Source organism: Solanum dulcamara, chromosome 10 (assembly GCF_947179165.1).
Source record: "Solanum dulcamara chromosome 10, daSolDulc1.2, whole genome shotgun sequence".
NCBI lineage: Eukaryota > Viridiplantae > Streptophyta > Magnoliopsida > Solanales > Solanaceae > Solanum > Solanum dulcamara.
Window position 1 is genome coordinate 7343916 of NC_077246.1, and position 72089 is coordinate 7416004.

At 34.4% G+C, this 72089-nt stretch overlaps 3 protein-coding genes and 1 pseudogene across 5 annotated transcripts in view; 3 read left to right on the plus strand and 1 right to left on the minus strand.

Annotated features, from left to right (window-relative positions):
- Nucleotides 1–4867: 4867 nt before the first annotated feature.
- LOC129905002 (replication protein A 70 kDa DNA-binding subunit C-like) lies at nt 4868–19331 on the minus strand (annotated as a pseudogene).
- Nucleotides 15416–40746, plus strand: LOC129870143 (serine/threonine-protein kinase EDR1-like). 3 transcript variants are annotated; one of them, XM_055944762.1, is made up of 17 exons: nt 15416–15706; nt 20413–20803; nt 27147–27350; nt 28970–29161; nt 29323–29579; nt 29854–29973; nt 30132–30221; nt 31395–31490; nt 33403–33489; nt 34284–34404; nt 37070–37286; nt 39089–39212; nt 39300–39319; nt 39439–39595; nt 39700–39988; nt 40102–40170; nt 40492–40746. In XM_055944762.1, the coding sequence occupies exons 2-16, from the start codon at nt 20552–20554 to the stop codon at nt 40132–40134; spliced, it is 2259 nt and encodes a 752-aa protein (XP_055800737.1). In that variant the 5' UTR covers nt 15416–15706; nt 20413–20551; the 3' UTR covers nt 40135–40170; nt 40492–40746. The 3 variants fall into 3 exon arrangements, with proteins under 3 accessions (XP_055800737.1, XP_055800736.1, XP_055800738.1); XM_055944761.1 differs by having other exon boundaries at nt 15417–15706; nt 40098–40170; XM_055944763.1 differs by having other exon boundaries at nt 15419–15706; nt 20413–20715; nt 40098–40170.
- Nucleotides 40747–42801: 2055 nt separating this feature from the next.
- On the plus strand, nt 42802–56254 carry LOC129870825 (uncharacterized). Its single transcript, XM_055945699.1, has 10 exons — nt 42802–43473; nt 46411–46488; nt 47245–47286; nt 47369–47474; nt 52516–52580; nt 53916–53954; nt 54034–54138; nt 54249–54336; nt 54613–54659; nt 55917–56254. Exons 1-10 carry the CDS (start codon nt 42919–42921, stop codon nt 55992–55994), a joined length of 1203 nt encoding a protein of 400 aa, XP_055801674.1. The 5' UTR covers nt 42802–42918; the 3' UTR covers nt 55995–56254.
- Nucleotides 56255–72086: 15832 nt separating this feature from the next.
- Nucleotides 72087–72089, plus strand: part of LOC129871686 (putative pentatricopeptide repeat-containing protein At3g15200) — a 1995-nt gene continuing 1992 nt past the window's right edge. The window contains exon 1 of the mRNA XM_055946645.1: nt 72087–72089. This exon is cut by the window's right edge and continues 1992 nt beyond it. Within this exon, the coding sequence (XP_055802620.1) occupies nt 72087–72089 (3 nt within the window).

A 72089-nucleotide genomic window follows, 5' to 3' on the forward strand; every position in this document is an offset into this window, starting at 1 on the left:
AGTCCAACCTCCCCACACTCTAGTCTATAAAGCCTCTATCAAAGTCTAGGAGGTGTCAATGACAAGCCCATGGCTACCAATAATCAAAATAAAGGAAACAACACAAAACTATACAAGGAGCTCAACATCCTCCGGAAACTAGGAGGACTCACCAAGTAGCTGGAAGTGTATAAATCTTCAATGGTGCGCCGGTTGATGATCTCTGGTACTTGTCTCTATATCATGAAATGATGCAGGCTAAATGGCATCAGTACGTGGAACGTACGAGTATGTAAAATGGCCGAATAAAACAACATCAGAAAAGGATCAACCAACTCGGAAATCTCAACTCATAAAGAAGTGACAACTCACTCAAGTGTCCTAAGTCTAACAAGAAATAGTTTAGACGGGAACAATTCACATGCTACTCAACTTCAACTGACTCGGAGCACTATCAAGACCTAAATAGGAGTTTTTCTTATCCGACAATCATTATTTATGAGCCAGTGATAGTACAATAATCAGACGTTGTTGCCACATCCGTCCATACCTTGCCAGGGTATGAACGCCTCCCTAATCATGGATTCAATCAATTAGTCAAGTTCTATTATTTCAGGATAATAAAATGGGAAACATCCGACTTTAATGGTTCGATCCCCCGAGAAGCATTCGACTTTAACGGTTCCATCCCTACCTACGTTGGCGGCATAGTGTCTGGGGTTCGAGTATTGACTATACTCTCACCCGTTTCGGTGCTCGATACTCCTTCCATGACTCCATGCTCATAAGACTCCCTCCAATCATCTCAAACAATCCCTCACGACTAGTTTCATTTAGAAATTTTGCCAACTCATCAACTCTATTCTCATTTCAACTCAATCAAGTCATAATGGCATGTCTCATTTAGGACCTTGTCCACTCATCAATTCTATCCTCCGATCAACTCAATCAAGCCTAATTTAAATAAGCATTTATAACCTCACACAAACATACAAACCATTCCTCTCCTCATTTATCACCTCCTTATGACTCATCACACTCTAAGGTTTTAAACAACAATTCAAGAGAAATAACACATTTAAGAAAATAGACACATTCAACATAATCACATGGTTAAGGAAATCAACCGAGCATATTAGCAAACCATCTCCATCAACTCATGCTAACATGAAGGTCTTAGAAATTCTTAACTCAACAACTTCAACACAATAAGAATCCAATTAATAGGAGATAAGATTCATTCAAACATAAACTATATCAAGACACTCCATTCTCATGGACATCTAACCTCAAAGAAGAGTAGGGCACATGAGTGGACTCAACCCATGCTTTGAGTAGCCTTACATACCTTAGAATAGATCTTTGAATAAACCTTGTTGTTGGGTCTTCAATGGCAACTTGAAGTCTTGAAGCTCTTGGAGGCAAATTTTGTTGAAGAAGGATTTGGAGAAGAAGAGAAGAGAGAGAAATTTTCTAGGGCTTTTAGAGAGAGTGTGAGGGATTGAAAATGGTCCCAAAACGTGCTAAGGCTGATACATATATAATTTGAGACAATTCCCAAATTTCCCTTTCTCCAAAATTCTAAAAAATAGGTTGAAAACGCTGTCGACGTGATAGTAGCGCATCGCGCCATTGCAGCGCCAAGTCGATTAGGCCTAAAACCTGCACATCTTTTAGTGGCGCGCCGTGCCAAGGACCAAACTACTGAGACATGTTCTTGGCGCGATAGTGGCGCATCGCTCCCTTACAGCGCCAAGGCCATATTTTCTGGATTTTGGAAAATAGGCTTGAAAACCCTGCACACCTCGTAGTGGCACGCTGCGCCAGGGACTAAACTACTGAGGCATGTTCCTGGAGGGATAGTGGCGCATCGCGCCACTGCGGCTCTAAGCCCAGATCCCCAGCAGTTGCAACCCAGGCCTAATATTCCTATCGAGCTTGTTCGTTTTAGGATTGTCATATGTTTTGACTCCGAACTCCAAAAATTATATTCTTGGTGACGTTGAAAAGAAGACTCGACGGCCTTTAATTTAATAGGTTGTGGGCCACCCAGATTGTCGTCTTTCAAAAGATAGGGTCGTTAGAAGTCGACCCCTTACACGAACTCACCCTAAAACTTAGCCACGAAGAATCTTTTGGACTTAGCTTGGTCCTAGGGGCCCTTTGTGACCCCACATCACCTCCAACACTCTCCAATTACTCGGGGACTCATCTTAACTCATGCCTATACTTCACAATACTCGAGTTCGATCCTACCCGTATACAAGAAGGGTACGAATTTTAGGGAAAATATTTGAGGGGTGTTACATCTGTGAACTCCCAAAACTCTTTTCTGAGGTTGGTAGATCTAAATAGAAGACATCATTACTCATTTATAGCTTTAATGGAACCATTTCAGGATTCAAGAGAGCTAGAGAAATACAAAAGAATGTTAGGTTTCAACAATGCCCTAGCTAACACTTCTGGCAAAATTTGGATATTCTGGAGAGAAGATTGGGAAGGTACTGTAGTGATGGATTTCATCCAACAGATAACTATGAAGTTCTGTAAATCTGGTAAGGAATTTACCATGTCTTCTATTTATATAAGGTAAAATATTTTGGATAGGTTGGAGTTATGGAAGAATTAAAATATATGGCAGAAAAAGGTCAAATAACTTAGATAACGGGGGGGATTTCAATATCATCCTCAATGAGGAGGAAAAGTTAGGGGGTTTGGAGTTTACTCAACATGAAGCTACTGATTTTGCTCAAGGCATCAATAATTGTGGCTTGATAGAGGTTAAAATTACTAAAAGCAAATGCACTTGATGGAATGAAAGAATAGAGAAGCATTGTATTTTTAAAATATTGAATAGGGTAATGGTTAATAACTTATTTTGGAAAGCTTTCCCATCCACAAAAGTACAATATCTGATAAGACAGGATTTAGACCATGCTCCACTGCACATGGTTTGTAATATAAAAGAGGAACCCACCATAAAACCTTTCAGATTCTTAAACTTTTGGATAAAACATCCTTAGTTCAAAGAAATTGTACAGCAAAATTGAAAGAAGGAATTTGTTGGAAATCCTTTCCTAGAGATTCATGCTAAGATGAAGAAGGTGAAGAGAGCTTTGTCCAGCTGGAGCAAACAAGCATTTGGCAATATTTTTCAACAAATTACAATACTAGAAGATATCATTATGGTAAAAGAATCTCTATTTGAAATTTTTCCTTCAGCAGAAAATATGTCAGAATTGAGTAGAATGGAAGCTGAACTGAAAAGATATCTCAAGTTTGAGGAGGAATTCTGAAAACAGAAGAAAGGGATGAGATGGTTTGCTGAAGTTGATAGAAATACCAAGTTTTTCCATTCATATGTGAAAGGGAGGGGAAAAATTGAATATTTATGAGATTACCAATGACATAGGTGAGGTATTAACCAATGAGAAGTCTATTGGGGAGGCACCAATAGCTTTCTATTCAGATCAATTCAAGGAGGAAGGACAAAATCTAAATTTTCCTATGTTAAAACATATTCCAAGAATGATCACTGAAGAAGAAAATAAAAATATGATCAAACTTCCTAGCCTTGAGGAGGTTAAGAGGGTGGTCTTTGAACTATAAGGGGATAGTGCAAGTGGACCAGATGGATTCTCTAGGTCTTTCTTTCAATCATGATGGAACATTATAGGTGAAGACATCACTAAATTAGTGAAAGCTTTCTTTCGTGGGCATGAACTTCCTACTTTTGACACTCACACAAACCTAGTGTTAATACCAAAGAAAGAGGAAGTCAGAAATTTTTCAGATATGATACCTATCAATTTGAGTTCTTTTATTAATAAAGTGGTTTCAAGAATGGTTCATGATAAAATGGGGGAAGTCCTTCCCAAAATAATCTATCAAACACAATCAAATTTTGTAAAAGGCTGAAGTATCACAGAGAATGTACTTTTAGCTCAAGAGATTATCAGAGATGTTCACAAGAGGAATCAAAAGGTTAATATAGTTATTAAACTAGACATGGCAAAGGCTTATGATAGGGTATCTTGGGTATTCCTAACAAAGGTTCTGAGGAAATTTAGTTTCTTAAAAATTATCATAAATATGATATGGAGGTTAATTTCTAACAACTAGTATTCAGTACTCATTAATGGTCAATCTAATGGTTTATTCCAATCAACTAGGGGTCTCAAACTGGGAGATCCCCTTTCACCAACTCTGTTTATCATCTCAGCAGAAGTTTTGGGTAGGGATTTGAACAATCTGCATGAAGACAACAATTTCATAGGATATGGGCTTCCCAAATAGAGCCTAAAAATCAACCATCTGACTTATACAGATGATACTATCCTATTTTATCCAGGTGACAGAACTTCAGTGATAAAAATGATGAAAGTGTTGGAGGAATATGAAGAGAATTCAGGTCAAAAGGTGAATAAAGCAAAAAGTTCCTTCTATCTTCATGAAAACACCTCTGATAGTAGCAATTAGATTGAGAAGACTAACTGGCATCAAACAAGGTAATTTTCCTTTTACCTATCTAGGATATCCAATGTTTTATGGGAGGAAGAAGAAGGATCATTTTGAAGAGATTTTAAGGAAGGTAGCTAGGAGAATTCATTTATGGCAGAATAGATTTATATCCTATGGGTGGAGGTTTATTTTGATTAACCATGTGCTTCGGTCCATGCTAGTATACTTACAATCAACTATGAACCCCCCAAAGTCAGTGATTGACCAACCTCATCAGATATTTTCCAAATTCTTATGGGGAAGCTCAGGAGGCATCAAAGCAAGACATTGGATTGCTTGGAATGAACTATGCTATCCAAAAGAGGAGGGAGGCTTGGATTTTAGATCTCTACATGAAGTTAATAAGGCTTAGATTTACGCAATCAAACTATTTCTTGTCTTTTGTGCATTTTTTCTGTTTGCACCCTGAACATTCTAATACGCAGAACTTTTAAAGATCATCTGATATTGACATTTCAGCCTCCATGTAGAAGACTCCTGCCTGTATAGCCAAAAGATTATATATGTAACTCTGCTCCATCAGTAAACCGAGTAAGTATAGATATTAAGGCCGAACCGAGCCGCCCAGGCCGCAAGCGACAAAGATTTTCCAATTATTTCTTCAATTAACATTTGGATATTTGTTAAACTTACTGAAGTTGTTGAGGTAAGTTCTGCAATAGGAATAACTCATTCATGAACAAGATTCATGGTTTAAGCGGTGGACGACCCGACAAAGTTGCTTGATGCATGGCCTGAAAGCATGACTTTGTTTGTTTTTACCCTATTATCACACCAAATGAATTATTATATATATAAAATATATTATCTATAGCACACTGAAGGTAGAGATGCAAAGTATGAAGTCAATACCAGTTGATGAGCTCTAATGCTCTTGGATAAGTAGGATTTATGCGGATTGTGAAGTTAAATCTGGTTTGCAACGATAAATCTGTACATATAAAATAATAGCGTAATAGTGTAAGGTGTAAAAGGATGATATTTAAGTATAATATTGTAATTCATTCATACCTTGATAAGGAGATATTCCAATGTTCCTTCCAAGAAATATAGGGAACTCTTTATCCTTTTCTATTTTAGCCTCTAATTTAGTTCCTTCAATTTCTCCAAAGTCATCCCATAAAGTGAGCAAAAATTGGTTTTGTCTAGAAGAAAAAAAATACATATCTTTTTTTCCAGAATTTATTGTAAGATGGTGTAAAAAATTGAAAACGTGAATAACAATGTATAACACGGAAGGTTGTACTTACTAATAATCAGAAATAGTAACCTCACGACACCTATTTTGACTACGGCTTAGATACTTTGAAGGGCCACAATGGAGAACAACTCTCATAATATCTGATAGTAATAAATAAAAAATATGAGTTCTTTGCATGCCGGGGCATAAATTTTAGCCAAGTAATGCTTGGTAGGAGAGATATACCAATTTCCACAGTAGTACCTGAAGTCATTTGAGCAATATTGGCAAAAGATCTAATATTTAGCTTGGTCGGAGGCGACAGTGTTTTTTCAAGCTCGTCAGTTAGTTCGACATGTTCAATTAGAGTTTCTTTATCAAGCACCCAGTAAAATTTATGTATCACTCTTCCATACGAAGTTGGTGAAACTTTGATTCTGATAGTGAAGATTAGATATGTATTTAACAGTCTAAGTTTATCTGCATAATAGTCGATATCATAACCATATACAAATGCCCTAATTTGTTTCTCCTGAAAAGTCGATGTTGACGTACTTGTTGAGATGCATATGAATAGTATAATTATGCATATAAGATGTGATGTCACAATTATAAGCGAGAGTATCTGTTTATCTTCCAAAGTCAAATTTTGAAACCTAATTCTCTTCTCCAGACTTTGTCGCGCTCGATTATGTCCACAATTTGGACTTTTCAAGTCCAATCGAGAGTGTCATATGTTATTCCTTCAATATTGAATCTTAGAGCCGTTTGTCTATCAAAGATATCTTCACAATAATCTAGTCAAGGAGAGCCAGAGAACTACAATAGTTAAATATTATAAATTTTTAAGACTGTGAAGCGAATATAAATATCTAGTGGACTTAGAAGAATAAAAAGATAAAATGCATTCACAAAGAAGAATGTTTTTTACTTGCAAAGATCAAGGACAGGCTATTGACTACTTGCTCTATCTTAAAATTCTCAAATTCAAACACAATTTAGTATAATTGAATTTTATTAGATAAAATGCATTCGCAAAGAATCTTCTACATATTTTTCTTCTATAATGTATAGCATCTTTACAATTTTTTATTTTTTTCTCTCATAAAGATAATACAAAGACTTGAAAACTAAGGAGCACCAAGAGATGGTCAATAGGAGATCTAAAAAGAAATCTTCTTTCATTATGAATTCACATCATATCATTTCCCAATTTCATGAAAATCGAATTCTACACATCAATCATACTCTATTGAAACCCCTAAGAACCAACCAAATTAAGTAAAAAAGACACATCTACTATCCTCTCCACAAGCTCAAATTCAACATCAAACAAGAAAAAGAACAGCAAAGACTTTATTTTTTGTTGCTAGAATGTAAAGTATAGATAAAGTCACCACAATTTTACAAATTTTAAGCTCACTAACTTGTAAAATTTAAAAATAAAAATTACTACACAATTAGTATGCATTGGGTAAGTCCGGGAAATAAATTTTTTTATAGTAAAATAAGATGGACTCACCCAAGTAAATTTGTCTACCCAAGTAATGACATAGAGCCCATTTGGATGGGCTTATATCTTATTGCGGTTTTGTCTAATGCTAACTTTAAGCCATAAATTTTTTAAAGTCAGCCAAAAATAAAAAGTTAGGATTCCTAACTTTTTTTTTTTAAGTGCTTAAAGCCATTTTCTTTGATCTTGAAAATTATTTTTATATCGCTTATATTTTAACTAAATTCTCAAACTGCCCTTTTTATTCTTTTAATCCTAAAATTCACATTATTTTCCTCATTTCTTCTGCATAAAGACTTTTATCCAAACACTCAACTATTTATTTATAAAAATAACTTTCAACACTTCAAAATTCTAAAAGCATTTCATACATAAAAGTTACTTTTTTTAAGTCCATCCAAACGGGCTCATAATTAGTTTATCTGAGAAATGAAATTAGGATCACGTTACCTTTGAAGGAGAAGAAGGGGGGAAAGGAAAAAGATGAACTCACCCAAGTAAACTTTCTCCGACTCTTGAGAGAATAGTCTTTCATATTATCTTTTAATGTCTAAAGTATAGGTATTGTATGCAAAGAAAAAGAAATACATGTGGTTGAGAACAGGTACAACACTTCAACAAAGAGTACACTTCAGTTCATAGCCAGTTAAATTAGGCTAAAAAAGGCCAAATTATAATAAGCCCTCACTGTACATGTTTGACAGCTTTTGGTACAATTGTGAGATGTTGTGTTCGTCCCCTTGTTGTTGGCTTATATATAAGGGTAAAAAAGACCAATGGTCCAAGTTTAATTTTAAAAAAACTGATTTGAGAGCAATTAACCCAATGATATACCTTAGTACATTATAGTAGTATTGATTATAGTGGAGACTGCTATAGAGCCCGTTTGGATTGGCTTTAAGTTGGTCAAAACCAACTTAAAGCCCCTTTTTAGCTTTTGGACGTGTTTGCCTAATGCTAACTTTAAGTCATAAAGTTTTTAAAGTTAGTCAAAAATAAAAAGTTAGAATTTCTAACTTTTTTTTTCTAAGTGCTTAAGCCATTTTGTTTGACCATGAAAATTACTTTTATATCCCTTATATTTTAACTAAATTCTCAAACTACCCTTTTTATTTTTTTAACCCTAAAATTCAAACACTTATTTTCAACATAAACACTTTTATCCAAACACTCAACTGCTTATTTATAAAAATAACTTTCAGCACTTCAAAGTTCTAAAAGCACTTCATACATAAAAATTACTTTTTTAAGCCCATCCAAACGGGCTCATAGTAAAAAGTATAAAAAGTAGGAATATTAGCATATGTTTAGCCTTATTAAAATTAGATTTATCTAAATTTTTTGAGTGTTTTTGCTATCTTTTGAATACAATTATGTTCATAATAATAGTTTGCAAATCACAAAAAAAAAAAAAAAAATTACATGTTGACAAATAGAATTGATCTCTGACTTATTTTATGAAATACCACATGTTGCACCCACCAACTCAACCATCCTTATAAATTACTTATGGATCCTTTTGAGTATTTTTATTACTAACTTTTAAAAGTTTTAAATAATTTCTCTTCGTCGTGGATCTAAATTATTAGGACCCCAAAAAGGGTACGCATACCGAGTAAAATGAATTTAAAAAATAAAAGAAAATTGCAAAATATGATAGATTTCTAAAGTAACACTCTTTCTTAAAAGATTTTTTTGAATGTCATTTTCATGAAAAGGAACCAAGAGTCGTACCTCGTCACCAAAGATTTGACAGATCAAATCCAAAAGACAGGGAAGTTTAGTACTACTAAAACAAATGGTCATTTTCTTTTGATTAACGGGTATAAATTCGGTCTTTTTGTGTGGGGGGGGGGGGGGGGCGGGGGGTGAAGCACAGACGGAGCTAAAATTTTGATTAAGAAATATCAAAATACGAAAAAGCTAAATTGGTAAGAAGTTAATAGAAGTGTTAATATATAATATAAATATATAAAAAAATATTTCTCTCTAGTTACACAGTGTAATTTTTTGATAAAGAGGTGTCGATTGACACTCTGTATGTGGCTCCGCCACTAGTTGGGAGGGGGGATATTGAGCATATTTGATAAAATTTTACGAGTAAAATTTAAAAATAATAGAATATATGCAGATTCTTATTTTTGTGTGGGTAGAAAGGCTGCGACTTGACATATAAGAATTTTTTCAATCATATCTATGCCCCTCCAAATACACCATAAAGGAAAATGTTTTACTAAAAAATATTTTCTTGGAAAATAAGTAGTTTTCTTACTTATTTCTATAATGTTTAATTAGTAAGAAGAAAATATTTTCTCAAAAGTATTTAGGTATAATTTGAACAAATATTTTGATACTAAACCCAAGGTCCCAATTTCCAACCCAACTCTGTTGCTCGACGCAAAACCTGACTTCCAATCTCGATTTAAGATCTGACTCCCGACCCAAAAACCACAATATAAAAAATACCTTCCACTTAGCAAACAAAAAGGAATTTGCTAGTGGATAAATAAATCAATGCAATTCAAACAGATAAAAGGTTATTGTCATTAACCAAAATATTCAAATATCAAAATTATAAAGAATTCAGTATGCTCTAATGAAATACCAGTAATTACATTTCGTCTTTAGTGTGATTTGTTCACTTGGAAATGATGAGTTCGGCAACGAGCACAGTTCACGTATTTAGTTAATATCGTTGAATTTGAAATTCTGACCAAATCATCGATGATAAGGTGAAGAAAGATGAAAATGACGTCAATTCATCATGCCTAATTTTTTTTTGATTAATCTAGAAATTTAAAAAAAATCAAAGGCATCTGCATCATTGGCAAAATGTTAAACTACATTGGTAATAGATAATATAAGTCTCCTTAATGAATTTTAATTAATCACCTAGCAAAAAATAATAATTAATAAATAAATAATAATAATAATAATAATAATAATATATATTATTAATGCATGTAATTTTATTTAATCTATTTGATGATGAAATGTGATAAGTTCATTGACATGCCAAATCATATCTACTATAATGGTGATGTAATCCACACTTATGTGTCATTTATTAAAAAAAAAAAAAAAATTGTTAGGTGTTTGTTAATTTTATTAGGGTTTTGATTAGATTTTTATTCGCGTATTATAAGATTTAGTTATAAAACAACGCTTTTAATAAGAATTTCTTTTTCATTTCTAGATGGTCGAACTCAAAGGCCCCTAATTAAAAATTAAAAAAATAATCTTAAATCATTCCATCACATTTCAAGTCTATAGTGTAACTTCTAACTGATAATCTTTTGTGTGTTTGAGATAACACCAAACAGGTATTAAATATAGTAAGAATACTCTCAATCATAAAAGATAAAATAAAAATAACTTATTTACCCAGTGATCGTAAGTATAATTAGGTTTCTTCTCTAAAAGTAGCTTAAATTAGGATAGCGAAAATAAATTACTTATAGTTAGGGATGTACGTTTAATCTCAAAGTGCACATTTCTTTCTTTAAACCATCTTTTTAAATTTATTTTATCAAGACAAATTTTTAAATTTTCTCGATTATCAAGTGTATATATTTTATGATAAATGATGGTTTTGATCGTTTTGATATATTAACTTTCAAGTCTAACTCTCCTAGATGAGATCAAAATCCTAATACAGACTATTTTTAATAAATCTAAAATCAAAATCAAAATCAAATTAATTTTTTTTTTAAAAAAAGTATGATTAAATTTCAAAATACACCTAAAACTGTAGATTATGGATCTTCGATTTAACTTGCAAATGTGATACAAGATCTAAGGAAAGTCCTAGGCCCAACCCAGGTTGGAAACTACCTACAGATTAAAGTTTCTAATGAGTGTGCACTTGTTTAGTTTTAAACGAACATAACTCACAATATATATAAAGTTATGGTATGTGCTATATATAAAATTAAAGTCCTTAGAATCTAGTTTCTAGAGGTTCACACAGTTCATGATTTGGACATTCATACCTGAAGTTATGATCATTTTACAGAAGATTAGCAGTGTTGTTGCGAGTTATATGATGATCGTGTGATGATAGTCACAGTCGGAGACGGAGTCTCCTTACCACGAGGGAATCCCCTTCGGCGAAAATTTATATTATTTATACATTGTTAAAATAATTTTTTATGTATATATAGTAGATATCGAACTCCTTTCGGCTAGTTCACCTGTCTACTTTTTTAGATTTTAAAATCTCTTACTAAAAATTCTAACTCTACCACCGATTATAGTGCCAGACTTTCAGGCCTATAAAAAGATCAATTTTAGGAATTTGCATGTTAAGTAAAAGAAAGACACTAATAAAGTACAACAAGCTGGACATAATTGATTTTGATAAAAAGGTTGGGTTGGAGATCTTGAAGGAGGTGATTTTGAGCTCCAACCAATCAAAGTAAGTTATTAATGACAATTTGAGTTTATTTCACTCAAAAAAAGGGGATTCTAACATGAATTTTCCACACAAATCACTAGATTTCTTCATCAAGTTTTTGAGAACTCAAATTTTTTATGAATCATTTCGAATATGAGAAAAAAAGTGACAAACAACCAATTTATTAACTGAACTAAAGATAGCTTAAATCATATTGAGGAAGAATTCACTAGTTGATAGATAGCTTAAATGATATTGAGGAAGAATTCAATAGTTGACTTTTGAGCTCTTTCATCTTCAAATTCATTTATTATAAGTCAATTGACATATCACAACTTTTATTTTTAGTTATAACATATCACAATTAATTGATCCTGCACACTTAGATTAGGCATCTTCCTATAATACACAATCATAGTTGCCAAGTCAATCTAGGCATTAAGCTTAGATTAAAAGGACTCACAACACATTGGATAGGTCATATTTGGGTCCAAATTGTTCACCTATGTCTCAAAATCTCAATTTTAAGTTAGGTGTGATCCAATTTTTAAACCCTTTCATATTCATTATGCTAGTCTTTTTCCTGAGTTTTCGTTCGAAATTCAATAGTCATATTAGGATTTGATTAAATTTAAATTATTTAAAATGTGTTATTAGGGGTTAATGCATAGTTATAAGGGACAATTTCAAATATATACAATAAACTAATTAGTTTACAACCAATATAGTCATGTTTTATTGACATAAAAAATAGTCAGAATCATAGAAAATATACAGTGACTATACAATATAACTTGTCAAAAGTCATAGAAAATATACACATGACTATATAATTTAGATTACTTATACATGAATTATACACTAAATATACATTATGATACACTCTATACACTAAATATACATTATGATACACTCTATACATGAAATATACATATATATACACCGAATATACATGGATAGACACCAAGTGACTATTTTATGGTAATTAAAATGACCGACTGACCATCTACTATAATTATCCTTAGTTTATAATATTGAGTTCATCTGAACTCAATATTTTTAACATGTAACATAATTTATGTGTAAAAATCTATTAATATAAATATAATAGTAGGTAGGAAGGAATTCATAACTTTTTAAAAATGTAATATTAAACTTATTATATTTTTAAAAAGTTATGAATTCGTACTTACTTGTTTATTAAATAGAATTTAAATTTTGAATTTGTCTTTGGATTGCGATAATTAAGAATGGAGAGATTCAACTATCCTATCACAAATTACATAGTCACCTTTATCAAAAAAGTGAAGGGTCAACCCACACTAAAAGTATCATGTTTTTTCTAGTTTCATACGTGAATTTTCATACATGAATTACGAGGTATGCTAATTTTCTACCTAAAGTATTACCAACCGCTTATATCGAAACACAACTCAACTATAAATGGTGTGGGGAGTTATTGTTTGGTAAGTAAGTAGAAAAATATCATATTAAAAATATTTATGTGTAATATAGCAAAACAATATGAGAATTGGATGGTGCGAGGAGTGGGTGTTCTGGGTGGCAGGCGATGGGATGGTCAATGTCTCGGGGTCGGAGTTGTTGGTGGATGGAGAGGAGCCAATTAACTTAGAATGTCACTTATTTAATTAGTTTTCCCTACTTCCATTAGGGAGAACACTTTCCTATGTTTTAGGGAAGTTATTTTTCTAGAAAAATGTTTTCAAAACATTTTGACCAACCAAATAATTTTTTTTTTCTTCAAAATATGCTTTCATTCATATCAAACATACTTGTTCTCTACTACGTAATATTTTTAGGAAGCGATCCCAAGTTTGAGGCTGACAATATTACTTTAACGTCATTGAATCAAGGGCAAAAACCATTATCGGAGATCTGTCGCTTCATCCGACTATACTTACTTGCTTATTAACATTCATCTATTTCTTTAACAAGTATATTTAATTATTAAAAATCAAAGGTGGAATGACCTAGAAAACTCCTGTACTTGGTTTCGTTTGTCAATTGGACCCTTCTACTGATCACTTTGCCAACGAAATCCTTAAACTCATCAGAACACAATATTTTAAACCCTTTTTTCACCCGATCAGTGCGCGTGTAATACAATTGATTACACGTGGAATTCCACGTCATTTTTTGACACGTAAGAAATTAAATATTAAGAATAAAAAAAATAATCAAATAATCACTTTTGCAATTTCTGAATATTTTCAAATACCATATTTTTCATATTTGCTCACAAATTAAGCATCAAATTCATGTTAAATGGATGAAATTCATCTCCATTTGACTTGAAAATTCAACTACAACTTCACCAACACAAATCCAACAAATTTCAATCACAATTTTGAATTAATTTCACAAATTTATAAAATTCATTTATTGTTCTTTAAGCTTTTTCAAACTTATCAATGGAGTTTTAAATTTTTCAGTACCCACACTTCACTTTAGCTTATACCCACACCTTCTCTTTGAATCCAACTAATAACAATGATCTCAATATTTTTAAAATCTAAAAAAAATAAAATTTAAAGGGGGCGAGGGAGGAGGTAAGGCAGCAGAACGAAGGAGTTAGAGGTGGGTTGAGTGGGCTGAAGAAGAAGAGGAAGAAGAAGAGAAAGAAGAAGAGAGGGCTGCAGAAGAAAGAAGTTGGGGACGGAGGGGAGAGGCTGAAGAAGAAGAAAGTTGGGGGTGGGGGTGAGCGGAGGGATGATTGAAGAAGAAGAAGAATTTTTTTTTAAAATTGATTATTATTGTTTTTTAACATAAAATATTGTATTTACTCACTTTAAAATGCGTGTAATCATGCATGTTTCCAATTCAGTAATACTAATGCCACATAAGGTAGGTTAATGGTCAAAGGAGTTTAAAATATGGGAAAATTACTTAATTGAGTGCTTTTTAAAAATTAATTACCAATTTTAGCGATATTTTTTATTTATTACCATTTATAGCAATATATAGCAATACTATGATAAATCTACACTTGTATTAAAAGTGAATTATGCATACAATATAAATGTATTATAAGTGTTTTAAAATATATATTATGTTTGTGTCGTAAGAAACTAACATAATGTATTATAAATCTATTAAAATATGTGATAAATGTATTATCTATCTATAAAACTTGTATTATATATGTTTTATAAATAATTTTCTGCAATATGTATTAAAATTGTATTATAAATGTATTATAAGTGTTCACTGAAAAAAATTATTTATTGCTATAAATGATAAATATTTTCTTAATATTGTATATTTATGTAAGTTTCCCTTAAAATATTGTATTTTAATGGGCTTAAGAGTTTAGTTGGCAAAGTGATAAATAGAAGAGTTCAACTGACAAATGAAACCAAGTATAAATGTCTCTCAAGTCATTCCGTCAAAATCAAATCTAACTAATTAAACCAAGACACATATTCTTGACCTTACTTCATATTCAACGATACTATTTTCCTAGTATACAAAGTGGTCACACATTTTTTGACTCTTATTCTCAAACACTTGATTTAATCAATTTTGAAAAATATTTATTAAATAATTAGGAGTAGTTAAAATAAAAATCTTGTACACTTAATATACCAAATATAAAACTCCAAAAAAAATAATAGGCATATTTTTGTCATTTTATATATATATATATATATATATATATATTTTGTGGTTCTATTAAGCCGACACTCTTTCGAAAATAACTTTCTATTTGTGAGATTTCGGTTGTTGTTGTTGCACTTAGAAGCTCTCGCCTTTTTGCTTGATTGATAATTCAAACTCAATAGTGAAGGTGATTACCCCGAGAACAATTCTATGTCGTCCAAATTACATGTTACAAACGTACTTAAGCGGATATTCGGAATACAAAAACACTAGTAGTATACTATATTACTCTCTCCCTCTTCAGTTTGCCTCATTTGCATCACTCTTTCTCTCTCTTCTCCTTCTTACTCCGTTTTATAGAGTTCTGAATTTTTGCCCTTTCGAGCCGTAATTTTCGATTCTGAATCTCCAGAAGATGTAACGATTCAACTGCTATTTGCCCATTGCTATTTTATTACCTTCAGATTTTCACTTCCTTAAGATCTGCTGCCTTCTGGTAAACTCTTCGATCATACTTTTGTTAATTGCCTTTAGTTCCTTCGATTTCTTCGTAAATAGATGTATATATGCACGCATTTCTGCATATTATAGCTCATTTTTTGTTCAATTTTATACTCTCTTCTTTTTTTTTCTTTTTGAAAAAATCAAATTGCGGTGCTAAATGCTACTCCCTCCGCTCCGTCCAACTGCTATTTTCAGAGGGAGTAATATTTGCCCACTGCTACTATATTAGCTTCAGATTCACTTCGTAAGATCTTCTGGCTTTCGGTAAACTCTACGATCACACTTTTGTAAATATATATATGCACGCATTTCTGCATAGTATAGCTCATTTTTTGGTCAATTTTATACTCTCTCTTTTTTTTTTTTAAAATCAAATTGCTGTGCTAAATGCTACTCCCTCCACTCCATCCTAATTTATGGGGCACTTTTTTATTTTTTCGAGATTCGAACTTATAAGTTCATCCTATTGACATCAGAAAAATTGCAACTTATACTACTTCTCACATAATTTTTGTACATCTAAATTTTAAGTTGATCTAATCTAATTTAGCTTCAAATATTAGTCATTGTGACTTTCATTAAGTGATAAGTTCCACATGGAACGGAGGGAGTAATATTAGGTAGTCGTTTGGTAGCTGGTTAGAGTTATGCACATATAGTTATGTGCATATTAGTTGTGCAAGTTGTTCCATCTTCTACCCTGCATAAAATAATACACCAATTACCTCATAACTTAGACATGTATTAGTTATGCAGATTTGTAAATTGCAAACCAAACGTCGTATTAATTTTATACATGAATAATTTATTTTCTAATTAGCTATCAAACATTGTATAACTTACACAAAAATTAGTACATGAATACGTTGCTTCTTTACTAGCTGCCAAATGGGGGTCGTTTGGTAGTTGGTTAGAGTTATGCATGTATTAGTAATGCAGATGTCATAACTTATACGTGTATTATTTATGTGGTAAATTGGAACCAAACACCGCATTAATTCTATACATGAATAACTTACCTTCTAACCAACTATTTACTTATGAATGATTTAATACCTGCACAACTCACCTCTAAACCAGTTACCAAACGACCCCTTAGTGTATATAATTAGTGCCTGACACCCAAGAGTGTGGCCTAGTGGTCAATGAAGTCGTTTAGAACCATAAGGTCTCAGGTTAAATCCCAGCGAAGACAATAAACACTAGGTGATTCCTATCTGTCCCAACCTTGGTGAACAGAGTTACCTGGTACCTGTTGCTAGTGGGAGTTGACAGGTATCATGTGGAACTAGTTGAGTGCACGAAAGTTGGCCCAGATATCACGGTCATCAAAAATAAAATAAAATATATATATATATATATATATTAGTGTCTGGATTACAGCTGTATTTGTGCTGTAATTTACTGTATGCCAGTTCGTGGGAAATGAATTGGTGATCAAGCTGTTAGCTTGTGAGAAGCATTTGAAGTTAGAACCTAGATGATCTTAAGTTTGGTGATGGAGAGAAATTTTGAATTAGTAAATTGATGTTCTTGCTAGGGTCCTTAAAATTGCAAAAGCAGTGTATAAGTAATCTAATGGTGATAAAACATTTGAGCACTGTAGTAATTTGCATGTGCCTAGCTAGAAACACACTAGCCTGAGAGTATAGTTGATTGTCTGAGTCATTTGTTTTGGTGTAGCGATTTTTAGGCAATTTCTTAGTTAGGAAGGATATATTCTCATTGTTTGTGAATCATGGTTTATAAACACTGACCATGATGGTGTTTTGTGTAGGATCAACGTGTAAACTGTTGGTTTGCCAATTGTTTGATCAAGTTGGTGTAGGCAATAGTACGAACTGTTAGGAGCAGCAGGTAGTGAGAGTTAATTTTGGTGCATTTCATGGTTAAGTATACCTGAGATGCAATTTCAGATGCCTTTTGGATGTTGGAAGTTGATTTTTTTTTTTTTGGTAATCATGTTCTTGAAGCACTTGAATGCAGATGCAACAGTTTAGATTGTCAAATAGAAATGATAATATAAATCCACATTGTCATTAGTTTTTTTTTGACTTTTGTCTTCATATATTATCTTATATGAATTCCTTTATTCTCTAACAGCCACACAAGAACCTTTCTTGATACTATCTTAGTATATACTTTCTCCAATTTAATGAACATAATGTGTAGATCTTTCTTCTTCTCACGATAAATCTCCATTATCTTCTTAGCAAGAATATAGACTTCGTTGTAGATATACGAAGCTTAGATCCAAACAGATTCTTTGTCACTCTTTTTGTGTCCCTAAGTATATGTTTTATCGCCACACGAAGTTTCATCGTGTCTCAAAGTTTTAATATTGTGATAATTCCCGCAACTTTGAATGTCTTCTTTGTTCTTATAAAACAGAATCAAGGTACACTTTCTCCACGTGTCAGCATCCTACCATTTCTTAGCGACATTAAATGACTTAGTAGGCCATCCTACTCCACCCTCTCTGGGACACTTCCAAATCTCTACGGGGATTCCATTTAGGAACTTGCATTTTTAATCTTCATATTTTTCATAGCATCCTTTACCTCTGTCTGCCTAATTCTGTGAATGTAGTTAATGTTTCCGTCATGTGAGATGTATGGAGATCCAAAATGTTCTTTTCGTGGTTTGTAATAATCAATTGATCAAAATAGCCGTCTTTAGCCCTTTTTGATCTCATTATCTCCTTTCAACACTTGTTGAGATTTGTCTTTAATACATTTCACCTAGATTAGGTCCTTCTCCTCTTAATAATATTGCCCAACCTTTTTACTTGAAGAAAAAAGTACTTAGATCTGTAGATAGAGAAATAATTCAAACTTGATCATTTAGCTTAAGAATCCCAAGAAGCATTTGGTTTTCTAGACTTCACTAACAACATACCCAGTGTAATCTCACAAGTAGGGCCTAGGGAGGGCCTATGTACGTAGACCCTATCCTTACCTTTGTGGGGGTAGAGAAGCTGTTACTTATAGATTATCGGCTCAAAAGAAAAAATAAATCTAAGTAGGGCTGCAAGAAAAATAATAATATGACAACATAATAGCAATAAACAAAGCAAGATACCAGTACATGCAAATAACGGCAACAAAGCAGCAAGATAGACACAGGCAAAGAAATAACAGGTAACAATAAAAAACGAAGTAGAAGATACTACGCAAATACTAAATAGGAATACTACTGAGGAGAAAAGGGGAAGAGGTAGACCCTATCTCTCCCACATAAAGGTGCTACAACGGTCAAGTACCTACTAATCTTCGATATCCAAGGCTTTCTATCTAGGATCATGTCTCAGTAAGCCAGAGGCGTGCCATGTCTTGCCGAATCACCTCCACCAGTTTTTTTTCGGCCTACCTTGACCTCTCTTGGCACTCGCTATAGCCAACCTCTCACACCTCCACACTCCCAAAGGAAAATAGAAACGGGCTAAGGGTTGAACCTTGTTGTAACCCCACCACAATCGAAAAGTATTCCGAGTCACCTCCCAGTGTTCTTACAGATCTTGGTGCCATCGTACATGTCCTTAGTTGCCCAAATATAAGCCACTGGTACACATCTAGACTCCAAACATCTCCATAGAACCTCCCCAGGGATTTCGTCATATGCCTTTCTAATCAATAAACATCATATGTAAGTCTTTCTTCGTATCCCTGTACTACTCCAACGGTCTCCTTACAAGGTGAATGAATGGCTTCTGTAGATGATCACCCCGACATGAATCCGAATTGGTTCTCGGAGATGACCATACCCCTCCTTATCCTCATCTATACGACCCTCTCCCAAACTTTCATAGTGTGTCTTAAGTTTGGATAACATAGCGTCCACGGAGATGGTAGATCAGTTGGGGCTGGAGCCCTTTTAAGTAAGGGCCTCATCCAGAGCCTTATCGAATCAGATCAAAAAGGGCATGAGCGCTGGGCCCTATGTTGAGTAAGGGGGGAGAAGATGCTCCTTCTGCTAAGTTGGAGCTAGGGAAGTTAAAGCAGGACGTCTGGTGTGACGTCGTCCTTATGGACGTATTACATATCCTACTCAGAAGACCTTGGTACTACAAGTAGGGTTCTACGCATCCTGTCGCTCTCCCCCTTTATTATGTAGAATCAGGGATAGATAGAGTTGTACTCACAAGTTTGATTAAGAAAATCATTTTTCTTGATACTCCTACAGTGGTTGCAATTTCAGATATCACCTTGTTCTTGTACAGCAAGATCATTATACTCCACCTCCATTCTTCCAACATTCTAGTCATCCTGAAAATCACATGAAAAGTGTAAGTTTATGAGTTTTTAATTGCTTTCATAGTACTGGTCAGGAAAAAGTGTGTTGAATTATGTAGGTCATGAGCTTTTGATTGCTGGGCACCTGACAATTTTATTATTATAAGGACTACTCTTCATAAGTAGTAGGGCGTCTGCTTTGGTAATCTGATACTTGAAATAGTAATTAATTCTCTACTTTTGTTATGGCCCCCTAATTCTCTACTTGTCTTTTATTTTCATTCTCCTATTTTCTATTTTTATTTTGGAGGGGAAGGGTGTGTCCAAGGTTATGGCGAGTTCTTCTGCAGCTATCCTGACTACAGCCCTGCTTCTTTTGAGTGCATGCAATACCTTAAAAGGAATTACAGATAGTCTTCCATTGAAGTAATGCATCAATTTGAGTTAACCAATTCTTACTTCGCAGGTCCATGGCATCAGCTTTGCACAGATCAGAGTAGAAGAAGCTGTTATATCATGAAATTGTGTCTTAAAACATATGCAAATTTTATAAGCTTCTTTATGGGGTAGGAGTGGTACGAGATGGTATTAAAATTCAACTATCTATGGACATGGAAGAGATACCAGATGAAGTTGGGCTTCTAGAGCATAGATACCCCAATACTGCATGGTGGCCTTCAGAATTTGTTGAAAAGTTTGGATCTGTTTCACTTGATAGCAAAGAAGAAATTATGAGGAATCAGGAATTAACTGAAAGAGAATATGATAGGTTGTCCTCTCAGACTGCTTCCCAGATTTTCTGGAAAACTGGAACACTTTCTGAACCAATACCAAATGGTTTCTACTCTGTTGTTCCTGTGAGTGCTAAAACTAATGATTTCTTTGTATTGTTGCTTGTATTGCGATATGCATTCTGTTAAAAACTATTTTTGCCCTCTAAGATCTGAATGAATTGAATAATAACCGCATACAGCTGATGCCCTTCGAATAATAGATGCACTTCTGATATTTTTTTTCTTAAAATCAGTAACTTACATGCCATGAACGATAGGATGAGAGAAATAAATATTGCATTGGCAGATTTCTCAGTTGTGCTTCCATATCTATATTATTTATCCATTGATAAAAAGTTATATTCATCTTAACCATTTTCCTGTTTTAGTTTTTAAATTCGTTTGAGTTGTAGGAAATCTTCAAGTTATCTATACCTCATTTTCTGTGAGTAGCTGAAGAGGTTCTTTATCAAGTACTTGATCTAGGTTATCTATTATTGTTGAATAAATCACACTGATAAAGGAAGCTTGAAGGGGGTATAAAGAGCTTGCTGTCTGGAAAAATAGTTAGAACAATATCATGCCATAATCCTACTCTTTTAATTCTTTTTGGTGTTGTTTAAGAGCTTTATATCATTTAAATTATGGTCAAATCCCAGTATCTAGAAAAAAACAACTTAGATTTTAGATTGTAGGATTTTCTCTTTAATTGGAAAAGAATTTGTGTCTTCATTGATTGTGAGGAGTGCTACGTAGCTGCCATGTGTATCCATTCTGGTGATTTCATCCTTGTTTTGATTGCTGCTTACTGCCTTCCTTAATTGGCAAAAAAAATGAAAGCAAAGGAAAATCAAACTTTCTCATTGGGTATTTTATGGTCATAGATGTAGTTATGTAAAGGAACTCCTTGATTTAATCGTAATATGATTGAAGTGGACCATTCCAAAACAAGAGCGTCGACACCTCTTTAGTTTCCCATAAAATGCGTTCTAACTTTTTGTTTCTATGGTATTTCTTCGTTGACATCCGATAAACTTCAAATAGGAACTGTTAGTTCCTGTGCTCCATTTCTCTAGTTTTTCATGTTATAGAAGGTTTGAGGTGAACAGTGAGATTAAAACTTCTCATGTGTTCTACCTCATAAAAAGAAAACTGAACTTCTTTGTAGTCTAAGAAATGGATATATGGTCCTTGTAGTAAATGGATATAAAAGTTTTTGTGGGTGGTTTTTGATCCACATGTTACAAACTCTAAATACCTTTGGTGGTTGATTAGAGTAGGTAGGGAGTTCATGAAGGCTCTTAGAACGTCAGTTTTTAGATTAAGGGTGAGATGAAAATGATCATTTTCTTTTATGGAAAAGTTTAAATTACCCTAGAGGTATAAATATCCTCAAATACAAGGAAATGTGTGATAGTAAGCTAAATAAATCCTGTCCATGTCACTGGTTTCCTTGGAATAGACCTTAAGCATTATATTTAATCCATCCCATGAAGAAAAGACTAGTTTATCCAGAGACTGAAGTTGTGTTTCCTCTTTCCTTCTTATGTTCGAACAAGTGATATACTTCCTCTTTCTTTTCTATGGAATGCAACGGAGTAGTCTAGTCGATCCCCAAGATTCCCTCATCCTTTTCATTCTTTCCTGCAACCAAACAGAATGTGATGCTGTGATTAGTTTCTTTTGCTTCTGTGAAAATCATACCCGTTTCTCTTGGACAGGGATAATAGATAGGTAGGACACTCAAATTTCTCCATTTTAAAGGAAAATCAAGCGATAAATTAGAAGTGATATCGTGAATATGACTCTTCCTAAATATAATGTTATAAACTTTGCCGGGTTGTTTTATTTTTACTTCTTATTAAGAATGGATGTAGCTTCATTTTATTTTGAATGTACATCTCCGGTGTAACTAACATTGTTACTTCTATGTTTTCCCCTGATAAATAATTTTGTAAATCTCCCCATACATTGTTTGGGGTGGAATAGGGGTTAAAGACTTAAAAGGTTTTTAACAAGGCACTTCTGGATAAATGATTGTGAAGATTCGGGTGGAGAATGAAACTGTATGGAGGGGGATGATAGTGGATAAATATGGAGTAATTGGATGGGGATGGAGAACAAATGTGATTACTTTGCCTTACGAGTGTGGGATGTTGAGGAGAATAGGGAGGAGGAAATTAAGGGGGCTTATGTGGGGTACTATGAACGGCTATTTAAAGAAGATGTTAGATGGAGACGGAAGCTTGGGGGAACAGTGTTAAGTCAAATAGGGGAGGGGATGATAGAATGGTTGGAAAGGGATATTTTAGAAGAAGAGGCAAGGGATGCGATTGAGAGTTGTGCATGTGACAAGGCCTTGGGTACGAATGGCTTCACTCTATCTTTTTTCCTACATTATTGGAGGATAGTTATGGGTCAATTGATGGAGACCATTGCTAAATTTCAAGAAACTGGAGAGTTTGAGAAGTCTTAATGTATCTTTCATTGCCATTGTGCCGAAGAAGGAAGGAGCGACGAGCATCAAAGATTATAGACCTATTTGTTTGGTGGGAAGCATCCATTGTATGATCATCTCTAAGGTGCTTTCTAATTGACTAGAAAAGGTCATGGATGCGACAATTTCCTCTCAAAATGCTTTTGTGGAAGGAAGGCAGATTCTTAAGGTAATTTTAGTGGCGAATGAAGTTGTTGACTCTAGAAAAAAGAAAGAAAAGAAGCATTTTATGTAAGTTAGATCTTGAGAAAGTTTATGATCATGTGAATTAGGAGTTTCTAGACTTCATACGCAAAAGATGGGATAAGGGGGTCAAGTGGAGGAGATGGATTAACGTTTGTATCTTAACTGCCAAATTCTCTAATTTGGTGAATGGAAATCCTTTTGGTTTCTTTGGGAGCTCGAGGGGGTTAAGACAGAGGATCCTTTATCCCCGATGTTATTTATTCTGGATGTTAAAATTGGCAAGATTCTAGATAGTCTTAATGTAACAACTTGGTAGGTGAAAGTTAGGTGAAAGTTTGGTAAACTTGGTAGGTGAAAGTTTGGTAAACTTTGTCATCTTGACAAAATGTGATGTCATGAATGACATCAAGAGCAAAAATTTATTCCTATAAATAGGTAGCTCTTGATTCATTTGAAACACACCTCAAAAACATTTTTCTCTAGTCTTTTCATATTCTAAGGCATTTGCAAAATACATTAGAGGAGTAGAGAATTGATAGAACAATTCTCTTAGTTCTATTTGAGATCTCTCTCCTTTCTTTGTTAATATAAAGACAATTATTTTCTGGTGGACATAGGATCATTCTGATCCGAACCACGTTAAATATTGTTTTTCTTCCTTGTTCTTTATATTTTCACATTTCCGCTAACACTGGATTTCTGGTAATGGAAGCATTGAACAAAAGTATTGGTCGGTTATTGGAGGCTTTTTGAAGGGGTTCAATGCTTCATTCAAAGGGCATGGTAATGTGACAGTTTCTCCTCTCTTATTTATAGATGATACCTTGGTTTTTTGTGATGCAGAGGTAACCTAGCCAGATTCTTTGAGACAAATACTTATTTGGCTCCAGGTTGTGTCAGGCCTTCAGATCAATCTTAGGAAATGTGAAATCACTTTGGTAGGAGAAGTGGTTAACATGGATCAGATTGCGCAAGTGTTGAGGTGTAAGGTGGGCACTTTACCTACTTCATATTTGGGTCTACCTTTGGGTGCTTCCAACAAAGACCTAGCAGTGTGGAATCTGATTATTGAGAGAGTTGAGAAATGACTAGTAGGGTGGCAACAAAGATGCTTGTCAAAAGGAGGGAAGGAAGTATCAATTAAAAAGTTGAAAAAACTTTTGCAAAATTTTCTGTGGGATTCAGCGGGAGGAGACAAAAAGTTTCACTTAGTGAATTGGAAAGCTGTCACCTCTTCAAAGGAATGGGGAGGACTTGATGTGAGATCTCAGGGTTTACAACAAAGCCTTGCTAGGGAAGTAGTTATGGAGGTTTGGAGTGGAGGAGAATGCACTTTGGGGGGTGGGGGTGGTGGTAGCAAAAAAGTATGTCATTTTGAAAGGTGGGTAGAGGACTAGATTACAACATCATTTGGGTATGGTTTATGGAGGAGTATCATGAAGGGCTAGGGAGACTTTAGTAGACATATTTTTTTCATAGTTGGGGATGGTAGAAGGGTTAGTTTTTGGAATCATAAGTGGTGTGGGGAGAATGTGCTGTAGGAAGGTTTCCCTAACTTATATAGAGGGCCTTGCCAAAGAGAGATGACAGTTCAACAAATTTCGAGGTCTCACGAGGGGAAAGTTCATTAGGGACTAGGGTTCAGGAGCAATATGAATTTACAGGACTGGGAGTTGGAAGAATTTGGTAGCTTGGTTGAGTTACTGTATGGGTGGGATTTGATTATCGATAGATCGAACGTATGGAGATGGTGAGAGAGTAGTGTTAGCTTATACATTGTTAAGTCATTTTATGAGATGATTTAAAGGAGAGCATGTTCCCTCATTGTGCTATTTGGGTACCCAGGGTTCGAAGGAAGGTGCGTTTCTTTGTGTGGTTGGCAACAAGGGGTGTGATATTGACATTTGAAGATTTGAGAAAGAAGAAGATCAACTATGTTAGTTGGTGTTTCATGTGCAAAAACTTGGGTGAAGATGTGGATCATCTCTAGTTACGTTGTCATGTGGCGAGCCAACTTTGGAGAGTGGTTATTAATTGGTTTGGGGTGTGATGGGTGATGCCAAGAATAGTGGAGGAGGCATTGCATAGCTGGGGTTACAAGAGGGAAAGAAGGATTCCTTGGGCTTGGAGGGTTGCCCTACAAGCACTGTTGTGGGTTATTTGGAGAGAGAGAATAGGAGAGCATTTGAATGGGTTGAACAAGATTTTGTAAAGCTGCAAAAATAGTCTTTTGTTTCTAGTTTGCTTTTGGTGTTCCCATGAGACCCCAACTTGTATAGAAGATTGAGTCTCCTTTTTTGAGAATCATCTTTTGATGTAGGTTCTCTCTTTTAGTATCTTTTGTATACGACTCGTACACGGGGTTTCCCCCCAATTGTTAATAAAATTATTTACCTTACCCCCCAAAAAAAGGTTGGGGACGGGAGTAGAGTTAGTTTCTAGGTTGGAAATGGTGCGGAAGTTTGGTGCTTAAGGATGACTTTTCGATATTATTTAGGGTTTCTTGTCAAGAGGAATTCCAACAAGTTAGGGGGATACAAGGGGGGCTGGACTTTCTGGGATTTGAAGTTTATGAGGAATTTCCAAGATTGAGAGGTGATCGAGCTTCAGAAATTGCTAGCTTTACTTCAAAAGCAATGCGAGCCAGTGGTCATACCCCAATGCTTTGAGTTAGGAGTTGAGGAATAACAAAGTGTTCTCTGTCAAGTCCTTCTATGAGAAACTTCTGATTAGGGCGGAGGATAGTTTTCCACGTGAGTCTGTCTGGATTCCTACAGTGCCAAGTAATGTGTGTTTCTTCACATGGTTAGCTACTAGAGGGGTTATTTGACGGTTGAGAATCTTAGAAAACGGAAGGTTGTCTGCGTAAGCCGGTGTTTCCTGTGTAAGGAGGATGTGGATCATATTTTGTTACCTTGCAATCTGGTCACGAGATTATGGTGGGATATCTTTAGATGGTTTGGCGTTTCTTGGGTAATGCCAAGATCCGTGAAGGAGTTGATGTTTAGTTGGAAGAGGGGGCTATGAGAAGAAGGCAGTAGGCGTGGAATGTTACTCCTCTTTCTTTAATCTGGGTCATTTGGAAAGAGAAAAATAAGAGTGCTTTTGAAGGGGTGGAGATGAGCTTTGCTCAATTGAGGAGTAATCTCCATCCCTTATTTTCTTTTGGTGCACCCATGTAGTTCCTGTTTGCATAGAGGATTGGGTGGCTTTTGAAGAGAACCATATTTTGTAGGTCTTTCCTTTTTTGGTATGCCACTTGTATACGGCCATGTTGGCCTTGTTATTTTCAAGTGTAAACCTTTTACTTGATGAAAAAAACTCTTACACTGCTACTTCTATTAGAAAAAAATCTACTCTTAAGCTGATATTAACTTATGTTTCCTCTTTTGGGGAAGTTACTGCACTGGCTAGTTGCATGAATGGAAAATATTTGTTAACTTCACTGTTGTAATTACTAATCTGGAGTATATATTTCCGTATGATTTCAGTCTTCTCAAGGTCCATCAATTGCCTCAATTGTAACTTGTTTGAATAATCTCGCCATTTATATTTCCCAAGGAATATACCTAAAATCAACCTTTACATTTCTGTCAAGGACACATTTTCTCTGGGAGTTATCTTTCCAGTGCCCTTCCTACTTTTTAGATCTTCTAATGTGGGTGCTGCTACAAAATTATGACAGGAAATCGCATTGCTAAATTTTGATGTGTGCATTCTTTTGCTTCTCCTATTTTGGCTCAGGAGAAAAGGCTAAAGGAACGTTTTGAAGACGTTCCTACGTTGGATGAGCTTCATGCTTTAGAGCTTGAGGGTTTAGGAGCAGATGTTATACTTGTGGATGCCAAGAAAGACAAGAAACTTACAATGCTAAAGCAACTGATTGTTGCACTGGTGAAAGGTTTGAACTCAAGTCCTGCAGCAGTGATAAAAAAGATAGCTGGATTGGTGGGTACTATATATCCCCCCCCCCCCCACTCCTCCCCCAAACCCCCATATGCATATCACTTGTTCCTTGAGTCCATACTTGTTTGCGCTAGTTTTGATAAGTTAATTAATGGTATAAGGATGACATTTAGCCCATATAAGAAGAAAAGATAAAGTGAGATTAGACAGTATTATTGTGCCTAAAATGCAGTCAATTCAGATATCCAGTCTTACTCTTTCAGAAGAATGGGCATGACTCCCGTTCTACCGTCTAAACAGGCCATTACGCTAAAGTTCTTGACAGCTGGTAATGATAAGGACTGTGGTGCAATGTGGATACAATAGTGCCATGTAGCTGATCCCAACTAATTTGGAAGTGACTCGTAGTTGACATACATATTGACCTTTTCTTTCCCTGATGTCTTTGTAGCAACTTGTTTCCATGTAATTATTTCTTGTTTGTTTCATCTTTTACCTATCAATTGTTGGCTCTATGAATTGATCTCTGATTTTGGGATATTGCATAATTGGTGGCTCTGTGAATTGATCTCCGATTTTGGGATTTTGCATAGAGATGATTAGTACTCTTGAGTTTGCCCCTTGTTTTCTTGTCATTGCAGTTCATCCCAAATTTTCTTCTTTCCTTTGAGTTCAAAGTTTATGCTTCATAAACCTTGTTATGTTTATGCTTCATAAACCTTTTGTATGTGATATTTATGTTTCCTATAAAATTACAGTTACCTTCTCTCTGATTTAACTTAGTCACCAAGCCTCATGTCTAATTCCTAAAGTTGTGTTACTTATTAAAAAGAAAAAGTTCCTGACACTATGTTGACATCCCTAATATTTTATCAAAATATGTCTTGTTATGCAAATTGCGAAATTCTCTTGTAACTTGCATGTTATTCTGCTGACATCCTCAAATCTTTCTATCTCTCTCTCCCGTTTTTTTTTTTAACAATGGTAACAGTTGCTGTATTTATTATAAACCAAAACAGTGCATAGGTTGCACTGAAACCATATTTACAAGAGTAATCTATGATCTACTGTCCTGTGACTAAAGAGAATCTAAAACATCAATGATAGACACAGTATCATTAGATGATTGGAATACAACTGGTTACACCAAAAATATAATGTCAAAATACAATTCAATTTGACTTTCTCCGTACTATTCAGTATACTTTCATAGCATCTAAGATTCCTCTACTTCCAAATTGTCCACCAGATACTAGCTGGGACAATTCTCCATCTAATCCTATCCTTTGCCTGTGTACCTGCTTCTTCCCAGCTCAGGAGAGCTTCTGTGACTCTCCCGGGCATAGTCCATGAGATGGTCAACACCTCAAATCTTTTTTGTCTGTGATGCTGAATTTCCATCCAGTGGATTTTCAAAAATCAGCAAAGAGGCAATTACTCAAATTTTTGAGAGATAATTCCTCGTATGGTCACTCAACTTACTAAATTACCTAGTAAATGGGGGAGCATAAGTAATCAAACTGAAATATTTTTGGTGCCAAAATGGTGGAGCATGTGATATCTGTATTTTTACACTTTGAACTGTATACTTGGGAAAAAGTTGAAGTTTAAGCTATGCACATTTGTGATTTCTCCCATTGCTTGTATGCCTTCCTATACAGGTATCGGATGTTTACAAGCGACCAAACTCAGAACTTAGTCATGCTAAAGCTGTACTTGAGGAAGCCTCTCAGGTTTCTGACAACCAAGGTGTCCAGATGTTGGGTCAAATAAAACATAGCTCATCCCGTCCTCGAGCAATATTATTCAAATTGCTTGCAGATACTGTAGGTCTTGAAAGCCGGCTGGTTGTGGTGAGCTTGAAGCTTATTTTTCCGTGGACATTTCTGTTTATCTCTAAAATTAGGACTAGTCATCGTCTTGCTATTTGTTACTATGAGTTGTTGCTACCATTTCTTCCATTTCCATATCTACTTATGTTTTACTTATTATAAATTTATGGTTCTCAAATCAGGGTTTGCCTGCTGAAGGGGCGTCCGAGTGTGCAGAATCTTATAAGCACTTGTCTATACTAGTTGTCCTAAATTCTGTGGAGCTACTTGTTGACCTTATGCGTTTTCCCGGTCAACTTATTCCACGAACAACCAAGTCTATTTTCCTGACCCACATGGCTGCTGGGGAGAGTGATTCTGCAGAAAATGATTCCTGTGATTCGCCTCTGGAGCCTAACAGCCCCCTCTATGGGTTTTCAGAGAGAAATGATACCGATAGGTTAGAAGAAAATTATTATTTATTTTCAAATATATTCAACTTCGATTTAGTTTCTGTACTCTTCTTCTGTTGTGTGAAGAGTATTTTCCATTTGGTGTCTATACTCTTCTTCTGGATATACAAAAAACACACTCTTCTTCTGTTGTGTGATGAGAATCTTCATAGACATATTATATCCCCCCCTAGAAATTTCTTTTTCTTTGGTGGAGAAACAGTTCGTTGCCTAGTTCTAACATATTTGTTTTTTGTTTTAACTGATCTTCGATTTCTACAGTTCTGAGAAAGATGACATCCTCCAGTATCAGAGGAGATTGGAAGCATCTTCAAATGCTACAGGACTTTCATTGAGGAATATGATGTTGCGCTCTAACACTTCAATTGACAGAAAATTGAGGTATTATTTTGCTCATACTGAACGCCATGATTTATCTTTTGAAAGATATTTAAAAGACCATCTTTGAATGTAAGACATTCTGATGGTCCATCTGCCAGATTACTTTTGAAAGCTAAGGTTTATTTTTCTTGCTTTTTATTAAATCATTTCTGTACCAGTTTGTCGCATACTGAACCTAATACTGCTACAACGGTTTGGAGAAGAGGTCGCAGGAAAGTTATAACAGAACCAAGGACTGCAAGTTCAAGGTTTGCTTATTTTTATGGTCCAAACTCCTATTCTGATGTTCTACTTGACATAATTTTTTCATTTTGTTTACAAGTTTTTCAGTCGTTTGAACTTCTAATAATGCACTTATTCAAAGTCCTGTGATGTTAGGGTCTATTCATGCTTGCACTTGTCTCAGTATGTTACATGAATTTGGGTGTGAATATTAGAAATGGTTAAGGAACAGAGACATGTATATGTATTCAGTTTGTAAGGTTTTCTGGTTTCATCACTTCTTAACGTTAATGGAACTCAATGTTACCAAGCTTTGTTCTCGTGAAAATATCCTTGATTGGATAATCAGAACAATGCTGCTAAACAGTCCATGTAGGGTAGCTTTAGTGCAAAGGACAACATGCTTTTGAAACAGAATGTTTGGGTCTGTGTTCTGAGATTAAGGTACTTTGTGTATTGACATTGCATAATGTCGGGTTTTCAAATACGATGGGTCGGCTTTTATCTGATGTAGCTCCATTTTAATATTAGACAGTATTATACTGTTGTCTTTTACTCTATACGATAGATCCTTGGCACAAGATGAGGACAATCCTGCTAAGTTGTGATCCTTGGTGCAATTGCTAAGTTTTTATTCTGAGTTTAAAAAAGCAGAATCTTATTTGGTTACACATTGTGTGGTTCTCTGGAATTAGTCTGAAATTGGAAAAGCATACATGAAAGAATACTATTGTACCTTCATGTGAAAGTACTAAGCTAAAAACACTTAACCCCCTGAATTTGTTTAAAAGAAGACTCTGAGAAAGGAATTTCTTGGCATGGTTACAAGTTACAATACATTAAGTCGCTACTTGTGTTTGACATGCTCATGGTGGAGCTTACATTCAGGGTACCCCTCCTGAATGACTAGTTTCTACTTTAACTTCACATGCGAGACTTGGAATAGCTTATTGATCCATAGACGGAAGTGAGTATGTATATATTTTCGAGTGATTGTCATGGTTTTTGTTTTCAACCCCCGACAATTATTAGGAGAATCGCTTTTAACGCATGTAATGAATTAATTGGATGTTTAATCTGTGTTTAGCAAACATCAAAGTGACTCTTTTATCTACCTTCACTTGAAATGAGCTGTTCAATATCTTAATGTGTAGTTGTGTTATTTTTTCTCATTTTTAAATTGCTTTATATCCTTTCAGTCCTGAGCATCCTTCATTTAGAGCACATGGACGGTCGATGCTTAGTGGTGATAACAAAACTTTCATAGATTATTCAGATGATGTTTCTACTTCAAGGTATCTGATATAATCCTGTTTTCTGTTTCCTTTGAGAGTATAACTGCTAATGATTTACATATGTGAATCGATGATATTGTTACTTTTGGTCTTCCCATGATTTCGTCTATATCAGGTATTTTTCTCGTTCATATATAGTAGCCCCCAGTTTATACCCTTTGGTTCATTCACTTAGGTTAAAAGTAATACAAGAGGTCAATGCTTACATATAAGTTCTGATTATTAGTAGGCATTTGGCTGTAGATTCCAAATATTTTTCACTTTTTTTATTTGAAATTTATGGAGTTGGAGTTGAAGATGGAGTTGTATTTGGTTATACTTTTTGCATTGAGTATTTGGGATAATGTTCATGCTTGAATATACTTGAATACAACTTCAAAATTGAGAAGTGAGTTCGAAAACAAGTTATAAGATGTTTTCCAAATTTGAAATTTAACTTCAAGTTGAATTTGGAATTTTAATGGCCAAACACTGATCTTCAAAACCTGTTCTGGAAAATGTTTTTCTTGAGCCGAGGGTCTATCGGAAACAACATCTCTACGCCACAAAGGCAGGGGTAAGGTCTGTGTGCACCCCATCCTCTCCAGACCCCACTTGTGGGGATATGGGTATGTTGTTGTGGTTGTTGTTGTAAACACTGATATTTAAATAAAGTGAAAAATTATTCAGGAAAAAAAGTGAATAAAAAAATCTTGCAACAGTAACCTGAGACCTAGATGGCTTGCTGACTTCAGGTGTGCCTACTTGTACCAGATATGGGTGGAAAGGATGCTGGATCAGTAGGTTCGACTGGTTGACAGTAAAGGAGTTGGATTCTGAAGTGAAAGGAAGTGATTTGGATAGTGGTATATTCTGGGCTTGGGTGTCCTTTCTCTGTCAATCATGTAGGTAGAAGATTCGACGGAAAAGGTCACTGGAAATTGTTGTCTGCGGGGATGTGTGGGTCGGGTAGCGAGATGGGTCGACACATAGGAGTTAATGACTGGTCTTCTGGCAGTAGATTTTTTAGGGAAGGATCACCAGGAGCCTGTGAACCTTTCTACGTGGAAGGTGAGACTTGAAGAGTCCTAATAAGGGGAGATCCGACTCCAGCAGTGAAGAGATCCCTCCGGCAATACTGTAGCTTTTTAGAAGACTCTCAGAAATTTTTAGAAAGAAGGGTTTCTCCCTATATCATGAAAAAAATTGGAGTATACATTACTGAAAAGCTTGATTGGAAATTTATAGAGATTACAGTTTATACATTTCAGCAAGTGTATACTTGCAAAATAAACTTCTAATTATATCCTTAATCAGATCCCTGATTAATGCAAATCATGAAATATCTTAACAGGAAAAGTTAATTTGTTAGATAGTCTGCAGCTAAATCAAGCCACTTAAATTCATATTGGGTTCACAATGAGTTGTAAGCTTTTAAAATTTTCCCATCTATGCACGCCTTTCATGATTAAATCAATAAAATTGCAGCATGCTGATAAAATTCAGGATTACATACTTTTAGTAGCAAAGGAGAACAATATAAGGGAAAACAACATGAGCCGGTTGCTGCTGTCAATATGAAATAGCATCTGGTTTTCTTGCAATGGGATGCTCCATTACTTCAGTTTTTCCTACCCCTTTTTGCAGAGCATCTCAGAATAAAATTTTACCTGTCTTTGAAATGGAAAAAATATGTGCAGTTTGTTCATCATTGGTGTTTTCAACAAAACTGCATTACCCTTCCATATTTTTATGTGGATAGGTAATTCCAAAATGCTGTCATGCATCTAAGTTAAAATATGTGCAGGTTCTTAACTTCTATACTCTTAAGATGTACTCTGTTTTCTGTTAATTACTGAATTTACTTCTCAAAATTTTCTAATATAAATAAAAATTGTGCAAATGTTTGCTGAGTTTCCTATTGTTTTCACAGGTCCGAAGGTGCACCAACATCAGAAACACGGAGAATACGAAGAAGAAGCATTAGTATAACTCCAGAAATTGGTGATGATATCGTAAGGTCAATATTTATACTACAATGGTCATATCAACAGTCTTACTACAGCACTTCTATATATTGGCTCATATTTTCCTGTATTAATTTTGTACAAAGTTGAACTTGCTCGACTCCCATTGCGTCATTATATCTATTTTCCTAGCAGATTTCAAGAAGATTCTCAGCGGCATTTTGTTTGATAAAGTTTTTTGTTTTCACACATTAAGGTAATTGGTATAGAAGTATGGAAAAAGTGGTTTTCTTTTTCCAAAACACCAAGAGCTCATTCATTCCACTTTGATCCTTATTTCTGAAATTTAAAGAAATTTTAATTTTTCGTTCCTCCTATTCATTTTACTGTAACTCTTGATTCTTTTTCTTATTCTATTAGTACTTATCTTCCATAATTTGCTTAAAGTTTTCAAAAGCTTTCTATAACTTTATTTTTCTTGTTGAGTTCAGTAACTTTTTCAATTATACTCTTTTCTTTTTTTAAATGTTGCTATGTTACTAACTCATTTGTCTGATACATATTACTTTATTGAAAATGTTATACATTTAGGTAATGATGGGGAAAGTAATAATATGGGTGGTTTGGTGAAATTCAAACAAAATTATGAATAACAATAAACATTTGTAGAGAATTATCCAAATATCACATAGGGCCACTTATGGCCAAAAAAAAGAGAATATTGTACCTAGAAAGGGTTCGTAGAGGTTCTTTATCGTAATATGGTGTTGACCTTGAAGATTGTTTAAAGACTTTTTATGTGCCACTTTATTGTACTTATTTCATCTTTGAGTCATAACCATGCCAGGGCTGTTAGAGCAATGAATGAAGCACTCAAGCAGAACCGACTCTTGAAAGAACAGGTGGAAAATAGTTCATATCATCATGCATCAAACAACAGAGATGCTGCTTCAGATCTGAAAAAAGATGTATGTTACCTTTTCTCTCTGGTTTGAGGACCACTAGTAGTTTTGATATCTTTTGCTCTGGTAACAGTTCGGTTTTATTCAGTTGTCCCCTTTTTAGAATGAAAAGGATTACTCCCTCTGTTTCAATTTGTTTGTCTGGTTTTGACTTGACACGGTGTTCAAGAAGGTAAAGAAGACTTTGAATCTTGTTGTTTTAAACTAAAGATATGTAGAATGTACCAAAATGTCCTTTAGTCTTACGGTCTTATACATGACATGTGGAAAGTTAGAATTAAAGAGTTGTCAAAAAAGAGAGAGTCGAACTTTTTTAAACGGACTAAAAAGGAAAGTAAGACAAACAAACTGAAATGGAGCAAGTACAATTGAATGGCAAAGAAGCTTAACTTCCCTGAAATTCTTGACGTGACTTACTTCTACTAAACTGTGGTTTTGGATAGACATGTTGTCCATTGATGCCAGGTTACTATTCTGCTATTCTAGCTAGATGAAATTTCATGTGCTTAGCTTTTGGAGTCATTTTTCCTCGTCATGAGTAGGATAATAACTATGAGCACTCCACTTGTGTTTTCTTAATATTCATTTTGAACTTATTTTTGTTTTTTAATAGTTATTACGTTTTTGTTTAAACTATTACTTTATCTTATTTCTCTTAAAGTTTATCAAGTCTATTTTAGAGTCTGTTTTACAATCAAACTGAAAAATTTTATGGCGTTTATAGTGTCCTTTGTTCTGGTGGTGTGGGTAAGTTACCAGCAAGCAAAGAGCATTCAGGGCCTGTTTGGTGGAGGAGAATGGGAATTTGGTTTTCTCTTCCCACCTTTTCCCCCATTTGACACATACCATTTTTAAGATTGCAGCTTATTTATATTCTTTTCCTCGAATACTAGTATTCATTCTAACTATAGAGGGAATCAGTCCATTCCTTTTGTTATTTAATAGTTGAAACTCTCAGTGATATATAGAATGCCATGACGTACTTTTATTTTTTTCTCTGATAAATCTCCATATAACTTAAGTCAACAGTGATAATTGACCACATCAAGTGCATCATTAGTCATGTCATTTGATATGGGGAATGCCCCCGTCACTACCAAATCAATCCAGCAGGTGAGTACCACTTAGACCAAGATCATAGGACTTGAAAAGCCACATATTCATATGAGGACTTGAAAGACACTTATTCTAGGGTGTGTTTGGCATGAAAGAAAATATTTTCCTGGAAAATAAATGGCTTTCATGCTTATTTTCTGGTGTTCGGTAAGTAAACAATAAATATTGTCTCATGAGCATTTATATATAATTTAGGCAAACACTATGATAGTGGAGGTGGGTGGGTGGTGAGGTAAGTGGGTTAAGGGGTGGGGAGATAATCAACAATGGAATGTCATTTATGAGACTTTGTTTCCCTAATTCGACAAGGAAGAAAGCTGTTTTGCAACACATTTTGATCAACCAAACATGGCGGAATTGAAAGTTTCCTGCATACAAACACAACCCTAGTGTTCACCATAGATAGGAGACTATTTTTTCTCAAGTCTAACGATAACTTGGATCTCAAACATTAATAGTTGTTTCACTTTGTTAGTTCTAACTTCTAAGTTCATTTATCAGCTTTGATGTTGATAACGTTGATCTTTTAAGTTGTATGGAGTAAGAAACATGTACCATCGGTCCATCCCTCATCCCTGCATGCATTTTTTGGACAATTTGGCTGGAGTAGAATAGAAGAGGGTTTGAAGGCTTACCTAATCCCTGTACATAAAATGGATACAGATCCTTGCATTTTTGGCTTTCTGGTGTAAGATGACAGATGTATATGAGTTCCTCTGACCCTGGATGTTTGAAATAGGGAAGTTATAAAAATTTTCCATGTATAATTTCACCAACTTGGTGACATCTCTGAAATAAAGTTACTTTTATTTGTAAAGAAAAACGATAGAGTTGATCAAATTGTTTCAGGGAACAAGTTGCAACACTTCTAATCCAGTTGTGTATATTCCTACATGATACTCATACTTACATAGTCAAACATTCTATTTTCTTTCTTTCTGCCTTTTTTGTTAGCAACTGTCAGGGGTTGGTGGTGGTCTGGTGAACTTGAGGGAAGAGAACTGTTGCAAACAAGTTGAAGGAGGATGAATCTTTAGGTTGTGTTAAAATAGTTTCTCTGTTAAGAACACTGACTTTTTCCCTATGTAACACTACTGAAGTTTGAATGTTAGTGGAAATTTCTTCTTCACTCTGATTTGTGGGGCCTTTAATTGTGGAAAATAAATGAAAAGACATTATCTTTTCATTTTCCAATTCAGGTTTAAATCAAGAGATTTGCATAGTCCCATCCAAAATAAGTCTAGAACTCAAAGCTCATCAATTTGTGAAAGTTAAGATATTATTTGAATCGATAATTGCCTTCTCTAGATTGCTGGACATGTACTAGGTGTATATGCTGAATTCCTTGGTGATACTACGGAAAGTATGATTGTCAACTAAAACTTCTATCTTCACCTCATAGATTTTAGCCCAATGGTAGTTTGATGTTTTTTAATCTCTACTTGTTTCAGCGATTACCAACTAGAGTTCCTTTTAGGTCCCTGATTTTCACCATGATGACCATGATGAAATGTTGGATCTGCATTCTTACTTTTTTGCTTTTTCAAGGGAGCAGATGAGTTCACAGAGAGCAATGTCATTACCCTCATCTCCCCACGAATTGAGGAGGCAAGTTCCAGAAAGAAGTGGGCCAGACAGGATGAATGATGAATTGGTCTCAACCTGGAACAGGATTCTAGAATCACATATGTATCTGAATAAGCCGCTTCTACCTTTTGAAGAATGGAATATAGACTTCTCAGAGTTGACTGTTGGCACTCGAGTTGGGATAGGTAAGCATTGTTCTTAAACATTTTTGTAGTAGTGCTGATGTATTTCAGCTTCTTTTCTTTCTTTCCTTGTTAAGTTCCTCAATTACTTATTTTTTTAGTGCCACTCATAGTTGCTGCAATGAGCTAGCTGAGTCTGCTCCCTTTGCTCCTTGGTCTTATGCTTTGTAAACTTGAGTGCTATTGCTGGTGGATCGTGTTCTGCCAACTTTAATGGAGGAGAACCCAGGCAGCTAGGCTCATCCTTTTTGTCATCATAATTCATGAAATCTTGATTCTTTTGTGCTTTAACTATGATATTAAATAAAACTTGGATTTATCTGCTTCACTTCAGATCATGGAGGATTCTACAGAGGGATGGATACCTGGGGACTGTATTCAAGTAATTGGATGCTCGACCCAAACTATTAAATATCTCCTGATTCTCTTAAGGCCACAAATCACGAAAAGTCGAGCAAGAGCTCTATCAAAGACTGTAAAACTAGGCAAATGGGGGTTCATATGTGTCGTGTGAGAGGGTGGGGGGAAGGAGATCACATCTAAATTACCATTTAACCTAATTATATATTGAGTTTAGAACATCTTTGAAGAGCTGAAGACAAGAAAGTGAGCCATATTCAAGATTAGGAACACTGATGTTTTCTAGTGGTCTGCTGATGTGTTTAGTACTGACCCTGAAATGTCTCTTTCATTTTTCTTTCTCCCGTATCTCATGTACAAAAGGACAACATTTTGTGGCTTCTGTGGCAGAAAAGAACACAAGTGTGTTGACATTGGGGTGAAATAAGTTCTTCCTGACATACTAAGAGTGACACCAGTAATAGAGATTTGTTTTCCTTAACGTCTGTCCCTTGTGACTATCAGCTCTAATATCCCGTTTTCCATTAAAAGCTTCTTAAAAATATTCTGTTATTTGCCCCCAGGGCCTAGCTCAAGTGGCAAAGGGTGAAGGATTTGTGGCTTAGGTCACAGGTTCAAGCCCCACAACATGCAAAGCAAAGCTTGGTACTTAAGTGGAGAAGGGTAGAGGGGTGGGCCCATTATCCACCCAGTTTAGAAGGCTATGGTTGGTCCAAAGGGCGGGTCACAGACAGATTTCTTGGTTATCAAAAATAAATAAATTCAGTCGTTTCAACTTCAAAACGGTTTTATAACAAACAGAATCTCATGATTCCTATCTAAATCTTCCATCCCCCCTTTTTTTTTGGTAATCAAAAATCTTCCATCCCTAATATTACTTTTCTGTTCTTACATACATGAGCCTCTGCGATGAGCTTATTGCTACTGATCCGATGATCCCTATGGCATGGACAGCAAGAAATTGTTGGGACGGATGCCAAACTAAAAGCTATGAAACTTGGATGTGGATCTTGCAGATTGAATGTTCACTAGATGTTGCGTCCTATCCAGTCCTCTTGTACTAGGAAGAGGTCCTTACAGTATCTACCTTCCCAAATAAGAAGCAAATTGTGTAATGTCACTTAAGTGGAAATATACACTAGGTATGGACACAGATAGATGCTAGAAGGATTTGTATTGGACATATAGGAAAATTTTTGTACATTACCTGTTGAGGAAGTAAAGTCATTTACTTGTCACTCAATGGCCAAAGACCAGATATGTATTTTCTTCCATTTTGTTAATTCACTTCATCTGAAACAAAGAAATGATTGTACAGTGACCTGTAGAATCAATTTGAGTTTTAGAATATGATGCCGACTTCTCTTTTTCTAATGAAAGATCTGCTTTCACCACCCTATGCTGTATTGGAATTTGAGTTCTAAACACTCTGGTTATATTTCTAGGGTTCTTTGGAGAAGTTTTTCGTGGCAAGTGGAATGGAACTGAGGTTGCTATTAAAGTTTTTCTGGAGCAAGATCTTACTGCTGAAAATATGGAGGACTTCTGCAATGAGATCTCTATCCTTAGGTGTTGTATCTGCTTTACGGATTTTGTTACTTTGAGCTTTATACAGTTCTAACTTGAAGTGTTCTTTTCTTGTCACTTTTTTCCCAGCCGACTTCGACATCCAAATGGTACATCTCTTTTCTCGTTTCTTTCAAGTGTTGATTTTTAGTTTTTACTCCCAATATTGACTAGACGTATGATATTTGTAGTTAGGCTAGTGTCATTTAACTAATGCCATTCCTCACAGTTATATTGTTCCTGGGTGCCTGTGCAACCCCCCCACATTTATCAATGGTTACTGAATACATGGAGATGGGATCTCTATATCATTTGATCCATGTAAGTGGTCAAAAGCACCGGCTTAGCTGGCAGAAGAAGCTCAATATGCTTCGGGATATATGCAGGTTGGTTTACTAAATGCTCTGAAACAAATACAGTAGACATGTTATTTATACCCTGACAGATTTATGATTATATTAACTGATTCATGTTTCTGTTGGAGCTAAAGAGGGCTCATGTGCTTACATCGGATGAAGATTGTTCATCGTGATTTAAAAAGTGCAAACTGCCTTGTGAATAAGCGCTGGACTGTCAAAATTTGTGATTTTGGCCTCTCAAGAATAATGACAGATGCATCTATGAGAGACTCAACGTCCGCTGGCACTCCTGAATGGATGGCTCCAGAACTCATTCGTAATGAACCTTTCACAGAAAAATGTGACATTTTTAGCTTTGGCGTGATAATGTGGGAGCTTTGTACCCTAAACAGACCATGGGAGGGTATACCACCCGATCGAGTATGTTAATTTGACCTTGTAACTTGATACAGGTTAATTAGCTCTAGAATATTGACAATGGTATATTTCTACATGGCTGCATCTAGTAATGCATTGTGCTTATTTGTAGGTAGTTTATGCTGTTGCCAATGAAGGATCAAGGTTAGAGATACCTGAAGGACCCCTCGGCAGACTAATTGCAGGTAATCACTAGACAAAGCTCGACTACCTACTAACCTTCTGTCATAATCCTGGACCTCTATATCCTTCTATCTAGTATGATGTCCTTGGTAAGTTGTAGATGTGTGACTACCTACTAACCTTCTACCTTATCCTCGACCTCCATATCCTTCTATCTAGTATGATGTCCTTGGTAAGTTGTAGATGTGTCGTGTCATGTCTTTTCTAATCATCTCTCCCAATACTTATTCGGCTTACCTATACCTAAGTGACGTGGTTGTATAAATATTTTTTACAAGATTTTTCTTTTTTGTGATGAGTTTGGTCATACACTTATTTTGCAGATTGCTGGGCAGAGCCAAACGAAAGACCTAGTTGTGAGGAAATTTTTACTCGACTTCTTGACTGTGAATACTCACTGTGCTAAGTGAATTCCCTTTTCCTTTGTATAGACTATAGAGGAACACATTGTAGAGGTGTTAATTGATGTGCGGCTCAAGTTTTTACTTTCATGTGATTTTCCAATTTAGAAAATATGTACGTTTTGCCTGCACTCAAAATATAGAAATATTCCTGTTTTTATTGGGGTCATTTACCCATTTCTAATGTCAGCAAGCAATGATAAGTAATGATCTCTTTATCACCGCCAAAGAATGTGGAGGGGATAGTGCTGCGCCTTCCTTAATCAGAGGTCTAAGTTTCTAGTGTTGATGTGAAAAAATCTGTGGTAGAAAATGCTTCCCTTGAATGGATTCTGCTCGGCGTGAATCTAAACTAGTCGAGTTTCAATGTATATCTACTGGAATTTTTATTTTTTTAAAAAAATAAATTTTTGTCCAGTTTGTGCAATGGGTGTAATGTATACGATAGAAACAGAGCTTTCTTGAAATCAAGGATCTATTGGAAACATTATAAAGGTAAAAGGTAAAAGTCTACATGTATTGTATTCTCTCTAGTGAAATGAAATTGCATATGTTATTGTGCTTATTTTATAATTTAAAACGACTCACAAATGAATGTTGTAATAAAGAAACGGATATTATAATTTGGCCTTTAACTAGTGAAACAAGTAATACATGGATCTATATCCAATGCAAAAATCTGAATTTAGATGGTGTCGACAAAGTTGGAGGAAAATAACTCATTCGTAATATGTTTATATGAATTACGGTTAAATGATAATTGTGTACTTCCATTCTATCTTACTAAGGAACTTTTATAGCTATATTAATATTTTGACGTTGAAGATTATAGTGTGGTGTAACTTAATTGGTGAGCTGCTTATAGTGGGGATTCGAATCCAAATCAATTTTAATGTTCATAGTTTATTTTTTTAGTGCAATCTGAAAGCAATTTCACAGATTAACAAACGAGATAGACTTAACTTTAAAGGTAAACAATATGATTTATTTATTATTTTCTTTTTACGGAGCAAATAGAAATGAAATGAGCGAAAGCTAACTGACTAAAACCTATTAACTCATACTAATACAATTTAAAAATAATTCAAAGTGAAAAGATTAAAAATTAATAAAAGAAAAATATATAAAAAGTTTAAAGTGAGGAGTGAAATAAATATTTTGTAAAAAAAATATGAAAAACCAACCTCTCACACCTTCTTTCTGGGACGTCTATACATCTCCTCTTCACATATTTAAATATATAGTGATTACTAGTAACTTATACAGTTATAAAAGATGATAAGATATCAATAAATTTATTAAATATAATATTGATATAAAAGGTATTTACAATCACTCTTTATACTCAAACGTATAATTAATTTTAGAGAAGAAAACATTTGGCTAGTAATTAGCAAATTTCCAACAAAGTCGTAAGTTAATATGTTGAATCAAAAGAATTATAAACTTACGATATCTAAAAAATCATATAAGATACAAAATAAAGAGAAATCATAAAGAGAGTACACAAAGGTGTGACCTTAAGTGTAGGCGGCAGGCATACTCTAAACTTGCATTTGGAAATATGATATAAAATTACGATTTTAAATCAGTGTTTGAATATGACATTTTGGTTTATGTTTTGAAATAATCTCAAATTCTTCAAAAAATATGTTTTCGTATGCCGAATCATGATTTAAACCTTTTAAAATGTAACTTGATCCATAAATTTATAGTATTTTTGTAAGAAAAGATTCTATCATTTTAAATTTTACAAAAAAACTTATGCTCAGCGTGAAAAGATTGTTCATACTATGTGTGATGATTATATTAATGAATGATTAATTATTGCTATTGTTAATTAGTAAATACTGATAATTTTCAATATTTATGAAAAATAAAAAAGAAAAGTATTGAAAGCACTCCTAAACTTGTCACAAATTATTAGTTTCGTCACCCAATTATTAATAGGCTTAAAATTACCCCTGTACTTGACTAACACAACTTAAATACACCTCTAGTTTGTCATATAACATAACAAATGATCTCAAATTTTTGTTGGAGCATGAAACTCTTAATAAAAATTTGAGAAAAATTGGCGAAAAATTAAGGATGTATTTCACTCATGTTACAAAATTAAGGGTATATTTAATTTCAGTTAACCAAATAAATAAATTTTTTAAAACTGTCAATAATTTAAAAATAAAATTAATAATTCACATTGAGTTTAAAGTGTAATTCAAATGACATAAGTGAAAATGCTAAAACCCTCGTGTCTCTTTCTCTCTTCCCTAAACCCTCTTTCCATCTTGCAAACAAAACCACTATCAGTCCACCCTTCACCATTGTAGAAGCCATCCAAAAACTCCAATGGTAGCCTTCGAACTACTCTACCAAGCTCGTCGCCATTGCTCATACAAAACCCCATCTCACTTATCTCCTCTCCTCCGTTCTCATTTTCACAGATTTCTCTCCTCTTCATCATCAGAAAACCCGAATCCTAATAACCCAATTCCAATTCAACCCGTTTCCTACACCCCCAAGAACCCGCCACTGGAAAGTAGTACCCGACCCGAATCAAATACCCAAGATGGGGTTAAAGCGGATGGTGGGTCGTGGACCCGGGAGGATCTCCGGTACTTGAAGGATGCTCCGAAAATAGCTCCGGTTTCTTACCCGACAAGAGTGGCGCCGTTACCAGAGGATTTGCCTGAAGAGGAGAAAGGGAAAGTGGAAGGTATGGGTGATGAGGAGATGGAGAGAGAGAGGAGAAGAATAGAGGCGCAAAAACGGGTGGCAATGAGGAGAGTTAGGAATGTTGAAGAGGAAATGGTTCCATTCCCAACATTGCTTAATGTGAAGAGTGATGAGAAGAAGAAGAAGAAGGCTGTTTATGATCTTAAAGAGGCTATTCGGCTAGTAAAGGTCAGGTTTTTTGTTCAAATCAACTGTGTATTGTTTTGTTGTAGTTTCTGTTCTGTTACTATATGTTTTTTCCTTTGTTATTAGCTGCTGTTTCTTGTACTGCCGTCTAGTGGAAACAACCTCTCTACCTATGATGTAGGTAGAGGTACAGTCTGAGTATACTCTACCCTCCCATGTCCCACTTTGTGGGATTACACTGGATATGTTGTTGTTGTTGTTGGTTATAAGATAATAATTGCATAATCTGAATTGAAAAGAAGAAGAAAACAACTACAGGATGCCCCATATTAGTTTAAATGAAAAAACAATGAGGAGAAAACAATTTTAGGATTCCCATTAGAGGCCATTCTACTTGTAAAGTTCAGATTTTTTGTTTCAATCATCTTTGTATTAATCCTGAAATAGTTAAGGTTAGTTATATGAATTCTTTTAGCATTTGCTGTTTCTTCTACAAAATTTTGACTCCTTGTAAAGTTATAAGTAGTAATTGGATAATATGAATTGAAAAGAAGAAGAAACAAACTATAACATGATGCCCATTATTAGTTTAAATGAAACAAAAAAAATGAGGAGAAAACAATAATAGGATTCCCATTGAGAGGCCATTCGTCTTGTAAAGGTCAGATTTTTGTTTCAATCAACTGTGTATTGATCCCGAATTAGTTGAGGTCATTTTTATGAATTCTTTTTAGCATTTACTGTTTCTTGTACGAAATTTTGACTCGTTATAAAGTTGTAAAAAATAATAATAAGAAGAAAAGAATCACAGGATGCCCATTAATAGGTGAATGATTAAGAAAGAGAAAGCAATTATAGGGTTCCTATCATTTGAATCTAAAGGTCCAGATATTTTGTTTCAATCAACTGTGCACTAATCCCAAATTTCTTGAGGTCTGTTATATGAATTCGTTTTAGCATTTGCTGTTTCTGGTACAGATTTTTTGACTCTGTGTTAAGTTATACATAATAATTGGATAATATGAGTTGAAGCAAAAGAAGAAAACAGTTATAGGATGTCCATTAATAATTTGAATGAAAAGTATGATTGCATTTTCTTGTTTAGTATTTAACTCTCTTTGGTTAGTAGAAAAATGGTTTTTTTTCCCTCTTTCAATTCATTACTCAGGGTTTAGTTTCAAGAAGATTACCAACAAGAAAGGGAAAAATTAAATTTCAAGATCCTTTTTTTCATGATGGTGAAAATCTATAGAACTTTGACCTTCCATGAGGTGCCGGTGGAATCTTAAAAGCAACATCCGGTGAAAATCCATAATAACTAATGGAGGTTTCTTTTACCGGCCATAACAGCTAACCCAGATGTGTTTCTGCTGGATTTCTAGAATATTATTATTTCATCGGCATACTTGCATGTTTTATAACTTTGTTTCAAGTGGACAGTGAAATTTCAATGTAGTCACAAAATAGGGAGTTGAAGAAAGAATAAAAGTAAGAACTGAACAAAAAACACTTCTAGTAGTTTACTTAGGTTTCTGTGGATAACCTTGCCATAAGCTACAAATGTGTATCCTTCAATCTCAAAAGACATCATACTGAAATAACCTTGTTGTGATCTTCACAATTTGCTTACATTACTAATTTTGGGTAGATATGGTATCCTACTGAATATGGATGATAGGGTGCCTGCCATAGTTTATCATGTTTTAATGTAAGAATCTGTCTTTTGGTCTAGACTGTAAGTATGGTTTTCCTCGACATATTGATGAAAAATTAACTTTATAAAAATTGTGTTTGCATTGTTAAATTATTTAGATCACCTTGTTGGTATGTCCCACATCCTCAATTGGATATCAATGATTTACAGCTTTATATTATATGATCCTATTGTAACCTTTCCACCCTACTTCACTTGGAGTGTAGGAGCTTTTTTATTAGTCAACATGAACCATAGGAATGGTCCAATATATTCTCTAGGTTAAAGGCTATTTGTATTAATAATGAGAATTACTTGCATAACCTCCTTCCGTAAGGAGCTGCTGTCACATGCTAAAGTAAAGTGCATCTGAGGATATTTTGGATAACTTCTAAGTATTTCTAGTTAGCTTAATGGTCAAGGTATTTCTAGATAATCTTTTTCGACAATGATGATGTCGGATCCTGTTTGCGTGCGCCTTAACTGTTCCTCCATGTACCTGCATCCTTGCATTTATACAAGTACCATATAACTCCATGAATCAAGGTACCTCATCAAGATTTCAGTAGATAGAAAGAAATCATCTAGGGTTTTTGTCTCTGCTAGATTCAGACAGTTTTCTTCCATTAACCACTAGGCCACACTCTAGGGTCGTACTTTTAGATAATTTTTTTTTTCGTTTTGCTTTCTTTTAGGATAGTGGTGGCGTCGGAACCTGCTAAGCCGTTGGTTACCTATGACTTTACATTCGTATCGGGTAACTCTATCCACCAACACTCAGCTAGTGGAAAAAATTCACGTGGTGTTGTCTCTTGGTTCCCAAGGTTGTCACTTCATCTCTTCAACTGTTAGGCCTCCTCCTTGAGGAGTCCCAAGTGTTTGTAGATATTATCACAGTGAAAGATAGAGACCGTTTCAGCTTTTCCATCAATTAGGGGTAGTCATATGCATGGCTAGAAAATTCAACTCTTATTTTTCCTCAGAATCTCATTATATTTTTTATTCATCTGTTCAAGTTGAAAGTAGTAATTATGGATCAAAGTCCATATTATGTAATCTGAGTAACTCTTAATCATAGCTTGCCTGAGATAGTTTGCTTGTCTGCTTTTTGCATGTTGCTTTTTCTTTCTCTCTATAGTATGTAATCAGTGACTCTTAGCTGTAGCTTGCCATGAGTTGGTTTTCTTGTGTGCTTTTCCTTGGTGCTTTGTCTTTCTATTTAGTCTTGCTTTCTTCAGAGGTTACAGACTGAGTCATGATTCATTGTATTTCTAGTGATTATGCAGGCTAATGCCAAGAAGAAGTTTGATGAAACTCTGGAAGCTCATGTTGTTTTGACTCCCGATATGCGCCGAAGCGACCTGGTGCGTGCTTTCGTTTAACTATCCAAGCTTGTCGTGACTCAACACATGATATGGAACAGAAAGATTTCCTGTCACCACTTTCTATTGTTATTGGTTTATATGTCTAAATTTATTCATTCAGATGGTGAATGAATATTGAATATTTTAGTTTACTTTGGCTTTCATATGCAGAATTATTAACAGAAGCCTCAGGACCAATAGGGTGCTACTGTCTTTGCGGCTGAATGAAAAACTTATTGGCCTTAGAAATTAGAAGAAGCTCATAAATCATGAGAGTATAGAGGGCCTTAAACCTTTCAACCTAAATCTCAATTCCTGAACATTTGGGGGCACCCTCCAGAATTTGCTCTGCATGCAGTCTCATACTTTTAGCAATTGACAGAAATTCCTTAATATTTAAAACCGAGCTCCAACATTCTATATCCTAATCACAGTTTGGTTAGGGGTTTGCTGATTCCACATCCTTTTGTTGTTCGTGAGTGTATGGAGTAGATTTTATTGGTAGACTCATGCTCCTAGTGCCACCTAATTAAGAGTGAATTTTCCTTGCCTTTGCTGAAATATTGTCGGTGCAAGCCTCTAGAAATATGAATTCTCTTGCACAGGTGGTATAAACAGGGTGAGATTATAATCACGTTTCATTTCCAATTCTTCTGTTTTGATTGACCTCTTCTAGTGTAGCTAATTTGACCTGAGTCTTAAGCAATCTCATTAGTTTGCTAGTGCGAGCTCATAGTTCTTTCTTTTGAACTGCAGAAGCTTGAAGGTACAGTGGCTGTTCCTCATGGGTTTGGAAAGGTATAAAGCATTCTTCATAAAGTATAAGGTTAGCTAATCATATGCTGTTTTAGATTCTGTTGACTAAATATTTTCCTTTCAGGTATATCGCATTGCTGTTTTTGCTGAAGGAGCTGCTGCTGATGAAGCCCGAGAAGCAGGGGCTGATGTTGTTGGTGGTTTGGAGCTCATAGAGAATATCAAGAGTGGTAAACCACTAAATTCCTTATTTAAGATTGCAATTATTTAGAACTGAAATTGATAAGAATCGGGTTATTTGATTAACCAAGAAAATAATGCGGAAGCGAAATTATATAGATTAAAGACAAAAATTGAAAGATATGCAAAATTGGAGAAGAAAATCCCCAAATTCAAAAGATGTGGTAAGAACCCTAATTAATCTTAGTATTCAAAAATTAGCGAATGAAAGTTAATTTATGATACTAATAGAGCCAATTCAAGAACTTAGGTCAAAAAGTGATCTAGACCCCTATTTCGAAGAAACTAGAGTCAATAATTAGTATAAGACTAATTACCTTCTTTAATTCACGAATAAGAACCAAAGATATCAAGTTAGAGAATTAATCCTACTTCCTAAGAATTGTTCTTATAAGGTTGTAAGATAAATCCCAAGTAGCCAAGCACAAAGGTGTAAAGAAGAGAAACTCTCAATTAATAATAATATTGTCTGTGCAAAATAATAAAACTTACCCCTATATGTAGGGAAAACCTATCCCAAATAGAATGAGATTCCAATCCTACTTATATGGAAATAATAACTAGAAAACTTTAAACTAGGAAACTTTTAAACTAGGAAACTTTAAACCTAGGAAACTTTTATGCTCCTATTGGGCTCCATGTGGGCCCTCCTCTTGGCCTTCATGTGGCCCAATCTTTCGGCTCTTGGACTCGAACTTGGACCATGAAAGATTTGTAGCACTTAGTCCATTTTATGTTATAATTCTTGGGTCAATTTCGGGCTTTTTCTCCATGATAAACATCTTCTTGATTTCTCATGGAAGCCCATCAACTTTAGTGCAAGTAGGCCGACATGGATGCTATCAGTAATGGTACTTCTTATGTCCATTTACATGCTGATGTAAATGGTGCAAGTTATGAGGTAAATTTACTCCTTCCAGTCCGTAAACTATCGAAGGTTTACATTCATAACCTCTCCGGAGGCTTACGTTCATAACCTTAACGGAGGTTTACGTTCATAGCCTCCTCTGACATATGGAGTGAAGCGAAGCTGATAAATTTTCATCCAAGCTGACTGCAGAAGCCAATATTCCTTTTCAACTTAATTCTTAGAATTACAAAAAGGTTACTTTATTTTTTGGAGGTGGATGCATGTAGGCAAGCGAGAAGAATGGAACAAACCATGGATGTTAAAAGATCCAGGTTCAAAGGAACACAAGAGGTTATGAAGGTTTACATTCATAACCTCTCCGGAGGCTTATGTTCATAACCTCAATGGAGGTTTACGTTCATAGCCTCCTCCGACATATGGAGTGAAGTGAAGCTGATAAATTTTCATCCAAGCTGACTGCAGAAGCCAATATTCCTTTTTAACTTAATTCTTAGAATTACAAAAAGGCTACTTTATTTTTTGGAGGTGGATGCATGTAGACAAGCGAGAAGAATGGAACAAACCATGGATATTAAAAGATCCAGTTTCAAAGGAACACAAGAGTTGAAAATCTGATCACTTTTGATGTCAAATTCAAAAGTGGCAATAGATCTAATGGGAAGAGGAGTTTTCAATCTGTCGAATGAGGCTCAAATTAGTATCATGGAATGTAGGGGGTTAAATGATATGTGAACCCAAAAACAGAAAGACCTTGTACTTTCACCCCGGAAGTATGACATGCAATATACTTCCTATTATTATGGGCTTCTCCTAGAATGGTGGCAAAAATGCTGGTGAGCTAGTGAGAGGAATCCAAAATGAGAGGAATATGTGAGAAAGTCCTCTTCGTATGCTCTGGATGATTGTAGAGTAAGGTATAGTTAACATATCAAAGAATCGAGAATCCATTGTTGAGAGTCAAATGCTCTTTGTTCCATACATATTTTTGGTGTAAGAGAATATCTCTCTTTGAAGATAGCAGGTTAGATTAGAAAAAATTACCATTTTGAAAAAAAAAGATAGCAGGTTAGATTTACTTACAAAAAATGGGAAGATATTAGGTTTAGATTTTTGGGATGCTAGATGAATAGTCGAATATATTGTGTACTTCTCGTAAAGTTTACACTGTCTTGGCTGACAGCATTGGAAGAATTTTGACCTAAATGTTCAAAAAGTCAGGTGACCGGGACTAGCTTTAGCCAAATGCTGGAGGGAATAACTTACCCCCCTCTGTTCACTAGCTTTAGGCAAATGCTGGAGGGAATAACTTACCCCCTCTGTTCACTATTACTTGTTGACTTTGGATTTTGCATGTCCCTTAAGAAACAATGATTAATATGAGTATTTTACCACAATACCCATATTAATTGATGTATAGTCTTTGGTCTTGGGAAATGATTTGGGAAATAAGTAATTAATATTGAGTAAAATAGAAAAATAATTGTCTTTTCTTAATATGTTAAAAGTGACAAGTTAAAGTGAAAATCTGTTTTTGGAATATTGGAAAAGTAAAAGTGCACAAAGGGAGTAAATGGTCATTCAATTATAGCAAGTTCTTCACTAATGTCACTTATGTTTATTTTGTATCAACAGTCTTTCAAGTTGTGCTAGTTAACTGACAAAGTCATTATAGCTAAACACTACTCCCTATGTTCACTTTTACTCGTATTTCAAAAATAGATTTTCATTTTTACTTTGTCATTTTTAACATATCAAGAAAAGACAATTATTTTTTTCTTGTTTTACCCTTACATTAATTACTTATTTTCCAAGATCTAAGACTATACATCAATTAATATGGTTATTGTGGTAAAATACTCATATTAATCATTGTTTCTTAAGAGGTGTGCAAAGTCAAAAGTGGACAAGTAAAAGTGAACAGAGGGAGTAAAAGGATAATAACATAAACCTCCCCTCAAGTTTGACTTTGTAACACTTACGGTTATGTTTGCTCCTCTTATTTTATTTTTTGTAATATTTTCTAACCTGATTATTATTTTAAAAATTGTAATAATTAGGTTTAAAAATAAAAAAAGGGGGCAAGCAAAATCACAAAGGAAGTAAGTGTTACAAAGCTAAAACTTGAGGGGACATTTATGTAATTTTTCCTTTAGTTTTTTTTTGGCTATAATGACTTTGTAGATAAAATAGCATAACCTGAGTGACTTTGTTGATACTGTTAGAATAGGAATAGGAACAAGAATAATATATACCATCCTACTTAGAATAGGAACAGGGATAGAAATAGTATATAGAATCCTACTTAGAAAAGGATTGTATTGTAGTGTCCTAGTTGGAAAAAGAGTCCAATATTGTGTCTATAAATAGGGTCTCAATGTAATAATGTATATACACAATTCAATAATATTTTTTCTCTTATATTTCTCACATGGTATCAGAGCCTCTACGATTTTGGTAGAGAATGAAAAAGCTTCCGCTATCGGCAGACAACTATTATCCATATATGTCGCCCGTTTGGATAAATGATTATGTTAGCAAAAGTTGGGGTCACCGTGTATCTTTCTGGTAACTATTTTCTCATATCTAATTTGTGTAGCACCGTGCATCTTTTCGGTGACTACTTTTCCATATTTAATTTACGTAGTACCGTGCATCTTTCTGTACTGCTTTTTCATATTTGATTTGCATAGCACCAGACCATCTTTTCGATGACTACTTTCTTATTTGTGTAGGGTCGTGCCACCATTTCGAGCTTACCCATATAATTCTCTTTCTCAGTAGGCTTGTGCCATCATTTCGACCCTACCCATATAATTTTTTTTTCCGGATTGTGACCACTTTCAGCCATTAAATCTAATACTCCGAGGCATGAGCATGTTTCGGCCAGTTTTTCAGTAACTTTCTTGTTTAATATCGACTCGTCTATGGATTCCAAAACGATCCATTTATTTTATATCAGATTTTAAGCATTTTTCGGGCGACCGTTGCATTGTAAAGAAGTCTATATGGAGCAATCACATAATTTTGTTGCTCAGGGGGAGTTTAGTAGCCTTGTATGTTGATTACGTAAGTCACTCTGTGGTCTGAAAAAGTCTTATCAAGTTTGGTTTGGGAAGTTCAATACTTTTATCGACATTATGCATGAAATCCTATATTTCATGAGAAGACTAAGCACATTGAGATTGACTGTCAATTTTGTGAAGTCGAGTGATCAACTTGCAAATATCTCACCAAGCCCCTCATTAGTCCTCGTATTAATTACATTTGTAACAAGCTAGGTACATATGAATTGTATGCACCAGCTTGAGTGAGATTGTTAGAATAGGAATAGGAACAAGAATAATATATACAATCCAGTTTAGTCAAAGGCACGCTTAAGCCCTGAAGCGAGGCTCAAAATATGTTGAGTGCTTCGCCTCGCTTTATGTGCACTTCAGTGTCGTCATCAAGGTTCTAAGGCAAACTTTTCGTTGCTAATGAGCATCTTCTTAAAAGAGGCACTAAACATTTGATATTTCACTTTAAACATAATTTATTTTCAATTTCTTTGTAATATATTTGTCATTCATGTTAATAACTATTAGTCTTGGACTAAACATATATATTTGTATTTTTTCTCCCGTTGCGCCTTTTTTCATTAAAGCCCATGCTTTATTTGTGCTTTGTGCTTAAAGCCCTGACGGACCTTAGAGCTTTTTTACTCTTTTCGCCTTTGATAACACTGATACAATCCTTCTTATAATAGGAATAGGGATAGAAATAGTATATAAAATCCTACTTAGAAAAGGATTGTATTGTAGTGTCCTAGTTGGAAATGGAGTCCCAGAATTCAATAATATTTTTTCTCCTATATTTCTCAGATACAAAGTAAACATAAGTGACTTTAGTGAATAATTTGTTATAGTTGAATGACCATTTAAGTTATTCCCTCGCAAATGCCGATTAAATCTGGTTTTAGAGGACTTCATTCCGAAACAAAAAGATCAGCAAAACATCCACACATTTGGGGATGATGATGAAACCATTCTTTTCTTTTGAACATGTATGTATTATAACCCTTCAGGAGGATATGTTGTTTCAATGTTGTTCCTTGAGATTGATTTTTCTACTGCCATTGATTATCATATCCTTACCTTTTTTTAATGTGATTATACATGCAGGAAATGTGAAGATTGATTTTGACAAATGTTTTTCCACTCATGCAATGATGCCGAACTTGAGACAGGTTTTTAAATTGACTATCCATACTTGTAATTGACAGATCTCTTCCGTGATTACACCGTAAATTAAGGGGCCATTTGATTTCCCATTAGCGTAAAGGTGGATTAGAAAGATTTGAAATTTCTAAGTTATCAAAAAGAGATTATGAACTTGAAGAGATTAACATGGAAAAGAGTGCAGTATAGGCCCCTTTAAGTGGTATACTGACATTTGGCTCACAAAGTTAAGGACATTTCTACCCTTCAATTCTAAAATGAATATCAAGACATCTATTCTATTAAAGTTCATTAAAAAATAGCAGGAGTGAGTCGTGTGAGTTTTTATACCTTTCAGGACAAAAAGAGATGGATTTAGTTAATCCAAAAAAAGAGGGTAAGAAATAAATAAAAGTTTCACGCGAACGTAGTAGACAGTTTCTTGTGAAATTTATATAAAATTTCTTACTTCATTAAAAAAAAAAGTAGTCATTTTCATGGAAGCAGATATATATTTTTAAAAGAGAACGAAAAATTAAGGATATATCTGAAATCAAATAAGATGGGTTCCTCTTTTTAAAAATGCTCCCAGGCACAATCCCCAGATTTTTCTCTCTCCTACTTCTGAAGAGGGGAGAATATCCTTTCCGGTGGCCTTCCTACCGGACACATCCTTTCTTTGTTTGTTTTTCCTTCCTCTTTCCAAGCTAACACCTTCTATGGAAGCAGAACAAAGCAAGGGAAGAAAGTGAAAATAAAAGGAAAAAGAGCGACTGTTTTTTCTCCTTGTAAAAAAGAGTGACTAGTTTTTCTCTTCAAGGGTTTTTAAACAGACATATGAATAGAAGTTGATGAAATGGAGATTTGATGTTTGAAAACCACAAAAATTAGTCATTTGGGAAAGATTTCTAAAAATAGAAGTAAAAGAACACTTGGGGGAAACAATTTATAAGCTACGATTGTTATGCGGACAGACAAGGGTAATTAGGATGTCAGGTTGTATTGTAGGATTTCTATAATCTGTCTTTGGTCAAGAAGTACGGGTAAGGATTGACAGATGTGATTAATGTTTGCATCAACAATAGGTATTGCCTAGTGATTGACATTCTCTTTATCCTAGGATAATTTTAGTTATGAAGTGTTATTGAAGAAGCCGTGTGGAAGTACTATGCCAAGCAACACCAAATAGGGAGGCTATTGCTGTCCTTTAATTTCAATATTAATACCTGTATAAGTTGATGCTAATATGACCCCTATAGAATGACTGGTAAACGTTGAACGGATAAAGGTGGTGGTGGTGGTGGGGGGGGGAAGATATGTGTGTTTTAGTGCTTCCCAGTGACTAACGTCACATGATTTTGCAGATTGCGAAGTACTTGAGGCAATTGATGCCAGATACTAAGGTAAGTAATCTGCATCTTTCGGCTCTTAATTTAGGTTGTTCTTTAGGAATTAGTGCTTATTTCCTTGTAATGCATGCAGAAAGGTACTGTTACCAAAGATATAACAAAAGCAGTGAAAGAAGCTAAGCAAGGTGTACCTTTCAAAAAAGATAAAACTGCAATTGTGCATGTTGGAATTGGGAAGGTACACTTGCCTCTCTCTTCATGCGGAGATTCTTAAGCTTCATTGGATATAAACTACTGGAATGCACTGAAAACTATTGACATTTTCTCCCTGAAAACACTGTTCTGCAGGTAAGTTTTCAAGAAGAGGCATTGTGTGAAAACATTGGTGCATTTGTACATGAACTTTTGCGTCAGAAGCCTGCTGGCCTAAAAAAGAGTAAGCAACTCTTGATTATATCCTTATTGAGTTGTTTGAAATGTCAGCAATAAATCCTGCTTACGCCCCCCTCTTCCCTTCCGTTTAGGATACATTTAGTTGTCAGAGAAGTATGCAAAACTATATTTCAGACTTTCTGGTTGTTCCAAAAGTCTTTTTTAACCTTTATATGGAAGAACACGAGTTATCTTACACATGAGTGTCATCTAACTTTGGTGACAGCACCTTTTTTGTCATCTATACTTGTCGTTGACAAAAAAAAAATCTGTGATACAGGCTCAAAATATGCTGGTTATGTGAATACAGTCCATCTCTGCAGCACGGTGAGCTCCCTGACTTACATTCTTTGTAAATCTGATGCCTCACAGGAATATTTCCAAGTACATTTATAAACTGAAAATAGAAAAGTGAGATAACGGACAAGAACCTTCCAAATGTTGCCTCTTGAGTCTTGATAGACCCTTTGTCGCTCTCCCATTTGAGGGAGTCCCTACTTTGGCTATAATTAAATATCTTGGTGTTAGTGTTCAAGCTCCTAATTCTTATGTTACTCGCGTAAAGTATGGCAAGGTCCCTCATGAAATACCGAAAAAAAATTATCAACAAAATACCTAAAAATTTATGGTCATGTAATACTGCAGCTTGGTTTAACATGTAGGAATTTTCAATGCTTAATTTTAGGTAGTATGATCTGCTTCATAGTTTCATTAACATATTATGTAGTGTCTTTATGGGTACCTACCCCTGTCACATCAAATTGGCCAGTTTGCAGTTTATTATCCACTTGTAACTGCAATCATCAGAACCGACTGCAGCTTCGTTTACTGAATGAACTGGTGCCTATACCTATCTAGGCTCCTGGTGCTGGCTGTAACCGTGGGAGGTGGGGTATCATAAAGGAGCTGAATTCTCTTGTTCTTTGTGTGTATTTGTCTGATTTTACCTCAAGGAACATGCTTTGACAATGATCTGCTATTCCCAAAACTTCATAGCTACATTCCATGTTTGGATGAGACTAGAAATGTAATGCAGATCTGTCCTTGACATTCGATTATCAGGATTGATGGTGAACAAGGCATGTAATGATCTTTCAGTGGCCTGAATATCTTTATTTCCTTGACCCAGAGGAACACTAAAATCTGTCACGTGCATCGGAGCTCAAAACTCTCATCCTTAGACCTTAGCTGTACATTGTACTTATTCGTTCTCGAGACCAAGTAGTAGTGATTGAAATTTTTTCTCAACAAAACATTTTGAATCTTAAAATCTCTTGTTCACTATTCTTGAACAGAGGGTCTATTGAAAACAACCTCTCTACCTCTGAGATAGGAATAAGGTCCGCGTACACTCTACCTTCCTAGACCCCACTTTGTGAGGCTACATTGGGTATGTTGTTGTAATCTCTTGTTCACCATTTTGGTACCCATTTGCCATTTTCATAGCTGGGATGTGTATTGCAACGTTGATATGCTTGAATACATCCATCCTTTTGGTACCTGTCGTTCATTTCGCATTTAGAATTTCATGCATAATTCAGTGAATCAAGATTCTGATTGCATGATGATTCTTGAAATTTGCAGATGGGTCCATCATTTCCTGTTACAATACAGTCGTTATCAATCGCTGCAGACCGCCATGCAAGGAAGTATGTTCAATGATAGTTATCTGAGTAGATCAAATTTTTACTTGGTACTCTCTTAATAGATTCAATTTTTACCTTGGTACATTGTTGTACTCATTTGTTTAAATTCCTTGATTTTCCCATTAGAAAAGGGTTTTTCTAAGTTATTTTTTTGTTTCTGCCCTTTACTGTAATGATCTTTACCCAGCCCTGCTTGAAACCCCCTTTAACACAAAACTCACTACTGTTACTTCACATTTTTATTTTCCTGTCATAAGAATAAGTATGTTTTCTTTACTAGAGTTTCGCATAATTGAACACATCTAGATGATGAATATCTGATTGAAGTTCTGCTGAACCCGTAACTTGCAATTGTTGGTATAGGCTTTGCCCCCCTCCTCCCCTATACCGGGAACTGCTTAGATGGTCGATTTGAGGATTGTTATTTAAGGTATAGTTGAAGTTTATAAATTTTTGTATGTTTAGCTATTTTTTTAAAATCAAACTTTAGATTTTTCTAGTTTTGAATAACTAGATTTTTCTAATTTAAATTGAAACATAACTTCATGCTCAAGTTTTAGATGGAATTGATCTTTTATTTCTATTTCTTAAGTCCGTTTAGAATACATATTTTCGTTATGATGGTAGATGAAAGTATTAAAGAGAATCTTGTTGTAACTGGTAAAGTTGTTGTCATGTGATTTTTATGGGGTCAAGTCGTGAAAATAACCTCTTGCAGGCAAAAATGTAAGGGAAGGTTGTCTACTATAGATCTATGGTCGGCTCCTTTTCAGATCCCGCACTATAGGGCATTGGGCTGTTCTTTTTTCATTTTTTTAATGGAAAATTACGGGATATGACAAACCTTACTACTATATTACGCGTTTAGGGTATATTTTAAAATAATTACGACTCGCAACAAATATAGCTATCTATTTATGCGGTATGAAACATCTTGCTTGCCAGATATACAAATATATATATGTATATCAGTTATCATTATACAATTTTTCTGACAAATATGCATATACAATTTAACAGTATACATATACAATTCGCTTCTCTCCTCCCTCTCATTCTCGCTCGCCTCTCTCCTCCCTCTCTCGATCTTGCTCACCTCTCTCCTCTTCTCTCTCAATCTCGCTTACCAGATATACAAATACATATGTATATCAGTTTCATATATACAACTTTTTGACAAATATACATATACAATTCGCCTATAGCTCGCCTCTCTCCTCCCTCCCTCGATCTCACTCGCCCCTCTCCTCCTCTCTCTCAATCTTATTCTTCAGATATACAAATACATATGTATACCAGTGTTTGTATATTTTGGTATACGAATAATTCATGGGTATAACGTTTGTATAATTCGATACAGCATTTGTATAATGACAAACTATACCCATATGGAGTAATTATGCTTAAAAGGTTTGTTATATCTGAAAATTCTCCTTTTTTTTATTAAATGAAAGTCCTTTGTTGATTTGGTGAATAGCAAAATTTAATGTCTGGCATCCTTGCACCCAAAAGGAAACTCAATGAAAGACTCATGCTAAATGGTCATTTGTTTTTCTTGAAGAATCTGATTCTTAATTAATTGAGCAAATTTTTATGGCTAAAAACAAACTTCAATGCCAATCCATGATATAAAATTAATTGCATTTTTCGACATATAGTTAAAGAATAAATAAATTAAAAGTTAGCTTAACTATATCTTTAAAACCAAATCTATGACAATAATTACTTGAGATAAGTATAGAAAACACTTCTAAATTTAGTGTGAATTATTATTTTAATCCTTCAACTATTCACAACTTTAAAAACTTCCCTCTATTTGATTAAGTGAATTAAAAACACCCCTCTTAAGCCATGTGTCATCCACCCCAAGCATATATATAGAATTTTCTGTTGATGTAGCGTATGCATAAATATATAAAGTAAAAAAACATTTAAACGATTAAATGTTAAAATTTAGCAATTATTTAAAAAAGAGAAGAAATTTTAGAAAAAATTAAAAAAAATTCTTACCCCACCCCATTTCCTACCTAGTACCCCAACCCAACCATCCACTCCACCCCTCACCACCCAATATTTTTTAAAAGTTTTTTAAAAGAAATTCTTATCCCCCACCACCGTCGACCCGACTCCCCATAAAATTTATTAAAAGAAAAAAAAGATCTTCTTTTCTTATTTAATTGCTAAATTCTTAGCATTTAATTATTCAAATATTTTTTTAAATAGTTTTTACTATATATGTCTATGTGTATGCTATATCAGTAGAAAAATTCACATATATACTTAGGTGGATGACACATGATATAAGAAGGGTGTTTTAATTCACTTAATCAAGTAAATGAGTGTTTTTAAGGCTATTAATATAGTTGGGGGACTAAAGTAACAATTCACATCAAGTTTAAGGATGTTCTCAATACTTATCTCTAATTACTTCTATATTCAAACTCCTTGTAAAAACAACGGGTTGATTGTTGTACAACAACTAAGGACACACGGATAGTTAAATTTTTGAAAGTTCCTCAATACAAGCTGTGGATTCGATCCTAATCTAATTGGGTTAGAATTTTGACTCCGATCCTTTCTAGGTCTAGGGTGCATAGGTGGAGCAATGACCGACAAAATCCAAAAAATAGAATAAAAGAAATCAGTAAAAAATATCTTGCTAGTCACATAAATTAATCACCAAATTGGACCGAAAAGATTGTGAATCAATAGATCATCACACGCTTATTGCATACGCCCGCGTTATATCATCTTTCGGTGTATACTGAGCAATTTAGGGCTATACAGTGCAAACCGATAAACCGCACCAAACCAACAAACCGAACCAAATCGGAAAAAAACCGACTAGTAGTTTGGTTTGACTTGGTTTGGTATTTGGAAAAAAAACCTGACCATTATAGGGTTGGTTTGGTTTTAACTAAAAAAAGTCAAACCGAACCCAAACCGACCCGATTATAGATATACTACTTTTAAATTATGTTATACATAAAAATATTTATTAAAATATAATTTATAAATATTTTTTAAAATTTTTTCATGATTTTTGTTTTCTTTCTTACATTTAGATTTGGACTTGAGAAGCCCATCTAAATAATATACAAAAAAAGCTCATCTTATAAAGTTATATTATAAAGTTAAAATTTCAAACAATATTCTGCCTCCATCTTATATGTTGATATGTTGTACTAGAACTCTTTTTAAGAAGCACTGCTCTGTGCTTTTTATTAGATAGTATGAAAAACCCGAGAAATCCGAAAAAACCCGAGAAAAATTGATATCGAAAAATCCGACTTATATTAGTTTGATTTGATTTATAGATTTAATAACCCGACACAAATGGTTTGGTTTGATTTGTAAAAAATCCGAACCAACCCGGTTCATGTACACCCCTATTGAGCATATTAGACGTGCAAAAATGTTTGGTGTAATCTAGATATGACCTTCTCGATGGTTATAGTGTAGAAAAGTGGTGAATTAATTGTAAGTGTTAACATGTTTAAGTTATGAAGTGCATGTTAAAGACTTAATATAATTGAGGGCAGTATTTGTTGGGTTTTGTTCTGACTTTTCTAGTATAATTGGGTTTTTTTTCTTAAAAGGAAAACACAAAGTCTCCAACCTTGGCTAGTCCTTTTTCTTATAGAAAAAAGTTTATGACTCTATCTATAAATAGCGGTTTATTCCTTCTAACTTAGTAAAATGTAGTCCTTAGGGGTTTTGAGAGCTTTGTGTAGGGGGAGAAATGGTGAGACACAAGTGTTACATTAGCACTTGTGTGCACATTTTTGTACGACGAGTGAATTGTGTGAAGTTATTTCTCTCGATATTTTGTACTATCATATTTATAGTGGATTGTTCATCTCTTCTTGTGGATGTAGGTCGATTGACTTAATCACGTTAAATGTTTGTATCTCGTTTAATATATTTCTTGTTTGTCTTCTTACTCATGCTCATTCGAGGTTTACTTTGCTAATTTTTGCATGACACCTGATTATTTCGATCCTAACAATATTAATATTAATTGAAAGTTGAAACCAAGAGAAGTGAATTGATATTGAAATAATGAGCTAGCTTGTGGATAAAGAAAGTTTTCAACAGGTACACTTGTGTGAAATTATCGAAAATTTGAAACACTCCTTGCGTGCATTCGAAGAATTTTTTTATTTATAAAGGTAAAAGTTATTGAAATTGGAATATGATATCTGGGCAAATTAAGTTTTTGATTTATAAGGGGTTTTGATACTAATGACGACTCTGAAAGGTGTGAACGAAAGATTAGCAAAAGCAATATATTTTATTGGTATATATTAGACAACGGAATGCTGTTATAATTTTCGGATTGCGGTGATTACTGCGTATCGATCGGTTCGGTTTGCTTTTGAAGTTTATCGATTTGATTTATATCGATTATCGATTTATAGACATGCCAAACCGTTATAAAACCATTAAGATATTGGCTTATTGATTATTGGTTTATCGGTTATTGATCATTACCGGTTTGGTTATTGATTTAACTGTTAAGATTTGACACAGGAAAAAAACTCATTGAAAATCACTTAGAAACAAGGTGACAAACTAATGAACCATGCACATGAGTTGATAAATTGTGTCTTGTTCAAAAGCAAATGTAAAACATTGTATAATAACCAACAGTTTGAGACAACAATAAAAGTATGAAAACTAAACCCTAAGTGAAAGACTTTATATACCGAATGGTAATAAAATATAAATTATTAAGTTACTATTGGTTATCGGTTAACATGTTAAGAAAAAACATTAAACCGTTAACAATCGATAACCCGATAATTAAAAAAAATTAAAATCATTACCGAAATAGCTAAACCAATAAACCATTACTGATAAACCAATAACTTTTTTTCGCGATTCGATTTTAAACAACCCTAATTACAATGAAGTTTGATAAATTAATTACGTTCAGAACTGTGATGATTGAATCGAATATTGCATTCAAAGACAATTCAAATCTATATGAATCAATTATTTCGAGATATAATCTTAAGAGTTAAATCAAAAGAGAATATGATAGTTAGGGGGTGAAGAAACAAAACTATAAATGTATTTTTTTCTAGAGATTGCTTGCATGAAGTCTACTGTTGGTATTTGTAATTGCTCGACAATTTTGGTACTTTCTCTTACCCGTTCAAGGATGAAAGAATGTTTCAATGGTCGATGATATAATGATCCGTATGATCATTTTGTTCTTTCGAATCTATTTTTTCAGTTTGGATCTTTTCATAATTTCATTATGTTGTTTACGACTTGCGAGCATGGGTAACATGATTTTCAAGGTAATCAAATGATAATTGGGGTGAGATTTTCAATTTTAAAGATCTGAAATTTGAGAAGTTTGATCAAAGTCAACGTTCTAGGATAATAACTCCAATTTGAATTATGATAGTCTTGTTAGATCTAGAAGGTAACTTTTTGACTTGGTTGGATGATTATTACGGGTCTCAAGGTGTTCTGGAGTGATTTGAGTCTTTAATTTAACTTTGAAGTCTTAAGAAAATTAAAATTTGACTACGATCAGCTTTCGATCAAGACGATCTCAGTGATTTGATGATTCTCACATGTTTGAAATATGTTCTATTATTGAGTTGCACAGTTAATTTGCACTTGAAGGTTTTCGAATGAATTTTGATTGCTTGTTCAAAGTTTGGTGTTTCAACGTCGTTGAAATTTAATTGTATCATTGATCCATATTGCATTTTTTGTCATGAATGTGAGTGTTGCCACTAGAAGTTTCTAATATTTTATATAAATGACAAATTTAGTAATTCTAGTATTTTTACCATTTTTGGGAGTTGAAATTTTTTGATTGAGGCAACTTTTGATGTGTGTTTTCTCATGTAAACGTCTATTGTGTGATTTCATCTTTCCTTTGTTCATTTTACAAGAATACCCATTATAATTCCACGCTTTGATTTACAAATATTAGGTTTTGAGACTAAAGATAATTGATTTGAAGGTAGATTTTTTATTGCATTTCGTCGATTTTTTGAAACTTAAGGTTCTTATGTTATGGATAAATTAATTTTAACATTGAAATACTGATAAATAGATTACTTTATCATTTAAAACTGTGTATGATCATAAAGATTGAGAATTTTGGGTCTAAAGTTTAACAACCGTATTTTGATAATTTGAGGATCGATTTGAGCTCCATTTTTTCAATGAAAATTTAGATTTGAATTTCTTACATTGGGATAAATTGTTTTATAAAGAAAATTATTAGTTTATCTTTGAGGACAAACACTAGGAATTCAATAAAAGAATCAAATTGGTGGGATAGTTTCTGAGTGCTAGATTTATAACATTGTTTGTACTATATAGTTATTAACTCTAGCTTGATCGGTCTATGATGCCTACTGAGTATGCGTGATTTGGTACTCATACTACACTTGTTGCATCTTTTTCACTTTGAGCTTTAGCAGGCTTAGTTGATTTTCGATCCGAGGAAAAACTTCTTTGGGAGCTTGGGTGAGCTACTTGGCATTTAGAACGATGCCAGAATCCTCTATCTTGACTTTCTTGTCTTTACTATTTAGGACTGAGTTGTAGTATTTTTGAGATGACTGTGTTCAACATGTTCTAGTACTAGTGACGTCTTGGGTGTATTTTGTTATTTTCGCACTTCTATTTTATTTATAAATGTTTGAATTTCAAAGCTTAATTTTGCTATTTTTATTAGTTTCGACTATTGATTTGATATTTGTTTTAGCATGAAGAATTGACTTACGTACTAGAGAATTAGTGCAGATGTCATCATGACGTTGAATTTTTTAAACTGTGATAGTTCACTTTTTTCTTTTGCCTACAACTACATCGTCCAACATTGAAAACTAAATTTTGAATTATCTTTTATTAATGCATATAAATATGACTATGCTTGTAAAAAGAAATTTAGTTAAAAATTTTCAATTTGAGGCTTATTTTAATTATTATGTGCTTAGCTAGAAAAATCAATTCTTTGAAAAACAAATAAGGTGCATTTATTATTATTTATAATTATATAATCTAGGAATTAATGCTTAAAAAATCTCTTAAATTTACAATTCTTTCCACCTTGATTATTTCACCTATAAATGAGAGGCTATTAAACATAAAACAACATTCATACTTTGTCTTTTCAACAATTTGGGGAGGCCTCCATTATTTAGGAAGATGAAAACTCATTATGATGAATCAAGATGTCTTTTTGCTTTGGTTCATCAATATGAATTTTCCTCTTTCTAAAGTGTGGATGTCTCCAAAACTATAGAAAAGACAAGGGGCAGCAAGAGTAAGCACACATGTATCCATATCTTTACTAATAAAATTATTGTCTAAGTTTTCTCCCATTTTTTTGTTTTTTTCCTCACCATGAAATGAATGTTTGTTTATGTGGGATGGCATAAAAAGGAAGATTTGTGAGTTTAATTTTTTTGAAAAAGTATCATCAATAATGTTTGTCCAAGCCAATGTTTTGATTCATGGTGTGAGTTTTCCTTTTTTTTTGGATTTTGGAGGCTTCACATTACTATTAGAAAGACAAAGTGCCTTAAGGGCAACCAAACATGTATTCATAGTTTCATACTCTTATTAAAAGAATCCTTGACTAAGTTTTATGTCAATGAATAGGGTTCAATCTCCTCTTTTAAGGTGGTACAACTAAGATGAAAAGATTTTTAGGTTTTAGAATTTTAGACAAACATTCATGTCATATATATTAAATCTCACTATACTTTAAAATAATTAGATGATCACCTAGTCTTTGGACCATTTTGGTACTCTATTTCATTCATTTTGATTTGTCAAAAAGGAGAATTTTTCAATAATCTTGAAATTAATTCAAGATTTAAAAGGTGTTTATTGATTGATTCTTCTTGTAAGAAATAATTGTTACATAACTGATACCAGATAACATATGTATGTATCTGGATAACTATAAATCTGGATAACTATATCTCCGTCTTTGTCTTTTCTAAAAATTAGTACCATATAGATGTATTTATGCATAGATACACTTGATATATCACAGATACATTGGATACATTAGTGCACCAACTTGTAACTATGCACATATACACTAGATACATCAATGCATTTTTTATATTGGATAAATGAAATTGATACTGAATACATAGGAGGAAATTTATATGCACGTATACATTGAATATATCAACGCTTATTTGATACAGAATGCACAAATACATGAAAGTGTGAAGCACAGATCGATACAGAGAAGTAGATGGACAAAAGAGAGAGAGAGAGGTGAGCGAGAGAGGCAAGCAAAAGAGGAGAAAGGTGAGCGAAAAAGGAGAGAGACGAGCGAGTTGATATACATTCGCTAGATGCAATCCAAGCAAATACATTGTATCCAAACATAAATACAATCAATTTAGAGGCAACTCGGACAAAATACATGATTATTGAAATTATAAATGCATTAAACAATTAGCCCCTATATTAAAGAAAAGAAGCTTCAAGTACCTTGGGTCTATTATACATGAAGATGGGGATATCGACGACGATGTTTCACACCCTATCGGTGCAGGGTGGATGAAATGGAGGCTCGCCTCCGGAGTGCTGTGTGACAAGAAAGTGCCACCAAAATTCAAAGGCAAGTTCTACAAAGTGTTGGTTAGACCGACTCTATTGTACGGGGTGGAGTGTTGACCAATCAAGAAACTTCATGTTAAGAAGATGAAAGTCGTGGAAATGCGAATGCTGCGGTGAATGTGTGGGCACACTAGGATGGATAAAATTAGGAATGAAGATATCTGAGACAAGGTGAGAGTGGCATCGGTGGAGGACAAGATGCGGGAAGCGAGACTGAGATGGTTTGGGCATGTGAAGAGGAGAGACACAGATGCTCCAGTGCAGAGGTGCGAGAGGTTGGCTATGGAGGGTTTCAGGAGGGGCAAAGGGAGGTCGAAGAAGTATTGGGAAGAGGTGATTAGACATGATATGGCACAGTTGCAGCTCACTGAGGACATGACCTTAGATAGGAGGCTATGGAGGATTCAGACTAAGATAGGGGGCTAGGTGGCCTATCTTTTCTCCATAGTAGTCGTAGTCGCGCTCAGTTGTTTATTAACATATGATTTTTGCATGGGATTACTGCTTATATTAGTTGGCCCAGTCTACTTTGGGTATCCTATTTTATCTATAGTAGTTAATGCTCCTTTATTTCCGATCTTTCCTACCCTGACTTTATCGCTCTCATTATTCATATTTTTATATTGTTTGCTATATGCCTGACTCTACTGACCTATGTCTTGTTTCCCTTGTTTCCCTTGTTTCTCCTCCCTTGTTCTTCTCTCTTAAGCCGAGGGTCTTTCGGAAACAGCCGCCCTACCTTTTAAGGTGGGGGTTAGGTCTGCGTACACTCTACCCTCCCCAGACCCCACATGGTGGGACTATACTGGGTTTGTTGTTGTTGTTGTTGTGTTAATGTGTTTTACGAAAATTTCTCTCGCTTTAGAGCAATCCAATTACTAGCTAGATTACACACTGATAATGTAATAAATGTTGCCTATTCATTTTTGACCATTGATTTTTACTAAATCGCCAAATCAAGATAAGCGCAAAATTGAATATCCTTTGCCTAAGTATATTTTATAGACATAGAATATGTTTGAATTATTTGATAAACATCCAACCTTGAAAAACACTTTTTGGTGTTGAATTCGATTTCATAAATAAAAATGTTAAAATTAATAATAGATAGTTAGTATATTTGGTAAAAAAAATGGTGGTAAGCACATTCATATTCAAATGACTGATATGTTCTCACAATTATTTAAAAAAATACAAAGTTAAAAATGTTACAAATATTAGTGGATGTTAGGTGAAATTTTTTTATATAAGTGGGGCCACTGATAAGTGGGCAACCCACTGATTTCCTCTCCTTTTAGCCTATTTTCTTGCCTATAAATTGAAGGCGTATAGGTGAATTGAAGAGTGCATCGAAATAAAAACATTTGCTACTTTTCTCTTCTGCTCATTTCTCCTATATCTTTGTTCTCCTCTTAATCTTTTATTTGTTCTGTTGCCAATTTAATTTACAACACGTTATCAGCACGAAGCTCTGGCTATTTGTTTTTAAAGGTAACAAAAAGCGGTAAGAATTTTATTTAATTTTCTTTTCATAAAATGGCAAATATTTCAAAAATTGAATTTGTTGCTTTGGATATCTCTGGAAAAGATTACTCCTCATGGGCACTAGATGCCGAAATTCATCTTGAATCGATGGGTCTGGCAGACACCATCAAAGATGATAACACGGCATCTAGTCAAGACCGTGCAAAAGCTATGATTTTCCTCCGCCACCATCTTGACGAGGGTCTTAAATTACAATATCTTACATTAAAAGATCCCTTGAAATTGTGGAAAAATTTAAAAGAAAGGTATGACCACCTGAAGTTGGTCATGCTTCCACAAGCACGTTATGACTGGTTAAATCTGAGACTGATGGACTTTAAAAATATAACTGAATATAATTCTGCTTTATTTAGAATTATAGCTCAGTTAACTTTATGCGGAGATGAAATCACGGAACAAGATAAACTTGAAAAAACATACTCCACATTTCCACCCGCGAATATGCTCCTGCAGCAGCAATATCGCGAAAAAGGCTTTACAAAATATTCTGAATTATTATCTCACTTACTTATTGCTGAACGTCATAATGAATTATTAATGAAAAATCATGATAGTCGGCCCGTTGGTTCTTTGCCACTCCCTGAAGTGAATCAAGCAAATTCTAACCAACGAGAAAGAGGCCATGGCCCCAGTCGTGGTCGTGGTCGTGGCCGTAGTCAAAGAAGAATTTTTAATCATGATGCTCGGCTGGCACCGAGAAATAACCAGCAATATAAAAGGCAGGGTAAAAAGCCAGAAGCTTTACCGAAGAATAATTCAGAAACAATATGTCATAGATGTGGAGGTGTGGGGCACTGGTCGCGAATTTGCCGGTCATCAAAACGCTTGGTTCAGCTATATCAGGCATCGTTAAAGAGGGCAGAAAATAATCCAGAGACAAATTTTATCTCTGAGGACAATATTGAGCCCATGCATCTGGATGTAGCTGATTTCTTTAATTTTCCAGAAGTAAATATGAATGTTGATAAGCCCGATAATATTTAAACAATTCTCTTTGTTGTTGTATGTATTAAAAATTATGTTTGTATTTTTCTAGATTCATGTAATGAAATAAAATTTTGTATAATAAATTATGTATTAATTATAATATTTACTTTCTTTCTTTGTGAAGAAAATATGGAAATGCCTCAAATCTTGTTTGGATCAATGATAAATCACGAGGATATTTGTGTAATTGATAGTGGAACAACTCATGCTATATTTAAAGACGAAAAATATTTTTCCAATTTACTTAGAAGAAAAGCTAATGTTACTACAATTTCTGGTAATTCAAAAATGATAGAAGGCTGCGGAAGAGCTACTATAATTCTACCTAAGGGGACAAAAATTGTTATAGAAGATGCACTATTTTCTTCTAAATCCCCAAGAAACTTGTTAAGTTTTAAAGATATCCGCAGAAATGGATATCATGTTGAGACATTAAATGAAATGAATATTGAATATCTTGGTATAACCAAGAGTGTCTCAGGCCAGAAATATATTTTAGAAAAATTACCAACTCTGTCATCTGGTCTATATTATGCAAAAATTAGTGCAATTGAAGCAAATATGATCGTAAACCAGAAGTTTACTGATCCAAATATATTTGTGTTATGGCATGATCGAATAGGTCATCCTGGATCAATAATGATGAGACGAATTCTTGAAAATTCAACTGGACATCCTTTAAAGAACCAGAAGATTCTTACAAATGATGAATTTTCATGTGCTGCTTGTTATCAAGGCAAATTAATTGTCAGGCCATCTACCCTGAAGGTTGACATCGAATCTCCTGGATTTTTAGAGCGTATACATGGAGATATATGTGGACCTATTCATCCACCAAGTGGATTGTTTAGATATTTTATGGTCCTAATAGATGCATCATCTAGATGGTCTCATGTGTGCCTATTATCATCTCGCAACCTGGCGTTTGCGAAGTTGTTAGCACAAATAATAAGATTGAGAGCGCAATTCCCAGATTATCCAATTAAGACCATTCGCCTTGATAATGCTGGAGAATTTACATCCCAAGCATTTAATGATTATTGCTTATCAATTGGGATAAAAATTGAACATCCTGTTGCTCATGTTCATACTCAAAATGGCCTTGCAGAGTCATTTATAAAGCGCCTACAATTGATAGCAAGACCTCTACTAATGAAAACAAATTTGCCAATTACTGTTTGGGGTCATGCTATTTTACATGCAGCAGCACTTGTACGTCTCAGACCGACACATTATAATAAATACTCTCCGTCACAATTAGTATTTGGTCATGAACCAAATATAGCCCATTTAAGAATTTTTGGTTGTGCGGTGTACGTGCCTGTAGCACCACCACAACGTACAAAAATGGGCCCTCAACGAAGGTTGAGCATATATGTTGGGTTTGACTCACCCTCTATAATTCGATACCTTGAACCGTTGAGTGGAGATTTATTCACTGCTCGATTTGCAGATTGTCGATTTGATGAAACTATTTTCCCGCCATTAGGGGGAGAGAAAAAGGAACCCAAAAAAGAAAAAGAAATTGCGTGGAAAGTTTCATCACTATCACATTTTGATCCACGTACCCGCACATGTGAACAGGAGGTCCAGAAGATCATCCACTTGCAGAAAATAGCAAATCAAATGCCAGATGCATTTACTGATTTGAAACGGATAACTAAGTCACATATCCCTGCAGTGAATGTACCTATCCGGATTGATGTCCCAAAAGGACCATCTACAAGTATCATAGCTTCTGAATCCCAAACACGCCAGAAGCGTGGTAGACCGTTGGGTTCAAAGGATAAAAATCCTAGAAAGAGAAGCGTGAGAAATAATAAAGATGATACTACAATAGAACCTCCTGAAGAAGGTCAAGATTTGAGTAATCCTGATATTCCTGAAGAAATCAGTGAACCCGAGACTCAAGTAAATGAAGAACTTTCAATAAATTCTTTCGGTGATGAGATAAATTTAGATCGATCTAAAATCACGGTTGATAATGTTTTTGCATATAATGTTGCACTTAATTTCATGCAAGATAGTGAAAGTCTTGAGCCTAAATCCGTCGAAGAATGTCAACGTAGATGTGATTGGCCAGAATGGCAAAAGACAATTCAATCAGAATTAGACTCACTTGCTAAACGTGAGGTTTTTGGACCTGTAGTCCAAACCCCTGAAGGTGTAAAACCAGTTGGCTATAAATGAGTTTTTGTTAGAAAACGAAACGAGAGAAATGAAATTGTAAGATATAAGGCACGCCTTGTTGCACAAGGATTCTCTCAAAGACCCGGAGTCAACTATGAAGAAACATATTCACCGGTTATGGATGGAATAACATTTCGATATCTCATCAGTTTAGCTGTACATAAAAATCTTGAAATACACCTAATGGATGTGGTTACAGCTTACCTTTATGGTTCACTTGATAATGAAATTTACATGAAAATCCCAGAAGGATTAAAATTGCCTGAAGCATGTAAAAAGTCTCGGAAAGTATACTCAATAAAACTCCAAAGATCATTATATGGTCTGAAACAATCAGGGCATATGTGGTATAATCGCCTAAGTGAGTACTTAATAAATGAAGGTTATATTAATGATGTTATTTGTCCATGTGTTTTTATTAAGAAAACGGAATCAGAGTTTGTTATACTCGCCGTTTATGTTGATGACATAAATCTCATTGGAACCCCTGTAGAGGTTCAAAAGGCAATTGAGTATCTAAAGAAAGAATTTGAAATGAAAGACCTTGGAAAGACAAAACTTTGTCTAGGTCTGCAAATTGAATATTTAGCAGACGGAGTTTTTGTCCATCAATCTGCCTACACTGAGAAAATCTTAAAAAGATTTTACATGGACAAAGCACATCCATTAAGTACTCCAATGATTGTTCGATCACTTGAAGTGGAAAAAGATCAATTTCGACCTCCAAGAGAGGATGAAGAAATTCTTGGTCCTGAAGTACCATATCTTAGTGCTATTGGTGCACTTATGTATCTTGCTAACGCAACTAGGCCTGATATAACATTTTCTGTTAATTTGCTAGCAAGGTATAGTTCATCCCCAACGCGAAGGCATTGGAACGGTATCAAACATATTTTGCGATACCTGAAGGGTACTATTGATATGGGTTTGTTTTATACTAACAAAGGTTACGCAGACCTTATTGGTTATGCAGATGCAGGTTATTTATCAGACCCACATAAAGCTCGATCTCAGACAGGTTATCTGTTTACACACGGAGGGACTGCTATATCATGGCGATCTACAAAACAGTCCATTGTTGCTACTTCTTCAAATCATGCTGAAATAATAGCAATTCATGAAGCAAGTAGAGAATGTGTGTGGTTGAGATCGATGATACAGTTCATCAAAGAAAGATGTGGTCTGGAAAATAATGTTAAAGTACCCACAATTATATTCGAAGACAATGCCGCGTGTATAGCTCAATTGAAAGGTGGCTTCATAAAAGGAGACAGAACGAAACACATTTCACCAAAATTATTCTTCACACATGATCTTCAGAAGAACGGTGAAATTGATGTACAACAAGTTCGTTCAAGTGATAATCTTGCAGATTTATTCACAAAGGCATTACCAACATCAACTTTTGAGAAGCTAAGGCATAAGGTTGGAATGCGCCGTCTCCAAAATATCAAATGAAGTTTTCATCAGGGGGAGTAAAATACGCGCTGCACTCTTTTTCCCTTAACCAAGGTTTTGTCCCACTGGATTTTCCTGGTAAGGTTTTTAATGAGGCAGCAATCAAGACGTATTACCAAATATGTAGATACAACATCTATGGAAGCACATTACACGTGTACATCCAAGGGGGAGTGTTACAAATATTAGTGGATGTTAGGTGAAATTTTTTTATATAAGTGGGGCCCACTGATAAGTGGGCAACCCACTGATTTCCTCTCCTTTTAGCCTATTTTCTTGCCTATAAATTGAAGGCGTATAGGTGAATTGAAGAGTGCATCGAAATAAAAACATTTGCTACTTTTCTCTTCTGCTCATTTCTCCTATATCTTTGTTCTCCTCTTAATCTTTTATTTGTTCTGTTGCCAATTTAATTTACAACAAAAAATACTTTTTAGAAAGAATGAACAAAAGAAATGAAAAAGAGAAAGTAAAAGTTAACTTTAGGAAAAGTATTTTGATGATTATAACAGATATAATGATACAATCGTAAGAAATTTAAATCAACTCAAAAATACTTAAAAATTATAAAATCTTAATTGCGGTTTATTGACTTATGCTTGATTTTAACTAATAAATTAACTTAACAAGCTTATAAGTTTAATCAAATACCCTCGTAATCAATAATTTTAACCTCGAAATTTGGTTATGTAAGTAAATCGTTCCCCTTTTGAAATCAAGTTGGGGTGACCATTTGAGGCATGGCTTGGAGTTGGAATTTATCATTTAAGTAATGAAAAATTGTTTTTATTATATTTAAGTAAATGTGCATATCTCAATTTTTTTTCAATCGATATTCTAATTTTTCTAATAAAGAAATTGTAAGAGTGTGAATTTTTAGACCCCAAAAGACGTCAAATATTTGTTAGTATGTATCAATTAGTGTTGATACGTAAAATTAAACGAGATATATTTTATGCATAGTTACATTAACTATCTTATATATATACTTGAGAACAAGAGTAATTTTTTTCCAAAATTAGAGGAATATTTTATCATGTATTTAGATGATTAATTGGAATAAACGATAGAATCAGTGTGTAAACGAAATGTAATGGCAAGTTTTAAGGGTTATGAATGTATTAAGAACTATTTAGATCGATTTATTTGAATTATTTTAAAGTTAAAATAGCTTTTAAATATTTTTATATTATTTAAATAAAAATTTAAAATATTTATTTTAAAATTTAAATAATAAAAATAAGTCAAAAATTATAAATTAGTATTTATAATCATGACTACAGTTGTTTGTAAGCCTTTAATCTTTATG

Excerpts from the sequence above, each read along its gene's own strand:
- LOC129870825 (XM_055945699.1), top strand. The coding sequence starts at position 42,919 with ATGGTAGCCTTCGAACTACTCTACCAAGCTCGTCGCCATTGCTCATAC. Across the intron at positions 54,139-54,248 it reads TGCATGTTGGAATTGGGAAG|GTAAGTTTTCAAGAAGAGGC; the intron begins GTACACTTGCCT and ends ACTGTTCTGCAG. Across the intron at positions 54,337-54,612 it reads GCCTGCTGGCCTAAAAAAGA|GCTCAAAATATGCTGGTTAT; the intron begins GTAAGCAACTCT and ends TCTGTGATACAG.
- LOC129870143 (XM_055944761.1), top strand. The coding sequence starts at position 20,552 with ATGGACATGGAAGAGATACCAGATGAAGTTGGGCTTCTAGAGCATAGA. Across the intron at positions 29,162-29,322 it reads TTGAAAGCCGGCTGGTTGTG|GGTTTGCCTGCTGAAGGGGC; the intron begins GTGAGCTTGAAG and ends TTCTCAAATCAG. Across the intron at positions 39,989-40,097 it reads AGGGTATACCACCCGATCGA|GTAGTTTATGCTGTTGCCAA; the intron begins GTATGTTAATTT and ends GCTTATTTGTAG.